Source organism: Emys orbicularis, chromosome 20, assembly GCF_028017835.1.
Source record: "Emys orbicularis isolate rEmyOrb1 chromosome 20, rEmyOrb1.hap1, whole genome shotgun sequence".
NCBI lineage: Eukaryota > Metazoa > Chordata > Testudines > Emydidae > Emys > Emys orbicularis.
The window spans coordinates 4745861-4817617 of NC_088702.1; the positions used below are offsets into that span (position 1 = coordinate 4745861).

A 71757-nucleotide genomic window follows, 5' to 3' on the forward strand; every position below is an offset into this window, starting at 1 on the left:
CACCGGCGCTGCCAGGGTGGAGACGAGGAGGGTGATGTTATTCTAACACACCGTGGCTGGTGACTCATTCTTCCCGCATGGAGCCGGAACAGGTGCGAGACGGGTCCCTCCCCGTGGAAAGGTGACTGGGTCACATGGTCAGTGGGGATCTGGATGCAGCGCTGAATTGGTTAGGGGCAGAGCAACGGGTCAGTTTCCCACGGTAAAAGGAGTTTAGGAAAGTGTGTAAAAAGTCTCACCCCTGCTTGTCCCAGTCCCTGGCCCACAGAGCTTGGACACAGCTCCTCAACGCTCTCTACACACCTGACTGCCATTGATTTCAGTGGAAATTAGAAGTCTCCTTACCTTTGAGGATCTGGACCATACACACTGCACAGCAAAAATACCCCAAAACCATGGCAGCGCATCTCGGCGCCCAGCTCCACCGCCTCAGGCTAAAAGGAGCAGGGTAGAGATTTGGGTTAGGGCTGGAGACTGGGTTTCACGACCCTCTCCCGTCGCCAGGTTTCAGAGCCCAGGATCCAGCCTGTCTAGATGCCTATGCTGGTATTTTTAGCCTACAGCATGAGCCCTGCAAGCTCAAGTGAGCTGACCCAGGCTCTGAGACCTGCTGCCGTAGGTGGTTTTTGGCTGTGTAGACATGCCCCTAAGGCCTTGTCTACGCACAGAATTTGCCCTGCTTTAACTAGCCTGGTATAGTGAAACCAGTACAGCCTCACTTGTGTGAACACAACTATAGTGATATCAAGGTATTTTATATTGGTATAGCTACAGGGGAAGAAGCTGTACTGTTATAAGGCACCTTTTTCCTTATATAACTGTGTCCACATTGGGGCATGTACTCGTATAAGTACATTGATTTAAAACAAAAATCATATCCCTAACCAGCTTAGTTATACAACTATGTGTAGAACAGGTGTAAATAGACAGGACTGACAAAGAGCAAGAGGGGAAACTGAGGCATAGAGCATGGGTGTGACTTGCCCAACGTGCAGGGTAAGAAGGTTCCGTTTCCTTGGTGCGAGTGATTTATAAGGTTTTCTTTTTCTTGGGACCCTTTTGGGGCACTTGCTCCCTTCTTTGTCCTTTTAGGGTTGAACAAAGCACTTAAATCAATGGGAGTCAGGTGCTTAAAAACCTTGGAGGGCCTGGGTCTTGAGTGTATCGAAGTGTTGTTGAAAATCAATGAGCTTTAGACTTCTCAATCCCAAATGTGACTTTTGAAAAAGGGAGAGAGACTCTTAAGTCACTCGGGTGCTTTTAGAAAGACCATCCCATCTCAATTGAAATCAACCCAAATGAGAGAGAATTCCAAGCTGCTCTGATGATTAACGACCCACACAGTTAAAAATTTCACCTTGTTTCTGCTCTGATTTCTTCTAACTTCATCCTCCAACTGTTGACTCTTGTCCTGGCTTTATCTGCTAGATTAAAGAGCCCGCTAGCCTCAGGTACCTCCTGGCCAATCACCACCATACTTCAAATTTGTAACTAAGTCTGATGGATTTTGGTTCTAAAAACATATTCTATGGAAGACACCTTCAGTCACTGAATGTTTTTTGGGATTGAGCTAAAGCTCAAAGAGGAAATCCCAAATCTTTAATTCAATGCAATGAAATCAAAAGGTGGGAAATTCAAAACCAATAAAAAATCATTTAGACTGCGGAACTCAGTGCTACAGGAAGTTGACAAGGCCAAAAACATACCAAGACTCTGAAAGAGATTGGACATTGATATGGATTTCAATATCCAGAGATGACATAATTATGACAATAAACAATTTTGAAAGGGCTGTAAGAGAAAGAATACTGGACTAGAAGGACCTTGGGTGTGATTGAGTCTGGCAATTCCTATGTTTAAATCCCAGACCTGGATGGAGGCCACCCTCAATAGGCAGCTCGAATGACTGGATCAGTCAACAAGTCTTTGAATTTCTCCCATCCCAAAGTGAAGGCAGGAAGATACAGGAAACAATCAAGACATGACACCAAGTTTCTTAAGTAATAATACTTTAATAAAATTAAGTTCTTAATGTAATTTAGCACATTTAATACATTAACCCTTTCCCTTCTTTGTTTTCTACAAGTTGTGCAACATCATTATTTTAATTTTTTATTTTATTTTAATTTTTTTTTCTTCTTCTCCCCTTTACTATATGCCTCAAAACTCAGACATCGAGCCTAACTCTACTTTTCTATGTTCGGTTATATCTCTCGCAGGCCTTTAATTTATTTATTTTTGCGAGATGCTGGAGAGATGAAAATAGCTGGATGGAACATGTGATCTGTTTCTGCTAGTAACAATCCCAACTACAGGTTTCCTATGATGAGAACAAAATAAAACAAGGAATGGACTTTCAACAGAGTGGCCACACAACTGGGAAATCAAGGCTAACGCTGGGGAATTTTGTGGCTGGCTGGTTTATCAAGAGAGAGATTTTGTTTTAGACCGAGTGATAGGAACGTACAACGGTGCCCAGGTAAGAAGGAAAACAAAGCGCACGCACAAGCTTGCACTGCAAGTGCAATCTCAGACAAGAGGATGGTAATTTTGTTGTTAAGCAAAATACACGAAGGGCTGAAGGGACATTTGTAATTTACTTTGAACGCACTGAGCCAGATTCGTTAGTTGTGCAAATCTGCATAGCTCCACCGAAGTTAGCGGACCCAATTTACACCAGTTGAGGATCTGGCCCATCGATAATTGTGATTCTTCTTATTTCGCTCATCTCACCAATTCTGCAACGCCGGGTCCCCGTGGAGCACGCTGAAGTCCATGATCGGGATTCCAGTCTCTGTTGCTCCAGTGAAATGTGGAGTAACTCCACTGAATTCAGTGGAGCGAATGTGGTTTGCAGCCGGACAAATGAGAGAAGAATCTCCCATGTTGACTTCAGTTTGACTCCAGTGTAATTTCAGTGCAGCTATGTCAGAGGTGAGATCAGGATCTGGCTCAGCCGGAGGCGAGTGGAACAGTGTGAACAGGAGAATGGAATTTGCTGAGATTGAGGTGAAAACAGCACTGTCATCTTAGGAGCCAACAGTGTCCAAAACTCAGCCTCATAATCCTGAAGCCCTTCACGTTTGCTTAACATCCTTTCTAATCTAGGAGCAAATCCTGTAGGCAAAACAGGATCTGGCCCTGACTATTTGTATTTTGAAAAGCAGGTCAGTTGTAATTATGAAAAAAAAAAGTGCTGATTATTTTACAGAATAGCAAAGCAGTTTGCAAGAACCAGACCTTCTACCGCCAGCTCCAGAGAGCTTGCGGAAGGAACAAATTTAAGCAGAGATCCAAGGAGTTAGAGAGAGTTGATGGGTGTTGCTGCTACATTTCTTTGCAAGTTGTTTCAAAACAATCTTGGAAAATCATAAGACTGAAAACCAAATTCTGCCGTTAGCTGCCAGGCTAAATCTGGTGTCACTCCAATAGTGGCTCGAAATTTTATCCCAGTATAACTCCATTGACACATATGGAGTGATTCTGGATTTACTCCATGGATGTCAGATTCCACTGGTGTAACTCAACTGAAGTTAATAGATTAAAAACCTGGAGTCTCTATCTCCATTGACTTTAATGGAGTCACCCCAGCATAGAATCTGGAGTCACTCCAGTGAGGTGATTCTAGATTGACTCCAATGGAGTGACACTGGAATTCCACCAGAGAAAGCAGAATCTGGCCTTCAGCTTCTACAGTATGTGAAAAATAGTAATAAAAATACAAATCCCTCCTAAAATCCTAGAAACGACTTTTTGACTAGTTAACCTTTCCTGGTCCACTCCTATCACTGCAGCCAATGGGAATTTTGCCATGGACTTAACAGAGGTAGGATGGGGCCAGTGTAAAAGTTAATATAAAGTGCATCTGATCTCCAGTCCAGGGCATCACTGCATAACTTCAATCACTGACAGTTCAAGTATTAAAAACAAAAATGAGGTAAAATAAAAATGAACGAGCAAACAGTCTGCTTCTTGACCCCTGCTGGGAAGGACTAGACCTCTTCACTCCACCCATCACAAACTCCAAGGGCCGGCACACAAACCAGAAACCATCGCCCTCTGCTTTCAAAAAGCTGTCACCGTTTTAATTTTGTTGCAAGTTGGGCTATGGTGGTTCGGGCTCCGTTTCTGCTCTCCTGATTGCAGCAATGTCAGAGAGGGAAACCAGGCCCAGTGGAGTTACTCCTGATTTGCAATGCAGTAACAAGAACCAATGGTCTTCACTTCCATCCTAAACTGCCAAACGGCATTACTGTGCGCTGTTAAACAGCTGCTACGTCCCACCCCAGAAGCAGCTGCATTTCCAGCAGTTGGGGTGAGGGATGCAGCAACTGCACTGCCTGTGGAAATGCTTTGGGATCTTGCCGGGTGCTAGTGAACTGTAGGACGTTATTGGATTCTTTGTGGATGAATCACAGCACAAAATATTAAAAACTAAAAACAAAGGCAACACCTACTTCTCTGAGGCATCTCTTTTGCGGTAGTTAATTTCTTCTCATAACACCTATATATTTTAAAACTATGTTATTTATTTTATAATAATATCATATAAATGGGAGATTTTGGTGCGATCGCCACTGCTGTGGGACACAGGGCTCACCCTACTCTGAATGATGACTAGGGTGTAGCATGACAATATTCAAGGTTGCTGGGCAACCTTTGTCCCATCTACAGCTGTCCATTGCACCCTCTGGGCTGTTTCCTACAGTAAAACCTGCCTTGAGTGAATGCCCAGGACACCGGATAAGATTCCATCGGCAGATCTCAAAGCTCGAGGCCTTGATCCATAGCTCCATGAACTGAGTGTAAAAGCTCACATTGATTTCAATGGCTTTTTTGGATCAGACCCTTAAACCTGAACACTGTTCTGCCAGGTAGGGAGGTGTTGGCCACACCCCCTACCAAAGCCGGGAAAAGAACCCAGGAGTCCTGCCTCCCCTTTTACATAGGGGGAAGTCAGGCATGTGGAGCGCGAGGCTGATCTGTCCCTGAGATCATAGTATCTCAGCCGCAGAACTGGGAATAGTTCCCTCTTTCACTCTGGATTCATAGATTAGCCATAAAAATAAAATAGGTATGTGGTTCATTCACTTCCATCCCTGCACCATAGTGGTACTCTGCGCTCCATTGGCCCCCTCCATTCGAGCATCTCAACTTGCTTTATCCCCAGTTTAGAGGCAGAGGAAGCTTGCGGCACAGAGCCAGGGGATGTAACTTGCCCAAGGTCTTGCACTGAATTCAGAGGTAGAGTCGGGAATAGAATCCCAGAGTCCTTGCGTGGGACTTGTGCTCTAACCACCAGACCTCACTCACTCCAAGACCTGGGAACAGAACCCAGGAGTCCTGATGTCCAGTACCCTGTTCTAACCCCGAGATAACACTGTTTCCCCCAAAGGTTGGAACAGAACCCAGAAATCCTGATTCCCTGTACCAGCCCCTAGATCATACTGCCCTTCCAAAGCCCAGCATAAGAACACATAAGTCTCCTTCTTTAGCCTCTAAATCACATTGTCTCCTCTAGAGTTGGATATCGAACCCATGAATCCTGACAGCCAGTGCCCCCTTCTCTACCCAATAGACCTCACTCCCAGGCCGAAGCCAGGAATAGAACCCAGCACTCCTGATTCCCAGTCCCTCTCTCTAACCAACAGATAACACTGCTGTCTTTCCGTTTCTATCTAGGAACCGGAGCATAAATATTAACCTTCCCACAGAGGACCAGAACTGGCAGCTCCGATGTAAACTGGCGTAGATGGGTGCACAAGAGAATGGAGCAACCAGCTCCTCCTCCACCCCAGCAGGTCCAAAAGACTCTTCTCCCCAAACATGACACCTCTGTGCCCTCCAGCGCTTGAGCCCTGGCAGAATGGTACAAACGTTTAGGTCTACCCGCTAATGCTAGTTGTCCATGGAAACTGGTCACGGTTTTCCAGGGTATTACGATCATCTCGTAGCGCAGGCCAGAACATTTCACCTGGTGATTCCTGTAGGGAGCCCAAACACTTGCAGTGGAGCTAAAGCACGTGGGGTTGAGCAGTCATTCTATGGCTTCTCCACGCACACTAAGCTGTTCGGGATGGAAAAGCGGATGGTATGACATTCCCCTCACAATGCCGCTGGCTCTGCCAGAACCTGCAGATTGTCTAGCAAGCAGGGGACTTTCACGTGACAAAGGCCAAGGTTCATTTTTGCGCCATTCATCCATCCCTCTGCAGTTTAGTGTCGCCCGCTAATGGACAGGGTCAGTAACGCTATGAGACAGACACTCGAGACTTTGGATGCGAACCTCATTCATCTCTGGGCTTACTGGTCTGATGCTCTCCCTGTGTGGCTCAGATAGTCAGGGTGCAGAATGTTAGCAGGCTGGACTTAGAATTTCCAAGAGAAACTTGCCATCAGTTTTTGCTCTGAGAGTTGCACAGCGTGTGCGTCCGGCCGGTGCATCACACAGGACCCTACACGAATCCCACATGCCCACCTAGAAGCCATACAACAGTGTCAGAGGGCCTGATTCTCGTTTACTCCAGTCACTTGAAGGCACCGGCCTTAGGTGCAAATGAAACTCAGGCCCCAAGCCCAACATTGCATGATCCACGAGGTGGTGAACGCACTCCTCTGACCTCAAGACACTTGGTAGAAGAAAGAGGTTAAAAAGCACCATCCTTTTACAGCACGTTTCTTTGCCTTTACAGAAGGGATTTTATTTTCCTTTGCCTCTCTGCCTATGTACAATGTAACTTGTCTCCACCAGCCTGCTTCAGGGACCTTCCAAAACCATTAGTGCTTCTGAGAAGTTTAAAAAACCCAAAGTAATAGTACAAGAAACATAACAACCGCGAGATATTTACTTTTAACCCTTCTTTCTCTGAAATCTCCACTTCCACCCATGCTAGCCCAAGGTTGGAGGTCAGAATAAGGCAACAACAAGGGCCTCACTTGCCAGTTTTGTGTGTTCAGTGGATAGCCAATTTTTATATATTAAAAAAAGGAACATAAAACCCCAAACTGATCTTTTTTAAAAAAATACATATTATCAGATCCCATTTTCCCCCCCTTCTATAAAAATAACTTCAGGACTTTGATTAACAGAAGGTACCAGACGGAGGTTTGAATTTTTGTTAGGCGCTTTTTTTTCTTAAAGTTTCAGAAAATAGTACTGAGCAAAAATGGATGGAATCGGTGGGGAAATTAAAACAGTAACAACTGACCTTGTTTACAAGTCTAGTTTACATTCTGTTCTGTCTGGGATCATCACCTCTACTATAGATAAAACAATATGGATAGCATCTACTATATGAACTAGTTAAGTTTATTTATTTTTTAATCTTTTCTATAGGATTATATGAAATAAATTTCAATGTTTATTATTATTTTAATATTTTTATACCCATCAACTCAAACTTCCCCCCCCCCTCTCTTTTTGGTTAAAAACAAACAAGTCTTATTTTAAAATGCTTCTTTAGAAGGCAACAGATTAGAAACACCCCACTACCACCTTTCTGGTGCCTTGAAAAGGGTGAATACCATTAAGGTTGGATTTTCAGAGCTGACGCGAGTAACCCCAGCTCCCGCTGACTTGTACTGGGGTCAAGAGTGCTCAGCACTTCTGCAAGTCAGGTCCTTGAGCCAAGATCATGCAAAGCACTTGAGCACACGATTAAAACTTAAGTGCTTTCCTGAACAGGGATGGATTTAAACATACGCCTTGCTGGATCGGGACCTTAATGGCTAAAAGGGTGCAGGGGAATTAACATGCCCACCCTCCCCTCCAAAAGCCCACGGTTTTCTTAAAGAGGATGCATTATCTCTATAGTTTTTTGCACCAAGTGCTGCTAATGCTCTAGCTTGTAGGGGGTCAAAAGAGGGCAAGGTCAGGGTAGCCAGAAATCCAAATAAAAAAAGATAGAGGCTGGGCTCTATTCTGCGTACCCTCTTCCCCATCCTTCTGGCTTGGTCATATCACTTACTATAATCTAAGAAGGCTGCATTAAGGCCCCCATCCTGTAAAAGCAACTGGGTGCTGCGGAACCACTTATGACAACAGGCACCTGATAATGTTTGCAAGATTGGGCTCTTGTGGTGAATCAGTAATCCCGCTCCCTACAGTCCTCAGGGTCAAGCGTCTGATCCTCACAAAGGGCTTGATCCAAAGGGGTGAAAAACTGGCCTTGCTGAAGTCAAAGGCAGAACTTCAATGAGGCCAGGAATTCACGCAATGGGCTTTGGATCAGGCCCTTAAGTGCATGCTTAACTTTAAGTCCTGCTCAAGTCAACGGGACTTAAGAACGTGTTTAAGTGCTTCACTGAATCAGGGCTTGACATGACAGCATGATTGCACCAGACAGGAAAAGGCTCAAGCACATGATTAACCCTTGACTCTACTGGCAATTAAGCGTATGCTTAAGTGCTTTCCCTTACAGCGATGGGTTCCTGGACTGGAGCCATAGTGAAATATGCCACTGATTTAGCAAAGGCTTGTGGCCCAATCCGACAATGACTCAGGGCCCAATCTTGCAGATTCATGCCTGCTGATAACTTTACTCCCCCAGGCAGTAGGACTACCCCCATATGTGAAGTGACACATATGAGGAGCTGTTCGGAGGATTGGGTTTTTAAATGGCAGCAAGATTTTGAATTCATAGTGGTTTTTCTCTTCTCTGATTTTTAAGTTTTTTAAAATACATACAACTTTGTGTAACTTTTTTATTTCAGGGAAGGGCCATTTGCACTGTAACTATCACCTTTTACATACACACACGCACACACAAAAAAGAAACATATATTAAAAACACTTTTTAAGCAATACTCTGGATACAAATGTATTTTTTTTAACCTACATATATTCTAACCCTTCTAAACTTTTTAAGGATCACTTTATCATAAAATAAAATATCCTTTTTTTTTTCTTATAATAAATTACCTAATAAAAAGTATTTTGATTAGCCCAGTTCCTTGCTACATTTACATGTAATAAATGCATTTATTAAAATAGAATATTAAATTATAAAGAAATGTTCTAATTTTTAAATCTTATTTTTCCTCCTCTCTCTCTCTTTTTATTTTTAAAAAACGCCTGTAAAAGAACCGAAATAAAAAGTCAAACACCAAATAAGCAAGTTGAATATTTTCGATTTAAGAAGTTCTGAATGTTAACAGTCTTAGCCTTTGCATGTATGGAGATTGAAAAAAAAAAGAAAGAAAGAAAAGAGAAAAAAGAATAGATATCCCTCCAGCTGAAAAATACGTTTGCGAATGGAAGCTAGGACAAGATATTCTTATAGTATCTCCTCATTAAATATAAATCCAATTTTGGTTCTTTTTTTAATTTTATGTATTATAATACATACTATTCTCTATATAATTTATGATGATGAGGATATCACAGTATATTTTATATCCCTCCCTGCCCCTTTGTTACATTTATCATCCCTCCTCCCCAAGTCATCCCCCCCACCCCCACAACCCCTCCCCGATACCTCTAAAATAATGGCCAAAGACATAGCATATTTGTGTCTCCTTTCACAGGCAAAGCAGATGTTATTAATTAATTAACCCCTCCTCTGAACATCCTGTCACAGCCCCCATCTTCTAGTGTCACAGTCCACCATCAAGGGGTGATTTGTCCCAAAAGCTTGCAGTACCATATACAACACCAAGGGATCTCCCCCCCCGGTCCTGAAAATCTTTACTCGCCCATCAGGACTAGTTGTTGAAGGTGGCTTGGTGAGTAAAGATTGCAGGATTAGGCCCCAGTTCAGCAAAGCACTTAAGCGCGTGCTTATCTTTAAGCACAGGCTTAAATCCATTCCTGTTCAACAAAGCATGTGCTTAAGTCCCAAGGCTCTGCTGAATTGGGTACCAGATATGTCCGTTTTCTCTATCCACTCAGACTCCTAAGGGCCAATCCTGCCAGGTCCTGAGAGCTTCAGGAGAAAGGGCTCAGCACTCTCCAGTCCCAATTGACGTTAACGTCACTACTCGTATGAGTTAAGGACTATTTGCATAAGTCAGGTCCCATGTACCAGAGATGTCCCTTTCTCCCCATCCACCTATGCATCTAATCGATCTGGTTCTTTGGGAGCGCGCCCATCAGCATGGTATCGGAGCCATCTCATCTCCTATTGACTCCATCACCCCGCAGGCTTGGCCCCTAGCACACAACGAGGGCTCCGTCCTGCCCTCTGCGGTGCAATCTGCCCTGTCCCGCAAAGCACTTAAACACGTGCCTCCACCGCTGAGCACCTTGACAGGATCAAGCCCCTCATGCGACTCCCTAGGTGTTCTATATGGTCACTGCTGTTATATATGGTCAAGCCCCATTTCTCCCAGGAGCCCATTGGAATCTAGTATCGCCCGATGCTGAAGTTACAACCCACCTCTAGCCTGTCCAGCAGTGCCAAGAGGTAGAGCAGCAGCAGCATTAGTAGAGACCTACCCTCTAAGGCCCCGATCCTGCAAATACTTAGGCACATGCGTAACTTTACTATTACTAGTAGCCTAATTGATTACAACAGGATGACTCATGATAGCGAAGTGTAAGTGTTTGCAGGACTGGGGACTGATCCAGCTCCCATTGAGCATTCAGTTTGTTCTTAAACCCTGAGGTGGGGAGAGGGTGGAACAACTCAAATGAGACCCGATACTGGTCCCATTTGCTGGGTTCCATTTCAGTCCAACATTGCCCTCTTTCCACCAGGGATGTTTTAGGGGCGGGAAGGGGGAAGGGAGATCCCCATAAATTTAGCACCCCAAATAGTGCCTCACGGAGTCCTAAAATACGTCCCTTCTCCCATGACTGCGAGGTGGAGACACTAAGGATTTGTCTAAACTAAAGACATTTGCACGGGCGTAACAATGGCAAGATGGGTCACCCAGTACCTTACCCCTCACCGCAAATACACCCACACAGGTTTACACTGAGTGTAGGTTAGCAAATAAAACCCAGTACAGACAGATTAGACTGGAGAGGGGGCATTTCTTTCTTTTATCCTTATTGCTGGTGAATTGGACCAACAAGCCATTTCTAATCACCTATCCAGGAAGGTATAAGTCAGAGCAAATAGTTAAGGTCATGGGCATTTTTTGTGTTGTTGATTTTTTGTATTTTTTTGTGGGTTTTTTTTTAAAAGATTTTTTTTAATATATATACATATATTTAAAAAGAAAAGAAATATTCCAATTTATGCTCAGCCGCACGCTGGGGTCCTGGTGAGCTACTAAGAGACGGGGCCTGGGGCATTCCATCAGTTGGATGCCCCCTACAGGCGTTCAAGAGGATTTAGGCCCCCTGTACCTCCCTCCCCTCCGGTGCACCTGCACCCTGCTGTTCTTTCTTCTGAAGTTGCTACATCAAAATATGGGGAGGGAGAAGAGGGGTAAGGAAGGGAGAACAAAATAAAACAGGTCGCAATACTGCTACTCTGTATAAACTAGAACTGCTACATCAAGCTTTCTTTTAATATATATGTATATGTGTGTGTATATATATATATATATATAAAGGTTATTGGAACTAAAGATTTCATTAGAGGCCAACTTGGAAGCTGGAGTGAGAACGCCCAGTCCATGGAGATATGGACAGGCTGCCTACTGGCCATACAGATGGCTTCCCCTCCTGGTTCCGATCGGCAACCTTGGATAGTTGTTTGGGTTAGGGTTTTTTTTTTGTTTTCTTTAGAAAGGTTTTTCTAACATTTTCAGCATGCAGGAGGCTTTTATATCACTTTATTTCATGAAGGGGAGGGAGAGAATCTAAGCTCCCATACCTTCCTCCCCACCATTCCCTAGGGTCAGTGCTAGTATATGGCCCCCGTCCCACCCAGGTCCCCAGTCCAGGTATCTTCCCACCCTACCCCATCCCACCCCACCCAAACCTCTTCACAACCTGGCATCAAAGAAAAACACTGATCAAAAACTCGCTCACATTACCACGAACAGACTTCACTTAGCCAATAATGACTAGTCACTCAACTAAGATATTGGCCCCATGGGACTCAGCCAGGGAAGCACCGGCTGTTGTGTTGTAATCCCATCCGTTACCAACACAGATATTTCTGAACGCCCCTTTGGAAGGGTGGTCTGATTTCCAACTCGCTTTCCCCCCCCAACCACTCTCCTGACATCAGTAGGAAAGGTATGCACAAAGAGGAACAGAATTGTGGAGGTTACTCCCCAAAAAGAAAACTTATTTTTTACCTTTCCTTCTCTTCTATTGGGATCAAAACAAATCTAGATTTCAAATAATAACTGGACCCTTTCTGAAAAGGACGTGGTCAGAACAGGACAGATCCTCAAGTTTTCACTGAGGCCGTGTTTCCGTTGAAGTGGCTGGGAGGGGATCTCACTGCTGCACATTGGAGACAGCCCGAATCCCATGCACCATATAAGCCCTCAAGATTTGAGTGGTACCTTGCTCCTATGGAAGGCAACTAGCCCAATTCGCCATTGCCCTGCAGCACTGGCGTAGACGACGACACGAGCAAGTGGGTCTAAAATGCTATGGCTGTGATTTGGTAGCAGTTTGCCCCCTTCTTTGCAGTGGTGTAAATGGCTGCAGAAGGTGCAGGGCAATGGAGAATTAGGCTGCTTAAGGTTTGTTAAAGCTGTGTGGGGAAGAAGAGGGGTCATAACTTTGACATGACAGTGTCCCCTTTTGTACAACATTTTCTATCAGCATCCGCTGCAGAAGCTAGGAGCACAACCTCCTACCGCCGTCTATCCCCTGCCCTGTATAACAATCCACCATCAATGCAAAGTGTTATAAGTACAAAATTTCACACCCCTCCACCTAACATCTGAAGATCATACATGGACCTTTTCCAAGGCTAGAGTCCAAACAGAGGCCTGCCTCAGTATCAGCAATCCACCCCCTGTATGTGACCGAAGGATGTCTTGAACGAATTGTAAAGGGGCTCAGTTGGGGTCGAGTGGCAACGAATCAAGAGGAAGAGGGGATAGTCCCAGGAAGCACATTACGATGAAATTAAAGTCTCCTGTAAATCAAAGAACATCTCTGGCTATTTTTATTTATTTACTTTTTGGCTGCAGAACTGTCTCTCCCAAGTTGCTAAGCTTGTTGGTCCACAGTTCTAAATCAGGGTCCAGGATTCGTGAGTAGAAGTAATTTGGGGGTAGGAAGAGAGTGGGGTGGGGGTAAATATATATATATATATTGGTACTTGGTAGGTTAATCCAACACATGTAACTTTGCCACCATGGCAATTTGGCATCCAGGTACTGGTTGAACAAACCTGATCACGTTAAGATGCTGGATTGTGATTGGCGTCGAGGCCAGATTCGAAGCCCGTCTCTCCCACTTCCCAACAGTTTAAAAAGTATCTGATTTAACAAAACCAGGAGTCTTCAAACGATTAAAAGGATGTTCAACAAGGCAATTCATTTATTTATTTTTTTGTTTTGTTCTGAAAAAAATATAATATATAAAAGTGGCAACCTCCGGAAGATCCAGGTTAAGGACAGTTGAAGAGGTTTTGGTCCATAAAGAAATATTTTCTTCTTCCTTTTTTTTTTTTTTTTTAAATTTTCCACTTGGTTTTGGGTAACAAAAGTTTTGGTCCAGTTTAAAAACAACGACGACGACAAAATTATATATATAAACTCGTTTTTTTGCTTTCTGTCGGGATGCATGTTGGTTTCAAATGGGCTCATCGCCTGTATTGCATGATCGTCTTTCTTAGGTTTTGGTGCGGTATACTTTTTTTAAGAAAAGAAAAGAATGTTAGCGTGTGTGTGTGTACTTTAAGAAAAAAACAATGCGCTCTGTGTGTGTAGAGCTGCAGCTGGCATCACTTGGAAAAAGCAAAGAAGAGTGAACTATGGAAACATGGAAGTCAATCCTTGCCCTTGGATGGGAACTCAAGACTGGTTTTGAAATACCCTGTTAGTGACTCCTGATTCAACTGATGAACAAATCCCAGTTTGGATTTTAAAAAAACAAAAAAACAAACAGAGTTCCAAACTCCGCAGTGGCTCAGAATAATAAAATAAATGCTAAGCACCCAGTGTGACTCCTATAGGTTCTTCCAAACCTTCTTCAGTTTCACCGGCGTCATTTTTATTTGTTTTTTCAATGTTCTTTTTTTAGAAAAAAAAGGAAAACAATAAAAGTTCTTTAGCTGCTGTTTTGTGGTTTTTTTTTTTGTTTGTATTTTTTAAAATCTTTGAGGTAATAGAGTTGTGCCCTCGTTCTAACAGGTTCCCAGAGGTTGATGTTTTTTTTCTTTCTTTTTCCCCCCTTTGCCATCTGTTTTCTTTTCTTTCTGTTTGTTTCTTTCCGAGCTCTCCTCTGCCAGTTGGTTTGATGTCCCCAGGAGGGGGCGGGTGGCAGCTGCAGACCAAGTTAAAAGAGGGAGTGTTGGTGGGGAAGGAAGAGCTGTTGGGGAAGCCCCTCATTTTCCATGTGCCCCCGGTGTCTCGGTCAAATAAAGATGACCAAGCTTGATCAATGCAGAAGAGCTGTGAGTCCTGTCTCGCCACAAAAAAAAAAATTAACTAAACCGCTTTGCTTCCGAGATCCAAGTGTGCATTCAGAGTACTTGTTTTAAAAAGACATCGTAGGCTGGAGCATCGTTTGCCCTTCAAAATTTCTGGCTTTTCTATTCATTTTAATTTATTATTATTCACTTCTTTTTTTAAAAAATAATGTACATTGCTCGTAAAATAATTTCTTTTTTCTTCTTCTTTAAATTAATTATTTTATTCTTTCATTCATTTGTTTATTCTTCAGATGTCATTAATTATTATCATCATCATTATCTTTTTATTGGACTCCCACCCCCTCCCCATTTCGGTCCCCACTTCCCCCCACCACCCCGTCCTGTCTCTTTAAGAAAATATTCTAATAGCCTGAGTGGCTGCAGCATGGCAAACCGGGCACTCCGGGTCGGTCCTCTCGCAGATCCGCACGGCGCACTCCATGCAGAAGAGGTTATGGCCGCATGGCACCAGGGCGGCCGTCACTTCACTTTCAAAACACACCATGCACTCCCGGCTGCTGGAGATGGATGTCCGGGCGGTGGTGTTGGCTCCCAGCTTGGAAAATCCTTGCAGTGGTTCCCCTGGAGACCTTCTGGGGAGCCCAGAGAGGTTAGGCTCTTGGATAGAAGAGGATGGGGAGCGATGCGAGTTAGGATGGACGGCGCCAGTGCTGCCGGATCGTTGCTGCTTAGAGAAGAGCACTGAGACGGGGTTGGTGTTTTCCTGCCCGGCCCACATGGGGGCACCAGATTCTGGCACCCCATAATAGAGATCTTGTTTGTTCACACCATAGTTAGGAAAGAGGTAACCATAATTGAAGTCATTTTGGTCGTTCAGTCGGGGTGTCTCGTAGACCGGGTCCACAGAGCAGTCACCGATGCACCCAAGGCTGTTCTGTCGGAAGGTGGAGAGGGGCTTGCAGCCTGGGGCAGGCGTGTGGACCCGCCACGCCTCTGAGTAGCGATTCTCCATGCCCGAGTCAGGGCTGCTGGACAGGAAGTCATTCTCATTGTTGTATTCCAGGATCTTGCCCGTCCTCACTGCGATGTGGGTCTCAATCTCCTCGCGGGCCCGCTCCACGTTGCCGGGTGCTCCTGTGATCTCAAAGACGGGGTCCCGGTCCCGGCTGGGTGTGATGATGTAGGTATTGGTTTGCTGCTGGATCCGCTTGATGGTGGCCCCTTTGGGACCCACTACCAAGCCCACCACACGATAGGGTACACGGACCCGGATGGTGACTTGGCCGGGCAGGGTAGGGGCGCTGCCAAAGGTGGTGCCGGCCTTGTTGCGGGAGGCCCGGATCATGGAGAAGTGCTCCGCTGCCGAGATGATCTCCCGCCTAGCCATGGCAACGTCTTCCCGCCGCCCCGTCACCATGAAGACTGGCTCCTCGCCGCGCACCGGGGTCTTGATGTAGGTGTTGGTCTTTGCCCTCAGAGCTTTGATCTTACAGCCTTGGGGAAAAGCAAAGACAGAAAACAAGGGAGAGGGATTAGAGTCAAGGCCTTCTCCCCAACATCCTCTGCACAAAACCCCACCTGGCGCTCAATTTTCCCTCAAGGCCTACCCTGGGGCCCAGCCCCGTCAGAGGCCAAGCAACCTCCCACTCAAGGCCCAGCCCTGCCAGGGGCCAAATGACCAGAGACATATATTCTACACTCCCAGGCCTGTGCGTAGTGACCAGTTTGTCCAATGGTCTCCCCCAGAAATTTAGGGCCTTAACGTGATATAGCTCAGCGTTTTATGATCAGCAGCCTCCCCCAACTCCTCCCTCCCCAGCAGGGGGTGCTGGGTAGCGATTCCACCCAGCAGGTCTGTTGAGAGAAATATGAGGCTCTGGTACATCCTTCGCTGGGGCCTCATCCTCTCCCCATTTCATTTTATTTGCACAGACATCACAAGTATTTTGGGGGCCCCCTGAGCTCAGGGTCCCAGTACAATTGCCCTCCTCTCTCCCCCTCACATCAGCCCTGCCCCTCAGCCCCCGGCGACCAGGCAAGGCTGATGACTGTTGGTGGTGGCACCATCTTGAGACCAGCAACCCCAGCCCAGGAGAGGAAGGGGCTAATGCAACCACTGGGGAGGAAAGCTTCATTTCACCACCGCAGGGATAGGTCACTTAATGAATGAGGCCCCCACCTCACCCCCTCAGCCACACACTGGAGAGTGGGGAGGGAGAGGCCTCCACCCCCCCAGACATACACTGGGGAGAGGGGAGGGAGAGGCCCCCACCCCTCCCAGACACACACTGGGGAGGGAGAGGCCCCCACCCCCGCCCCCCACATAAACACTGCATGTAGAGGCCTCAGGAAATCACCTGCCCTCTGCCCCACAGTGGCTTGTGCGCCCGGTCCCCTTTTCCCCCTCTCCCCCAGGCCAGGTGTCCCATCGTGTCACCCTGAGAACCCTGTCCTCTTCCCTACACACTGCCTGGGCCCTGAGGGGGATTAAACGGCTCCCATGGCAACGCAGGATTCAGCCTGCCTAATGCGCCGAGGGGCGACCCGTCATTCCCATTGACATTAACAGGCCTCATCCCATTGACTCCCATGGGGGAATAACGGGACCCTGACCGCAGACGAGGGAGGCTCAGCCCCACTCAGCACGTTGAAGGTCCAGCTCCTGAATGTAACGTTGGGAGAGGAGATTAGTGGTGAAAAAGAGGTGGGTTGCTTGAAGAGATGGGTTTAAAGGACGGATCAGGTGCCTGGCAGAAAAGTGTCCCGGCCTAGGGGGCAGCATGATGGAAAGCATGAAGCAGAGAGCAGGGGGAAGAGGCGAGAAAGGGATAATGCAAATGGCGGGGCCTGGGTTCCCCAACCAGCCAGTGGGAAGATGGCATGAAGCCTCCCCCGCCCCCCCGACAAAAGGGGATAAGGATGATTTAAACCCTTGAGCGAAGGGTGGTAAGGCCACGGGGCTGAGAGCTTGGACTGAGGACCACATGTGAGGACAACCGACTTTGTTACATGGCCTGTCCGAAGAGCTGAGCTGCGGCAAAAGACAACCCACTGGAGTGATCACTGGCAGAGAGCACTACCGAGGAAAGAGCTGCTATGCCATATTCAGCGACGAGGGGGCGAGCCAGTGGTGAGTCTTGTTATATTAATTTAGATGGACTATATGGGCCCAAAGAGTTAAAGCTGTTAACTTGACCCTGTCTGTCACTGTCCCACATAAAACAGTGTTAAATAACCTCTGGGGTTTGGTATACAGAGCCTGCTTAGTACCATGGCAAACATGCTAGGAAATTCACGCCAAAGGTTAGAAATGTATTGATTGAAACACACAAAAGGAAAAGAATCAAAAGGCGGCAAAAGGCGTTGGAACTGAGATTGAGTGATTATGCAAAACAAATTTAATCAAAACCGCTTTTTAAAGAGGGCGAATACTGGTTAAAGTCTTTTATTCTGTCAAACAGTCCTTGGTGGGGGGAAAAGGATTAGTTCTAGTGTTCAGTTCTGAGTTGGGAATGATAGCCTCAACACAGAAGGGAGAGGAGGGCAACATGGGGAAAATACAGCTTTTGTCCATGTTTTTAGGGTACAGGGTGGCAGGTCAGTCAGGAATGGATGCTTTAGGATGCTCTCAACCCCGCCTCACCTCTGATCATCTCACTGATCTGGTCAGGTCCCTCTCCCAGTCCATCTCAGACCTTGCAGGACTGAATAGACTGCCTTATGTCAGTCTGCAGTGTGGTACAGTTGACTTCAAGATCAGGTAAAATGCAGAGAGAGAGAGAGGACAGAAGGAATATAGTGGGGGACAAAAAGACACACGAAGGAGGGGAAGACAGAGCAGGATCTCACTCGTGTAAGCCTGGGTTCCCCACTGGAGCAGCGATGGTGGCCAAGCGTCCCCAATGGAGTACCAAGGTAAAAATCCCTATACCGCAGCCACAATGGTTGTAGCAGTTCCCTTTCCTCCCAAGCCTCTTTTTAGTGCCCCAAAAAGCGTGATGGGTGGAACGGCTCATTCTCTTCTTATTTCGCCCACCAATTAGGCCTAAATTCTAAAGCACCAGTTTTGGCTCATTAATTTCTGGTCCGCTGCTCCTCTTGTTTACCAGTCATAATCTTAATGCAGTCCTTGGGTAATATCAGTAAGCCCTCTCTGCTGAAATTAATTCAGTCTTTCTGTCTCCTTAAATCTTTTCTTAAAACAGTTTTATGTAACAGGTCATTGTAACAATTCATGAACCTTTATCCACTTTCCATTGGCTTGGCTCACAGATACAGTAGGCCTGCTAGGCCTTGGAGATTACCTGTTATGGTAGCATCTCTGGCCCCTCCCAAGAGTGGGATTTATTGTGCTGGGACATGGTGAGAGACAATCCCTGCCCTGAAGTGCTTACAATGTAAATAGACAAAGGAACAATTATTATCCCCCTTTTACTGATGGGAAACCAAGGCACAGAGAGTAAATGATTTGCATGAGGGCACACCAGGAGTGTGTGGTGGAGGCAGGAAACCAGATGTCCCGGGTCCTCGCCCAGCACCTCAGCCACAAGACCATCCTTCTTATAGGTGGAAATAAGGGATAATTACTAGTTGAAAAACAAATGTCCTTTGTAAGTTGAAAGAAAAATTCTTCCTGGGGGCATTCCTGTAGGACAGAGATTCTATTAAAAACTCCTTTTTAAAGCATCTCAACTTTGGGGACAAATCATGTCAGGCACTGGTCTGTTTGAAATAACGAAGCCGGGGGACTGGCAAGCTCAAGGGGGATGGTAAATGGAGCCTTTCACCTCTAACCCATCCGTTCAAATCGTTTTAGTAGTGACCCAGTGTTGTTAACATCTGGAGGCTATTGGGTTCCTTGTGAGAAACGAGTTCAGCAGGTCTCAGCAACACAAAACCAGCTGTTGTCACTGGATCCCTTATTGTCAGCCTCAGTGGAGAGAGAATTGAATGTGCCCCTCTCGGTCATAGAGATGATCCCCTTCAGACAGAGTTGAGGCACATTGGCAAGCGTGGTACGTTTGGGGTGGCGGGTAGAATCTTGCATTGCCACTGCTGTGCTGGTATTGAAAACTTGCAGATGATCAGCTCTGCCCGCACCCTGAAGTTCCTGGAAAGACCAGTCACTGGTCACGTTTAGTGCTCCAAGGGCACATGATCTCACCAGCTGGCTCGCAGCCTTTCTGCCAAGCTGCGGCTCACCTAGAAATTCCTCTTCTTTTCACTTGGTCTAGGGCTAACCATTCCCTCTCCCATTGCAGCACCAAGCCTGCCGGTAGCCAGCAGCTGCGCCCCCAGCCCAGCCCACAGAGTGGCAGCGGCGCCTCTGCCTCCCTGGCTTTGCTGCTGGATCAGCGCATCTACCAGCTCCACCCCCCTCTCCAAAGCCCCACAGTGAAGAAGTGCACAGAGCAGGACTGCATGATGCTTGGGCCCTGCCCATGAGCCCCAAATCTTCCTGTGGAACAGCATCAAATCTGCAGCATCTGCTGTCACAGAGGGGGCAGCATTTTGCCCTGGATGAATTTCAGAGGGGTGAGATATGCAAAATAAACAGCCCTGGCAGCTGATAGTACAGCATGAGCGGTAGCAAGGTAAGCTTCCTTCCTATACTACTTCCCTGTCAATATCGTAGACACTAGAGGAACCCCATCAAAGTGCAAAGAGGAGAACTGAATCTCCAAGGTCCAGTCACTCAGCTTCTCTACTAAGGCTGCCTGGTGGTTTTTCTGGTATGGAATTGGACTAGCCCCACCATACTCACTCCACACAGGCCACTGAACAGTTTTGAGGCTTCTGGTCATAATCGACCTGGGTGAGATTTACACACAATCCTAAAAGGTAAAGGGTACGTACCCCATTACCAGTCCCCTCTCCCTTGGTCAAAAATTGCTTCCTGTCTTTCCAAAGGGAGGGAAAGGAGATTCATGGGGGTTTGATATAGGAAGGAGCCATGGTACAAATAGCCTTTTACCAGGGAAAGAATGAGATCTGAAAATGATCGGTTCCCTGCCTCCCCACAATCTGCAATAGGCAAATGGGGTTCTTCCCAGCTGCAGCATGTTGACCTAAGATGTCTGTTACAGCTAGTCAGAAAAGGGGATGTCTTCAACCTGCTCCAGTCTTGATAAATACAGTTCCCCCTTGGTGTCTGCTGACCGGGGAGCACAAAGGTTTCAGCTCCCAGCTGGAGCTGTGCAACCCCTAAGCCCAACCGCAACTCACCTGCTTTCCCATGCTGTTACAGCCCCAAAAGCTGGACCCGGATCTGAGTATGTCTGAAATGTAACTGAGATCTAGAGGCAGGAAGGATTTCCTAGTGGGTAGAACAGTGCGCTTGTGCAATCTGGGACCAATTCTTAGCTCTGCCACACACTGAAAAGCACGCCACTGACTTTGGAGACCTGAATCCCACTTTTAACGTGAACTGGGGGGTCCACATCCATTGACTTTCACTGCACTGAGGTTCCTTTTGAAAAAGTGACGCAGGGCCAGATTTTTAAATGTATTTAGGTGCTGAAAGATGCAGACAGTGGAATTTTCAAAAGTGCCCAGGCAGCCACTAGGCACTTATCCACACCTTCAGCCAAATACATACCTTTAAAAGTCTGACCTGAAGGCTCCTAAGTCACTTAGTACTTTTGAAAATTATTACCCTTTATTTCCCGTGCCTCAGTTCCCCATCTGTAAAATGGGGATAAACCCATTAATGATTGTGAGATGCTCAGATACTATAGTGAGGGCCAAAAATGTACCTACTAGATAGACCAGGGGTCGGCAATCTTTCAGAAGTGCTGTGCCGAGTCTTCATTTATTCACTCTAATTTACGGTTTCGCGTGCCAGTCATACATTTTTACGTTTTTAGAAGGTCTCTTTCTATAAGTCTATAATATAGAACTAAACTATTGTTGTATGTAAAGTAAATAAGGTTTTAAAAATGTTTAAGAAGCTTCATTTAAAATTAAATTAAAATGCAGAGCTCTCAGGACCGGTGGCCAGGACCCGGGCAGTGTGAGTGCCACTGAAAATCAGCTTGCGTGCCGCCTTTAGCACGCGTGTCATAGGTTGCCTACCCCTGAGATAGACCAAGGGTTAGATGTTAAAGGTATTTAGGAGCCTCACGATCGAGGTAGGTGCCTAGTGGGATCTTCAAAAGCACCCAGGCACCCAATTCCCCCAAGTGCCTTTGTAAATCACACTATGTGCCTATCTGCACTGTTAGGGGCCTAAATACACCCTGCTGCGTTAGACTGAGTGGCGCCAAATGGGATGACATCACATCGGAACATAACCAATGAACAGAGGAACAGTGGTGGTGTGGCTAAGGTGCTCGCCTGGGAATCGCCTCGTGCAGTCATTTCCACCTCTGCCAGCCAAATCAGAACGGTCTGTAGTGCTTCGCACCGATGCAAATGACTGCATAAGGTGCAGGACAATGGAGCACCTGGCCCAATAGGGCTACTGGTGGAGCAAGGAGACAAGGCTCTGATCCTCTGACTGGCATGATCTGTATTGGGAGACTGCCCTCCACCACCTCTGTAACCCCCTTCCCTGGAAAATAAGCCACTTCCTTGCCTTCTACTGCCCTCCGGTCCCAACCTCCTTTCCTCCCTTTACATTATACCTTTAACACACCATGGCCTACAAAGAGGTGCTCTGTACCCCAAAAACTGGGACTCCTCAGCTCGTAGGCTGGAACATTATTATTTATATAGATCCTAATAAGTAACAGCAAGTCTCTGAGCTGGGAGCTCTGGACTGGAGTTCGTCTAGCAAGACACTGGCTTATGGTGACATCACAGCATTTACACCGCTGTAACACTCTCCTTGCCGGGGTCAGCAGCAAGGATGGAACCCTGCCCCTTCAGCGCAAGGCCACCCACTTGAGCTACCAGGATAACTCTAGGTACAGCCACTTTTTTTCCTCCTTTTTTAAGACCTGCAGCAGCAAGTGCACTGTCAACTGACTCGGGCTTGTGCGACGCGGATAAAAATAGAAGTGTAGCTGTTCCCGCTCAGGCTGGAGCCCGGGCTCTTAGATACGGCCCCGTCGCTGGGTTTCACTGAAGCCTGGAACACCTACACTGCTCATTTTAGCTCAGTAGTGCAAGCCTGAATCAGCTGACCCAGGCTCTGAGAGTCACTGCTGCGGGATTTCTCCCCCCCCCCCCCCCCCCCGTAGACTGTGCCCTCTGTCAGCTGGCAATAGTGGTAGACTGTTTATGCAACCCTAGCTAGTGACTGAACCATATAAAGCGCACTGGACCACCACATCATGCTAGTCAACTACTGTGCAACACGACCATTTGGGCTGCATTAGATTGTGTGGCAATGAAATACGATGACACCACATCGAAACATCACTAGCTCATAAATAAAGAATGGTCTGGTGGTTAAGGCACTGGCCTGGCACTCAGGAAACATGGGTTCACATCCCAATTCTGCCACAGACTCTCAGTATGAGTTAGAGCAGGTCACTTAGCCTCTCTGGGGAAAATACTCCACTGTCCTTTATTTAGGGCAGGGCCTGTCTCTTACCATGAATCTGTACAGAGCCTAGCACAATAAGTAATGTGACAACATTGCATTACACCTAACTCTCTGCCAAGGCATTGATTTCATGGAGCCCCATGGAGGGGGTTGCTAGATGCAACCCTGAGAAAGATCAAGACAATTCCCAGAAAATCCAGGCCAGCTAGAAACCCTACTGAGTGCTATCTAGCCTGATGCTACTCCCCATTGAGATTGTGCCCTGCAGTAGATTTGCAGTGCTTTGTCCAGTCAAGGTTTAAAATGGCTCACGTGGACTGATTATTATTTACTATTTGTACTGCAGTAGCACCAGTCAGGGATCCGGGTCCGTACAAACACAGAACAGAAACACAGTCCCTATCCCACGGAGCTCGCCATCTTCATAAGATTAACTGAGAGGCCATGATGTCCTGTGGGAGATCACCCCACCATTATATCGTTAATGACATGCTTCTGCCTTGGGGAGAACGTCCACCTATTGTGTGGGACTGAAGTTATGTTTGCCTAAACGCCCTGGTATTTAGGTAAACAGGTCTGCATCCCAGGAGCAAGAGTCCCGTTTGCATCCAAAATAGGATGTCAGGTTATGCACTTGCTGGGGTGGACCTGGGATCTGCTAACAGGAGAACCTGGGACAATGGTTGCACACAGATGGAGGGAGATCCAGGCCCAGCCTGATAGGAAACAATCAAGCAGGTGACGCAAAGGGTCATGCAGGCAGAGACAAAGGAAGGAGGCTCCACGCTGGGGACAGATGGAAGGAAACCAAGGCAAGATATACATGAATGGGGACAAATGTAGAACAAGATCATATAAGCTGGAGCGGGTGGGAAGAGGTTACAGCGATAGCAAGAAACAAACAGTGATGGGGGCGGGGGAGAAGGAGAGACACACCGAATGGCAAAGGGGACACAGGCAAGGAGACAGCACAGGAGAAAGGGGGAGGGAAGATCTGGAAACGGACAAAAGGACGCATGGTGCAGCTGATGGTGTGAGAAGCAGGGGGGAGGAGGGAGGGTCTCCAAGCGGCCTGCAGACAGGAGAACTAGCTTTGCAGAGACAGACAGATGGGGGAACCTTTGCTTTAAACTGAAAAACACAGGAAACAAGATTGACCAACACCCAACCATTAAGCCAGGAGGCCCCTCACAGGCCAATGGGCCAGATCCTCAGCTGATGTGAATTGGTGTAGTTCCACGGAAGACAATGAAACAGATCCTCAGCTCATGTAAACTGGTTTAGTTCCATTGCCTTCCAAAGGGAGCCACGCTGAATTACACCAGCTAAAAATCTAGCCATTCTTATATTTGATTTATCCATTTATACCTATGACGGGGCCCTAATCCTGAGCCCACACCCAATCCTGATCTCACTCTATGCCAGTGTAAATGAGGGGTGTAACTCCATTGACTTCAGTGGGTGCACTTTTTGGCAGCAGAAAGCAGGGTCAGGATCCAGCTCTATTCATCCCAGCTGGAATGAGCAATAAGGATGGTATCCTTTCCCCACAACACACATACACTCCTTTCCCCTATTTTTGTTATTCGAGGCTTTTTCTCATCTCTAACTAACACCACAGAACAAACCTCTTTACTTAGTGGATTAGTAAAGGGGCAGAATTACCCACTACGCTATTAAGAATGTAAAACTAAGTCGAGAAGAGAACCTCCAGCACATTTCTATAGGGCAGTACTCTTTAAGGCATTGCACAAACATCACCTAATTTATCCCTGTCAGCTAGGTTTTTATATTGGGAAGGGAAATAAGCCCTTGCTTGTCTATACAGGTTGTGGGTTGTTTTTTTTTAAAACTCAAGTTCGTTGATCGCCAATTAACTCAAGTTCACTAACAAATTTGTAAATTATTTCACTGAACTACAAACCTTTGTTGGAGAACAAACCTTTGTGGCATGTCCAGACTTGCACATACAAACGAGTTAGCTAACTGGAGGCAATTGGTAATCAGTAAACTCCAGCTAAAAAGTCTAGTCTGGCTATGTCCCAAAGATGGTGATTAGAAATGCTGGAAGATTGGGATAGACTGAGTCAAATTCTCCTCTCTGTTACCCCAATGTAAGAGCCTGCTCCAAAAATACATGGAAGTTGAGGGATCAGAGATTAAGGGCTTGATTTGTCATTGCCCTGCACCTAGAGGAGTTAGTTAATCAGCGCAGTGTGGGTGTAACATGCTATCGTTTGCACACACTGGTCCCAATACTCTTCTCATACTGGTTTTACACCAGTGTGAGTCCATTGAGAGCCAATTCTTGTTTACACCAAGATCCCTTTGCACTGCTCTGGCAGCGTCAAGGGGGCCTTAAAGTGGATCTAAATTACAGATGCACTCACTTTGGGTGTAAATGCTGACGCAAGGCGCGGGGCAAAAGAGAATCAGGCCCCTGGAAGTGTACACCCGTGTAAATCCAAAGTTAATGTCACTGATAGCCAAATGCAGCTTTTCATTTCCAAAGACTGAAGGCCAGATCCTCAGCCGCTTTAGCTCCATTGAAGCCAACAGCTGGTGTAAACTGGTGTAACTCCACTGAAGCCAGTGGGTTAGACCCTCAGATCAAGGAGCGAATGATGCTATGCCAGTTTACGTCAGCTGCTAATCTGGTCCTGAGGTTTTTAAACAGATCACATCAAATCACTATTGGTCTTTACACACACACATATTTTTAAGATATAAATAATTCCCACAGACAAAAGTTTTCAGCCCGATTCTCTTTCACGGCACCCCTTTACACCGCTCTGGTGTAAATTACATACGTATGGACCTGCTTTAAGGCACTTTTAGGCTGCCAGAGGAGCGTAAAGGGGGCCTCAGAGAAAATGAGGACCTGGCCCCTTATCTGTAATATTCATAACATTAAAAGAGGCCTGTAAAATAAACAACCATCAAATATATCTGTGTGGCAAAACTTTGTTTCGTTGCTGGTGAAAGTTGAGTTCAAAACACATACACAAAGCACCAGAAACATGCAACCACTAATTAACTGTTGGGTGAGATTTTGTTGCGTTGCTGATGAAAACTGTATTAAAAAACACGTACACACAAAGCACCACAAATAAACAACAACTAAATCTCTTTGCAGCGAGGCCTTAGTGCACTGCTGATGCAAGTTGTGTTAAAAAAAAACCCACACACCCCAAAATAAGCAATCACTGAATTTCCGTGTGGTTGGGGCCTTTTTGCATAGCTGATTAAAGTTATTCAACACACACACACACACACACACACGCATATACACCCGAAGACACCACAAACAATCACCATCTTGTTGTGTTGCAGATGGAAGTTATGCTACAGAAAAACCCAACCTCGGCAGCAGATCTCAAACAGCAAGGCATCATCATGCAGGGTAGGGTGGGTGTGTCACTGTTGTGCCCACATGGCGCAATCCTGACGTCTGACTTTGTCACATGTTTTAGACCTCGCTGGGAGAACGGGGCCAGGAGAACTGCACAGGGATGGGGGGCTGCCAGACAAAGGTGGGAAATTGGTGGCGGTGGGGGAAATCTGGAGGGAGGGGACCAAGGACCAAACAGCAACATGTTTTCCTGCCGCCCTAGATTCCAGCCACCCCACTCTGCAGTGAGGTTCATTTGGTCAGCAATAGCACAGCCAGCAGCCAGACCCAACACATGGAAAATTCCCTTTGTCTCTCCAGGCTTCACTTTCTCCTCCTGCCACACACTTTTGGTTAGGTTCTTAAGACCCACCCAGGGCAGATTCCCCTCTTGCACCGACTGGTGTAAATCCAGACTACGCTGGGCCTGATTCTCCTTTACACTTGACACCACTCGGGCACACAGCCCAATTTACACCCACTTTAAAGCCCTTTTGCACTGCCAGAGTGAGAATCAGGCCCCACTGCACCGAAAGGAGCTAAATCTGGGATTTCCATGGCAGAGCAGACAGCAGGATCTGACCCAGAGCTGCTTCCCTGATTCTTTTAGACACACCTCCACATGGGGGGGCGGAGGGGAGGAGATAGAATCATCAGGGCGCCTGAATGAAAAGGCTCCCTCGGACTATTTTTAAATGCAGAGAGCGTTAGAGCATGTTCACAGCGACACAAAGAGCCCAATCACCTGGGGTTACTGGGGCCTCTTGTTATTTGACTTCACCTCACCAAGAAAGCACAATTTATGTTAAGCTCCCTCTCAGCATAATCTCGTCTCTGTTGACAACAGGGTGAGTAAGAGCAGGCGGGGAGAGGCTTCACTAGAGAGTCTCTCCGGATTTAGGGAGTAATGATGTTGCCATTGCTAATAAAATAATAAATAATCATCATAAATTTATATTTTATTCATTGTTATTATAATTATACCTAGATCTTACAGAGGACTTCTTTTCTCAGACAGGGTGGGGGCGCAGAGTATGCAAACCTACCGCTGGGAGCATTAGAAAGCAAACCTAATCCTCCCCCATCCCCCCACCATACATACAAAGAAATGCGACTGCATATCAGCTCAGGATGCTGTTTAAAAACTGGAAGCCCCCAGCCAGCCCCAGGGCCTACCTTCTCTGTGGGTGGGAATGGCACCAATTTACCCCAGCAAAAAATTCAGCTCCTTGCATCTCTCAGGCCTTTCCACAACTGGGCCCTGGGCTCCCCAGTGAAGAACCCAGGTGTCTTAGTGCCTCAGAATTTTGTCCCTTTTAAAGACCCAGGCACGTGTAGCGAGGGGTCACACCTCTCGCTCCCCTCCACTCTCATCTGGCATCAGTCCCCTCTATGACAATCTTGACAGTCTGGGCACAAGAGCCTTCTCCTTTGCAACTCTGGTCTCTCTGCTCTTCAAAGTCACCTGCAAAGGCTGCAAACCTATTGAACGTCTCCCCTGCCCTCTGCTATGAATTTTGCGTTTAACTTTGTGAGCATATTCAGCTCTTGGGAGCAGCTTGCATGGGTGTTGTCTACGGGAGTAATTCAAAGTAGTAATTCAAAGCACTCCGGGGCAGACCTAGAACAGGCAAACATCTGCACATAGGGGTTCAGAAAAAACATACAGGGTCTCTATACTCTCCAAACCCAGCAAAGTCGTATTCTGCCCTAGCTTCACGTACAGAGGGGGTGAGCAAGGGGCTGGGGGCCAGGCAGAGGTGCCCGCAGTGGGTTTGCACCTCCAGTGGCCATAAGCAGCCAAGTAGGGGTTTGCCTAGGGGTCATTGCTCCCACTCCAGCTGTGGAAGGGAATGCCTGGCAGGTCCAGGTACTGACCATGGCTTGGGGGGTGGATTCTGCCTCCCCTCCAATCCCTGTGCACTTGGAGTTCATAAATGCCACTCTCAGGAATCATTATTACTTTGTTCCCTGTCGATCCTTCTCTGGTTTCCTTCCATCCACTCTGATTTAAAAAGGCAGCAACTGGCTCATCCCACCAGACATCCAGGTTCATTGCTGACCTTTGTGGCAAGATGGGGGAGGAAGCGGCACTATGTACATGGCTAGCCGCTTCCTCCAAAAATCAGGCTCTCCAGGGAAAAAGCCAGTGTCCCAGTGACTCAGAATCTTGTCCCTTTTAAAGTCCACAGCCCACATAGCCTGGGGTTGCATCATTAATGAGGCTCTCAGCACAGCAACCGGCACCACCACAACTCAAGTGCAGTTTACAGAATGCAACTGGCTCTTTAAGGGCATATTAACAGTTCCCATGGAACATGCATATCCATCAAGCACAAGTTTATTTCCTGGAGCGTCTATCATTCAAACTGGATCCACCCCTCCCGCCCCCAAATTAAACCACTTTGCAAAGAGAGTTACCACCATTCAAATAAAAATACATGGGGCTTGATTCTCAGTTACACTAAGATCCCTTTACACTGTTCTGGCAGTGCAAACGGGTCTTAAAGTGGACATAAATTGCACTGCCAGAAGTGTGCAAAGAGGCCTTGTGTGTGTACGTTTTTAATAAGTTGCACTTTGACAGCTGGGAAAAGTTTTTTTAAAGATCAAGAAATTTAGCAATTTATTTAATTGGAACAATGTCAAGTTTAAAAGAAAAACAACTGGTTTTGATTAAAAATCCTCAAACAAGTTTTTTTTTTTTTTTAAAGGATATTTATATCTCTTTTCCATACATTTTTATCTCCTTATCCTCAGATATCCACCGAAAGCAACCATTCCCCTTTAATGTACCACAGGCTTGCATTGGCTTCATCCACTCTATTAAACAAGGGACCTCATTTATAATCTTCATGCAGTGGGTTCTCTAGAGACTCCAGGCAGGCCTTTCAAAAGAACTCAGCACCCATTCACCTAACCAAAGTGACCAGGTTCTCAAAAGTGCCTAGCACCCAAGCAGCACCCATTGTCCTCAACGGATGCTCAGCACTTTTGGAAACCTGTACCCCATCATCTAACCTCCAAACAAAAAACAGACCCCCCAAAGGCATAAAATTAGACAAGGAAGAAAGAAAGAAAGATCCTCAGCTGGGGTAAATCAGTGTAGTTGCATAGACTTTAATGGAGTGAAACTGATTTAAACCAGCTGAAAATTTGTCATGTTGACTTTAGATGGAGCAATGCTGATTTACCCCAGCTGGGAATCTGGCCCATGGATACTTACCAGTTTCCCAGACATTGGAACCAACCCTCCCTCCCCACAGGCAAACCGCTAGTGGGAGAATTGCAGCAGGTTTCTGCCATCACTCCATTCACAACACACACACACTGCTGCATGCAAAACAAATCAAAACACACCCCTCTGCTTTAGAGTTTGGGTCAGCGATGTTACCCAGACAGAAAACAACACAGGCATCTTTCTGGCATCATATAACATTTCCAGTTTTGATTCGGCCTAACAAATCTCTCTCTCTTTTAACTTTATTAAACAAAGGGGGCCTGATTCTCCATTGCCCAGCACCTTGTGCAATCATTAACACTGGTGCAAACACTACCCTGCTGACCACGCTCACTCTGCTCTGGTGTAAATGGCTGCACATGGTGTAGGGCCATTGAGAATTGGGCCCAGGGAGATCTTCTTTGGTAGCAACATACCCCCACAACCCCCATCCCCTCTATTCACAGAGACACTGGGCCAGATCCTGAGCTTGGTGGTATGAAACCAGAATGAAATCCATTGACTTTAATAGAATTGCCCTAGGTTTACACCGAAATCAGACCCCTGAGGCACTTTTGCCCGCGCTGGGGTCCTCTCAAGGCAGCAGGCACCTCACTGATGGCAAAAGGCCTAAAACTCGCCTTCACGGAAGAAAGTCAAGCCACCGAAGGCCCTATTGTTCCAATACATGTTCCACTTAACCATGCACAACCATTAGTCATCCATATTTCTCCCTCTCTAATTCCCCCCACACCTCCCCCTCTGGGAGCATCAACCTCAAGAAAGGACCCCCTTTGCCTTTCCACTCTCCCCCACATCTGTCCAACAGCAAAACTCCCTGCTCATGGCAATTTTGACTCACGACCCAAAAGGAGGCATTTGGGTTTTGAACTGCAGTTTTTACCAGTCACACTTCCAGTGCATCAAGTTACTTGTTTAGAAACAAAAAACACATCCCACACTGCTTCCCCCCCCACCCCAAACACCATAAAACTTCTCTCCGCCAGCCGTATTAATTTTAACCCTGCGTTAGCACCGGACTGATGGCTTCCAGCAATAATTCCTTCTACTTGGAAGACTGGAAGGGGGTGGAGGGGGAGAGATGGGCGACTTAAGAGTGGGTGTGGTATATATATAATTTTTTAAGCCCTCCTCCATTCTACCTCGCTTCGAATGGAGCCCGTAAAGAGAACAAAAGCATCACTGTCAAAGAGATTCTGGTCAGCTCTGGGGGGGGGGGGGGGGGAGGAGGGGGGGAGATAGAAAAGGAGGATGGAAAATGAAGAATAGGGCACAAGCAGGATTGTTAAATTCCAAACCCTCCAGTCACATGATTCCAGAAAGAGTTCAACTTTCATTAATCTGTTATTTGAATCCTTTATAGGCCTTAAGAACGCCCCCCCCCCCCCCAACCCACAGCACAACCCCTCGACTTCCCGCACGGAGCCCAACAAAGGGGATTTTCCCCTCGCCCCGCCTTGCCCCCGTGGAAAGAATGAGCGGACGAGTCTCCCTAGCCGGAAGGCAGGGAGTGTGGCTGGAGAGAGACATATTTCACACCAGCAAAGTAGCAAAAAGGAGGGGGGTTTTTCCCCGAACGAGCGGAATGATCTCACACACATTCCTCCAGATTTCATCCGGCCGGGTTTTAGAGCAAGCAAGCAACAAACAAACAAACCAACAAACAAACTCCGGACCATCCCTCCATTCACTTCGGCCCAGAGAAGTCCTTCTCGTTTCAGTCTGGGGGCACTGGGGAGGGGGGGGGATCAGAAGTGAGCTTTATTTCTCCCGGGGGCGGAACATCCAGATTTCCCCTCTTTGTTTCTTGGCATTATGAAACACTTTGGAGGGTGATGAGGGAGAAAGGAGAAGGGATATGGGGGGGGGGGGAGGAGAAGGGATATGGGGAAAGGAGAAGGGATGCGAGGGGGAAAGGAGAAGGGATATGGGGAAAGGAGAAGGGATGCGAGGGGGAAAGGAGAAGGGATATGGGGGGAGCATTTCCCTCCCCCTGCAGTGGCCATTATTCATCACCGGAGAGGGTGGGTGGAAATACTACTAATAGATGGACCTAGTTGATAACAATGGGAGAGGAGGCCTCAGAATGGGGCGGGGGGGGGGGGGAAGAGAAGATAATCTCAAGCGGACACTATTTAACTTTAAAACCCACTTCGAGTTCCACCACGCCCCCCCCCAAGAAGGGGAAAGACCGGGGTGTGTGTGTGGGGGGGGGGGTGTTTCCCAAGTGATGCCAACTGAGCGGGTGGTTTAACTTTTACCACTTCCACGCATCCCACCCCCCCCCATCTTAACAAAAGAAATAGGTGGGATGCTAGATGGGGGGCGTGGAGGGGTGTCTGGGAGGGGAGAGGGGGAAGAATCAGGAGTGGAGGCAGGTTAAGAAGGGGGGGTCGCTCGGCGGGGGGGGGGCGCAGGAGCAGGGCACGCTTAGGGCACACACACAAAAGCCCCCCCCCCCATCACCCACGCGTACCTTGCCTGCCCACTATCTCCGCCACGTGCTCCGAGCTGGGCACGGGGACGCACTCCGTGGTGTTGGAGCTACTCTTGAGCCGCAGCTCAGCCTCCTTGTACAAGGCGCACAACTTGGTCTCGGCCGCCCCGGCGGTGGACGCGGAGGACGAAATGGTCGCGGAGCCTTTCGAGGCCGGCGGGGGCGGCGGCTGCTGCGGCGGCGGCGGCGGCGGCTGGGGCGGCTGCTGGGGCGGCGGCGGCGGGTTACTGTTGTTGTTGTTGCTGTCCTCCGCTCCCACCACGGCGGAGGAGGAGGAGGAGGAGGACGGCTCCCCCAGCCCGAGCAGGCACAGCTGATCCAGGGCGAGCTGCAAAGCTCGGTCATCCTCCAGCAGCGCCCTGTCCTTGCTGCTCCCCGCGAAGCAGCCTAGCTCGCCGAAACCCCCGTTCCTTTCCATTATCCCTGATACTACCAGGCTAGGCATGGCTAACAAAGACTTGAGAGGGGGGTTGGGTGGTGGTGGTGGGTTGGGGAGGGTGTGTGTGTGTGTGGTGGTGGCGGGGGGGGGGGGAGTGTGAGAGAGAGGAGGGGAGTTGGGGGGGAACAAAGAGCTTGGGAGAGAGAGAGAGAGGAGGGGGGGAAAGGCAGAGGGAGAGAAACAGACAGAGGGAGAGAGAGAAAGGGACCCTCCGCCCACCTCCCCTCGCACTGGCCAAGCCCCTTTCTCTCTGTCTCTCTCGGTTCCTTTCTGTAACCTGATCTCTCTCTCTCTCTCTCCCAGGCACTTCCACTCCAATGTGGATCCCCTCCCACCTTTGCACAGAAAAGATTCCCCCACACAGCCCCCCCTTGGGCAGACCCCGCCTGGCTTTTGAGGGGTGTGCGGAGGGAGAGGCGCAAGAAACAGCACCAGCCAGCGTGTGCAAAAGGAGGGAGACGAGACGGGGGGGAAACTCTTTTGTTTTAAATTCCCTGGCTGCAGCATGAAACTGACACTCAGGAGGGCCCCGGAGGCTGCTGGGGGATGTAGTTTCGCACACGGGCGCACACACCCCCTTTGCCTGCTGCTTCTGCAGTCTAGGAAAGAGAGGGAAAGAAAGAAGGGGAGGGAGGGAGGAACGGATGAAAGAAGGTAAGAAGCCTGGTCTTGTGGGTAAGGCATTGGCTTGGGACGCAGGAGATCTGGCTTTGGCCACTGGTTCCCCTTGTGACCTTGGGCCAGTCACTTAATCTTGCAGCATCTGATCCCCCACCTGTAAAATGGGGACAATAATCCTTCCTGATCTCCACAGGATGCTGTAAGGATAAAATCCATGAATGACAGCGAGGGGCTCAGATCCTGTCGTGATAAGTACTAGGGAGAGGAAACTAGACAGGAGTAAAGAGAGAGAGAGAGAGGGCCTGCTCTTGTTTAGACCTGGGCAAATGGGGAGTGAGTCCACTAAACCCCAGAAGCTAGAAGGAGGGGTGGGGGGAAAAAGAAGCTATCTGGGAACAGAAAGGAATACACGCACACAGGCCCCTGATTCAGCAACGGGGCTGCATGTGGGTGCTCTGTGCCTGTGCAGAGTCTAATTGACTTCCGTGGGGAGCTCCAGTTGACAGAGGAATCAACACATTCATTGCAGGATCGGGGCCCTGTAGAGAAAGCAACACAGAAAGAGACCCAGAGCCAGAGAAGCAGACACACAGGGTCATTTCACTGTAGCCTTGTGCAGCTGTTTGCACCAGGGTAATTAACCTCTGGAACAATTTCCCCAGTATCTTGGTGGATTCTCCATCACTGACAGTTTTCAAATCAAGATTGGATGCTTTTCTAAATGATCTGCTCCTCTAGGAATTGTTTTGGGGAAGTTCTATGGCCCGTGTTATCCAGGAGGTCAGACTAGATGATCACAATGGTCCCTTCTGGCCTTGGAATCTGTGAATCTAGTGCAAAACGCTACCAGATCAGAATGCTCCCACTTCCTGAGGGTGTAAATTACTACTCAAGTCGTAGGGTGACAGTGAATTGGCCCATGGAGAGAAAAAGGCAGGGGGGAGGGGGGCTGATTCACCACTGCCTTGTGCACTAGTCCTTTGTACCACTCTGTTTGGTAACACTTGCTTTGCACCAGTATAAATGACAGCACAAGGGGCAGGAGAATCGAGCCCAGTAAGCGGTATTGGGCCATCTCAGACAAGATTTTTTTAAACCTCGTAACGGACAGAGACACAGCTTAAAAAAAAAAAAAATCTTTCACCATCTACCAAAAGAAGTGAGATCCTTGGAAAGAAAAGACGAACAACCCTGCTTTCAGATGACTCCCCGATGAAGGATTCTCTACATGAGCCAGACTTGGCAGAGCTGCTGGGGTGGGGGATGGGGGCAAAGGAACTCATGTGCTATTTGTTCAATGCAAAAGCAGAAAACTCTTGAATTGATTGCAATAACCCAACCTCCCTTTCCCCCAAATCTAGAGATACAGTGCTCCCTTTTCTTATTGAAATGAGGGGTGACTTGGTGGAAGGGGAGCATTGAAAATCGCTTTTCAGCTCCAAGCCTGCAAAGCTGTTTTCCTCCCTCCTTCCCCTTTCTTCCCTTTGAATCAAACCAGATGTCTCTCCCATGAAATGAGATTGCATGAGCTCACGCTGAAGAGAGACAATGCAGAAAGATGCAAGACCCTATTGAGCCACACTACACTGCAGCTTTGGCAGAGGCGACGTCTGCCTCTCTGGCTGGAGGGAATTGTGTGTGTGTGTGTGTGTGTGTGTGTGTGTGTGTGTGTGTGTGTGTGTGTGTGTGTGTGTGTGTGTGTGTGTGTGTGTGTGTGTGTGTTACTGAAGCAGGAATTTGCTACCCCGCACTGTATTTTGCATTATTTCCTCTCTTTCTCAGATCCTTGCAACTCTCTCTCTCTCTCTCTCTCTTTTTCTGGTTCTGCTGCGGCAGAAGATCTCAGCTTGCAAATGAACTGAGCAGATGAGGGATACTGCACAAGGAAATGTCTCATCCAGTGACTCACAAGGTAAGGTGTTGCTACAGCTTTCTTTGCAACTTTGCCTGGACAGTTTGGGAGTGGGTATTTTGCGTCTTTTCCAACCAGCCTCCCTGATCCATGGCAAAATGTCAGCCGGATGCTGCAACACCGTCAGATCAGACAGCCCAGCATGTTTTGTTTTGCTTAAACATATGAAATGATTCTGATTTTTGTTTCAATATTTCATGTTTATGATGCGATCGGAAAAAAACCAAGTATAACAAGAACAAAAAAGCCACCTGGTTATATTTAATGCATCTTGTTTTGACCATGATTTTAGAATTGTGTAATGTGTATGTATATACATACATGCATACATATAAACCTACATGCATCACACACACACATTGTATACATAACACATGCGTACTCATGTATGAGACATGAACACTACATATAATACAGGATAAGTCTATATGTGCATTTATTTAATATAGATATTCATATACTCACACGCAATCACGCGTACACATGCACACATGATCTATATCAATTACACAAATGCACACATAGACAATGATATATAAAGAGAGAATAAATTATGTGAGTATATATAGATATGTACTGTGTATATGTATGCATAATATGTGCATATATTTGTGTGCATAAAGTGTGTGTAAGGTGTGTGAGTGCGTATATATAGTGTGTGGGCATACTTAGTGTGTATATTTTTGGGTAAAGTGTGTGTGTGTACATAAAATACATATATATAGTTGTGTGAGCATACACACACACTATAGCTTTTGGGGTGAGTGACAGAATATATATATTTGAAAAACAATGTACTTGTCTTCTAAATTACAGCATTCAAGAATTGTTTTTCACCTGGTCAGAGTTTGATCTCTTTAGAGAGACAGACAGTGGTGCCTTGTCTGTAGGTATCACTTCATTTTAGGGAGACAGTTTCTCTTGCAACCCCCATTTTATGATCCACCCTATAATTCAGGAACAGAACTGTGACCCCTAAAGCAATGAAAGTGAGGGGGGAGAGTAATTCTGATGTTTATAGGCTGATCTTGCAAATACTGGCTCACTCAGGCAAATAGCCCCATTAATGTCAGAGGGGCAACTTGCAAAGGGCTCTCTTGTTACTTACTCACATGAGTAAGTGTTTGTATAATGAAGTGTTTATTTACTCCTTCACATGACACAAGAACTAGGGGTCACCCAATGAAATTAATAGGCAGCAGGTTTAAAACAAACAAAAGGAAGTACTTCTTCACTCAACGCAAGGTCAACCTGTGGAACTCCTTGCCAGGGGATGTTGTGACGGTCAACACTATATCGGGGTTCAAAAAAGAGCTAGATAAGTTCATGGAGGATAAGTCCATCAATGGCTATTAGCCAAGATGGTCAGGGATGCAGCCCCATGCTCTGAGTGTGCCTAACCTCTGATTGCCTGGAGCTTGGTGTGGATGACAGGGGATGGATCACTGGATGATTGCTTGTTCTGTTCATTCCCTCTGAAGCACCTGGCATTGGCCACTCTCGGAAGACAGGATACTGCGCTAGATGGACCATTGGTCTGACCCAGTATGGTCGTTCTTATGTTTGTAGGAAGGGCTACTATGCTTGAAAATCCAAACTGGGATTTGAATACAAATAGGTCACGCCAACACCCAGCATGCCTTTGAGTTTGATGGGTGTTCAGAATCCTGATCTGGATTATGGTGGAGCCATAGTTGTGGTTGCTAGTTTACTGTGTAACAGCCAGAGGGGTAGGGGTGCACCTTAACTCTGTATTTCCTGGTTTTCAGAGGTTTAAGCATAGCTGCATACTTGACGTTCTGGAAGGGCCTGGGGCACTGCCAGTGAAATTTAACATTACATTAACTAACTTTTGGGGCAGCGAATTTAGATCCACAATTTGGCCCTGATCCTGCAAGCTGCTCCCTGTGGTGGGAATATCTGTGCCCACGTAATGCCCCAGTGACTTCAGTCAGACTGCACATGGGTGCAGGGGGTCTACCCAGGCAGAAGAGTGGGATTGGGGTCTGAGGGTACAGCAGCTGGGAGGTGTAATGCCCAGCACGGGTAGACACCTACGCCACCTCTGCTCGAGCTAGCACCTAAAAATAGCAGTGTAGCCCCAGCGACACCTCGGGCTAGCTGCCCAAGTACAATCCCGCCCAAGTACAATCGCACCCAACCACCCAGCTCGAGCCACAGCCGCTCTGTTATTGTTAGCTCACGAGCGCGATCAGCGGTAGAGCAAGTACATCTCCCCATTGGCATTCTGGGAATCACAACTCCCAGCTGCTGTGTGTAGACATACCCTTAGTGGCTTGTCCCCCTAACCCATGCCCCTCTGCCCCCTCTAGTTGTGCCTGAGCCACATGTAGAGGTTGATCAGCCTACTAAGGTCTTGGCTAACAGAGCTGGGTCGGTCAGCTCCAGCAGTAGCGGCTCGTGCTTTAAGAGCCAGAGGTCTGAGGCTCAAACCCTGAGCCACCTACAGATGCAGCATTACATCCCCACCTGTGGTAGCTGGTGTTCATACAATTCATTTGGAACATACTGCTCTTAAACCTGTTTGCTTTGTAGCATGGGCTGACAGCAATAGAGATCTTACAGTGACCGTGCTTTCCAGACAAGGATCCCAAAGTGCTCGACAAACACTCGTTCATTAAGCCCCTGTGTGAGATAAGTAAATATTATCTGTAAAGGCCTTAATTCAAAGCTCAGTGAAGTTATTGAGGGTGCTGAGCGCTTGGAAACCTGACCCTGAGCTTTTGGGGAAATCGGCCCACTTTGAAATCTAGTCCGTTTTGAACATTGGTGCAACAGGGATTGCACTTGGCCCTGAGTCTCACTGCCAGTTTGTGTGGTTTTACAACTACATTTTCTTATTTAAAGAACACTATGTTTCTCTCCCCTGGACCCACACAAACGAAGGCCCCAATCCTACAATACAGCAGTGGAGGCGGCTGTCGATTTATTTACTGTAGCATCTGAGCAAGCTCGCCATCTTTAATATACTTCTCCTCCTGTGAGGGAGGACAGTGTTGTTATTCCCAGTTTACAGCTGGGGACCTGAAGCAGAGAGAGATCGAGGCTTGGATCCTTAAAGGCATTTAAGCACCTAATTCCCAATGGAAGTTAGACACCTAAATATTGATGAGGATCTGAACCTAATTGAGACTCACCCAAGCAGTCTGTGGCAGAGCTGGGAATTGTATTGTGGCCTCTTAGGTTATGTCTACACTGCAATAAAACACCCATGGCTGGCCCGCATCAGCTGACTCGCTGCACACTGCAGCATGAGCCCGAGTCAGCTACATGGGCCCACCGTGGGTGTTTTATTGCAGTGTGGACATACCCTTCCGCTGCAGGCTAACAGCCTGACCACTAAACTATTCTCCCCCTCTAAGGCTTGCTCGACGCACAGTTTTAATGCCAATTTACCTATTTCCATTAGGGGTGTGATTTTTATGCCAAAATAGCTAAGGGATTAAGGAAAACCCTGAAGCCCATTTCAGATCCCAACGACTTTCAAGAGAATGCAGGTGGGTGTACGGTTTTGACTGCACTAATCCTTGTTTGTGGAATTGGGGTAAAAAAGGGAAGCCAAGAGCCAGATTCTGATACCCCTACACACACTGCCCTAGTGCAGTGGTTCTCCACCAAGGGTCCGGGGCCCCCGGGTGGGTCCGTGAGCAGGTTTCAGAGGGTTCGTCAACATAAATCAGAGAACAGGGCCGGCGTTCGAAGCCCAAGCCCTGCCACCCAAGCCTGAGCAACTTAGCTTCGCGGGGCTGCCTGTGGTGTCGGACCCCGGGCCATTGCCCTGCTTGCTACCCCCTAATGCTGGCCCTGGCTTTTAATCTACTGGATATGCAGAAAAACAGTCGTGGCAAAGGTGGGCCGAGGAGTTTTTATAGCATGTTGCGGGGGGGGCCTCAGAAAGAAACAGGTTGAGAACCCCAGCCCTAGTGGACTGTACAGGAGAAACTGTGAAATTGACTATACACACAATGCTGTCCAATGGACAAAGTTAAACAGCAAGGAAAGAGAAAGTTATTTTGTTTATCCTCTAATCTTGAGGTTTTCTCATAACCAAAGCAGGTGACGAAACTTCAGCCAGTAGCATGAGCCTTAAATTCATGGCGTCCCTTTAAGTAATTTGGCCCAGGTCACATAGTGAGTCAATGGCACAGCCAAAAATAGAACCCAGGTGTTGTAGCTGCTCCCAGTTCCTGCAACCTGTAGACCAGTGTTTCTCAAGGACTGGTCCGTGGACTGGCGCTGGTCCCTGAGATCTGACACAGTTTAGGAAGGCAGCAAGCCAGGCTCTGGTATCAAAAAGGTTGAGAAACACTAGTCTTGATAACAGTTACTTCCTGTTAGTAGTATTCTCATCTTATGCATTGACGTTTTATTTATTCATTTAGGTATCTGCTTTTTCTTAATTTTTTGCCCCTTGTGGCAGAATAATCTGTATTTAAAAAATCCTTCCTCTGCTCAGATTTAAACTGTGGGAGATGGGTTACCTCCCTTTCCCCATTCCACAATGTCGCCCTTAGTGCTCTGGATGAAGAAGGATGTTATTACATTTCATTATGTATTATCTCCTTTCGGAAGACGCTTTAATTGTTCCTTTCAGTCAGGGAGGCTGTGGCATGCTTTCTGTTGAGGCTAGTTTTAGTCACACGGGAGAGATTGCAACAAACTACCGCTGCTTTCTTGTTGTGCGGGGTGCTGTGCAGAAACAGAACAATGGGATTCGGATCTCTGACTCGGGGGCTCCTAGGATCTACAGCAATAGTAAATAAATAATATTAATATTAATACTAATTACTATTAATTTGTGTTATTAATAGTTAATGTTGATATTAAAATTAAATAATGATTAGTGATTGTTGATTAGTAATTAACAATTACTCCGAAGGGAGCAGTGGAAGTTACATCTCATGAGACATTTAAAAGCAAATAGAACAACGCCTATAAACATGGTCATCGATGGGGACTGAAGTGGTGGCTGTCAGCACCCACCGAGCCCTATAACTTGAGCTAAAGAGCTTTGCTAGCAGTCACAAAGCAGCAGGTTCTTCTCCTTGCTGGCCCAGCCAGCGTGGGCAACATGATCACATGCATTTAGGCTGAGATGTTCAAAATCTCCCTCAACCTTGATCCAAAGTGACCGGTTACCTAGAGAGGTGGTGGAATCTCCTTCTTTAGAGGTTTGTAAGGCGCGGCTTGACAAAGCCCTGGCTGGGATGATTTAGTTGGGGATTGGTCCTGCTTTGAGCAGGGGGTTGGACTAGATGACCTCCTGAGGTCCCTTCCAACCCTGATCTTCTATGATTCTATTCTATGATTCTATGACATTCAGTCTCTCCGGTTCATTCATTCCTCAGCCTCTGTGCTGAGACAGCTAACAAGGAGGACAGCCCTCACCTGGTGTGTTGGTGAATCTGGCGATGTGAGCAGTTGTCTGCTAGGAATTAGGCTGAGACCCAGCAAACTCATTTCAGAGAGGCTCCTGATGTCGAGCTGTTAAGCGGTGCCGTAAGCCTATAGGTGAGGTGAAACAATGGTCCCCCCAATGAGAAAATGCCATTGTGTGCACAGTTCCAGAAACACTGCAACATGACTAAACTCACTGTTTAAGTTAATTTCAACACCTTAATGTTGAGTTCATTGGTCAGAGCTACCAAAAAACAATGTATTAAAAGATTTTTATTGGTTTTACATGGGCAAGTTTTGTTTGTTTTTTCAGAAATGATGAAGCTGTTTAGCATATGGAAAAAATGGCAAAGATCAACATTGTGCAATATACTAACATGAAATGTTTTCACATCGCATATTCCTAATTGTCAAAATATCTCAGAAGTAATTATAATAGTTTTCTGTGTTTTCAATTGAGATTTGCTAACTAGATCAGTCTCACACTGAAGGTTGTGCACCCGTAGCAGTAGATTGCGTGCCCATGGTTTGCACTGAATAGTGGGTAAATATAAATGTTTGTGAATTCCTAATGTAATGCTTCTCTATTTGTAAGCTTTTGTACATGCAATGTATCATCTAGTCTCCCTGGTAGAAGGTTTTCATTTGTAATTGCCTATGCCTGTAGTACTAGCCTTTGAAATATTCTAGAAACTAGCTTTTTAATTCGATGACACTCATGCACAGGTCAGTATTAGTGTTAGAAATGACAATACACAGCTTCATATTACGAATATCCAAAAGCTAGGAGAGAACAAAGTGGCCTAACAAGAAGTAGTGAAGACGAAGTCCACAAGCAAGTCCTCGCTTCGGCACTGAAGGAGGATGAAGAGTATGTTACAGCCCTTACTAACCATGCAATCAACCACACAACAAACCCATCTGGGCCTGAAGCACATCCAGAGGTGCTTATCAACATATCTAGTGGACTGCATGGAACATCAGATGTACAAGAGGCTCTAGTGAAAATAGCAGATGTTGGTGAAGAACAAATGGAGAGACTTGTGAGAGGTGCACCTGATTCTGTTGGGACATGTAGCTCCTTCAGCCCCATCAATAAATCTGGCATCAGAACACCTGCTGACATGGCCAAGAAGACCAAAATTGAGTCTGGCTAGGGAGGGACAATCACAGCAGCCATCAATCCAGCAATTGTTTTCTGCAGAGCCCTGTCCTTAGCAAGATGCAGAGGTAAAGGTTCAATGGCAATGGTTCTTAGTTGCCCAGCAGGACCTGTACCTATGTCCCTTTTCCGTGCTGATGGAACAATGAGAAGAACAGATAATGCTGAATTAGAGCATCAGCTGGAAGCCTAAAGCTGAAAGGATCCATGAGGTAAGAGCACACGAGAGAAACCACACTGTACATCCGAGTGGCCATGGCTGTCAAGCAAATGATGGCTGGAGACATATTCCATGCATTCGATGAATTGGCTGTTGAGTATTTGAGGCAGAGACTCCGATTTTGCAGCTTGTCACTGATTAGTGGGGAAATGGAAAGCAAATGGGCAGGACGTTTCTAGGACATCAGCGGTGATCGGGGCAATTAGCAACACAGGTTGAACTGCTGGGATAGCACAGGAACATAAGCGTTACCATCCCAAATTAGGCCTGGGGTCCACCTACCTAGCCCAATATCCCGGACCCAACAATGGCCAGCACCAGCGGCTGCAACACAAGGTGCAAGAGCGCCTTCATCTCGGGATAACCTGCCTTCTGCGGATGCTTCCTCCTGACCCCACCAGCTAGAGGGTGGTTTATGCCCTGAAGCAGGAGGATTTTCCACCCTTCCCAAACGCTTGAGGCCTGATTCTGCATCTCCCTGTGCCTTGTGTAGTCATTTACACCAGTGCAAAGTGGGGGCAGGGTGACAGCGTTTCACGCTCGCTTTGCACTGATGTCAGTGACTGTGCGAGGCTCAGGGCAAGGCAGAATCAGGCCCCGAGTCGAGTCAAGCCTGTGATAAATCTGGATGTTCTCATTATCCAGATAAATGTCTGATCCCTCCTGACTCCTGCTACTCTCTGGGCTTCAAAGGCACTGAGCGCAGGAAGCAGACACCCTGGCCTTGTGCTCCCCTTTGGATGTGCCATTCTGCCCCAGCATACACATCTCTGCACTGGATGAGCGGCTCTTTGGCTGCTGCGTTGCGCTATGTTCTTATTAGCCGTTATTATTCATTATTTTTGCCAATTATTAATTATTCCTGTAGTTATTATTTAATTGATCACTTTAATTATCGTTTGCTATTTTTTCCTGTATTTGCTTCCCTAGCAACGCAAAGACGCTGGTTAATTTACAGACACATAAAGCCGACAAGCTCCCTGCTCCCCCAAAATGCTTATGATCTAAGCAGATCTGTCAGGGGGGTGAGCTGGTCTGTGTTGAAGGCCAGACCTTCCCCTGTCATTACACCATCAGGGCATTGCCCAGAGATCCCGGGGTCCACCCTTAAATGCTGTGGATCCCCGGGATCTGCAGGAGAGGGGAGAGCCATCAGCGGACAAAATCCTGTACCGTTGTATCTGCTTCCCCACCCCGCACACACCCACGCGTGTGGATAACTTTGTAATTTTGTTTCAGTTTCAGGTGTGCTGGCTACATGAGACAGCGTGGTCTAGCATTCGAGTGGGTGGGTTCTACTCTCTGCTGCGACCATTGCTGGAATACTGTGTCCAGTTCTGCTGCCCACAATTCAGGAAGGATGTTGATAAATTGGAGAGGGGTCAGAGAAGAACCACGAGACTGATTAAAGGGTTAGAAAACAGGCTTTATAGTGGTAGACTCAAAGAGCTCAATCTAACAGAGAGAAGGGTAAGGGCTGACTTGATTACAGTCTATAAGTGTCTATCTGGGGAACAAATATTTAATAATGGGCTCTTCAATCTAGCAGAAGAAGGTTTAACATGATCCAATGGCTGGGAGTTGAAGCCAGACAAATTCAGACCGGAAATAAGGTGTCATTTTTTAGCGGTGAGAATAATTAACCATTGGAACAATCTATCAAGGGTCGTGGTGGATTCTCCATCATTGAAACATTTTAAATCAAGATTGGATGGTTTCCCAAAAGATCTGCTCTAGGAATTATTTTGGGGAAGTTTTGTGGCCTGTGTTATCCAAGAGGTCAGACAAGATGATCACAATGGTCCCTTTTGGCCTTGGAATCTATGAATCTCATCCCACCTACTTCAGGAGAGTGGGATGTAGTGGTTAGAACATGAGCCGATAGGTCCTGGGTTCTATTCCTAGTTCTGGTGTGGAAAGCACGGTCTAGCGATTAGCGCAGGCAAGTGGGAGTCAGGACTCCTGGGTTCTATTCCTTGTTCTGCCACTGACTTCTTTTGTGACCATGAGTGAATCCTGTCCCCTCTCTGTGCCTCTGTTTCCACACCTGTATAATCATACCAGCATCCTGGGAGGATAGTGGGCTAAATGCATTAACATTTGTAGGGACAATCTTTTTGTTCTGTGTTTGTACAGCGTCTAGCACCATGGGGTCCTGGACCGTGACTGGGGCTCCTGGGTGCTACGGTAAGAGAAATAATAAATAATAATAAAAATAACAGTAATAAAGTGCCATGAGATCCTTGAACAAAAGCCGCTGCTGTTAATTATTTTATTGTTCATAGTTAGAGTGGGAGCCTTCAAATCTTTTTAACAGAGTGTTTCTGTCTCCCTTATATTTTCTGCTCTGTTGCAAAAGGGGAAGACAGCGATCTGGAGCATCCAGCAATTCCCGGGACCAGCGCTGTTGTTTGACGCTGGCTCTGGTACAGAGATCTGCAGCGAGATGGTGCGAGGATGCCTGTTGTGTCCTGGTTGCTCACATGCAGGGAGAACTCAGATCCTCCTGCTTCTGCTGAGATGGTACCTGTGCACCAGACAAGACACCCAGCAGCTGCCAAGACCACAGGTGGGGGTCTGCGCTGCGACAGAGAATCAGCTGTTGGCAGGAGAGTTCATGCCAGCTCCGTGGTCCCAGTTTTGTATTACAGGTAGGCTAATGGCGGGGATGCTTTTCATGAGGGTGTGTGTTGGAAATTGAGCTGTTTTCTGCAATGTGCATCTGCTGGCGCTGGGAATAGAACCCAGGCTTCTGCTCTATCTACTAGAGAACACTCCCCTCCCAGAGCTGGGAATAGAACCCAGGAGTCCTGACTTCCATTGGCCTTGCAAATGAGATTTAGGTTCAGTTTGCCTATTTACTTCTCTGATTCTGCAATTGATACGTATTTATAGTTAGAGCTTGATTCTGCCATCTGTGATCCAAATTGTTCTTAAAGGGCTCTGATTCTCATTGACACTAAGGCCCCTTTGCCCCATTCTGGTAGCATAAAGGGCCCTTAAAGTGGGGATAAAATTACAGTTAAACTTACTTTATGGCCCCTTCATGCTGTCAGAGCAGAATAAAGGGGCCTTAGCATAGATGAGAATCAGACCCTGTGTCTTTAGAGGGCTGGTGAGCTGGTGTGGCATATACCAGGTGCAATCAGTGAAGGGTTTCCTCAGAGGATAGGAAATCAAAGCAGGTCACCAAGCCAAAATCAATGGAGTAAGAGAAACTGCCCCAGCTGGGAGCCAGCCCAAGTCTCCCACCATGACTGGGAAGCCAGGTGCATCCATGCAAGGGGAAAATGAGTTGTGGTTAACCCCTTGTTTTCTAGGGATCCGGCAGTACCCAAGCTGCTCCCTCCCAGTAATTAGCTCTCTCTGGCATGGTTGGGAGAAATTAACCAATGCAGTTTTTACTACTACACCGAGTAATAGGCCAGGTGCTGTACAAACACCGAACAGAAAGACAGTCCCTGCCCCAAACAGCTTCCAGTCTATGTGTAAGACAAGAGACAGTAGATGAATACAGACAGGGGAACACAAGGAGACAGTAGCCAGGAGCTATATATTTGGTAGCGCTGGTCTCTGGAACATTCGCTATACGAAGGCTCATGAGAACCAGATGGCATTTTGGTGCTCTGGGCAAAATGAGCTGGGGCTTGGAGATCCTTGGACAGGCCAGATAGCGATGCATTTGGGTGGGCATCAGGAAAGCTTAGATCCACGATTACTACTATTAATTATTTGTATTACAGTAGAAGCTAGAGACCCCAGCCAAGAGCAGGGCCTCCATGTGTTGAGTGCTGCACAGATGCAGACTCTGCCCCAAAAAGCTACAGATGAAGGATGTGGATTAGGCCTCTGCGATTTGTTTATGGTCACATAAGGAAATCTATGGCGTACCTAGGACTTAAACCTGTCACTTCTGAGTCCCATCCCTATGCCTTAGCCACAAGGCTATAGAAACGTAGGGCTCGAAGGGTCCTTGGTAAATCTTCTAGTCCAATAACCTGAACTGAGGCAGGACCAAGTATTATCTAGATCATCCCTGACAGGTTTTTGTCTAACCTGCTCTTAAAAACCTCCAATAAGGAGATCCCACAGCCTCCCTAGGAATTTGTTTGAGTGCTTAACTACCCTGACAGTTAGGAAGTTTTTCTTAAGGTCTAACCTAAATCCCCCTTGCTGTAATTTAAGCCCATTGCTTCTTGTCCTGTCCTCAGTGGATAAAGAGAACAATTTATCACCCTGCTTTTTATAACAACCTTTTATGTACTTGAAGACTGTTATCATGTCTCCCCTCAGTCTTTTCTTCTCCAGACTAAACAAACCCAGGTTTTTTCAATCTTTCCTCGTAGGTCATTGTCCTACCCGGCCTTCTTCCTGGGGCCCACTGGCTGCCCCAATAAAGCACAGAGAGGCTTCTCCTTCTACAGCATCCAGGCTTTATTTACAGACTTCTCCCACCACCAATGATATACTATATACAGTTTGCAGGCCTTACAATCTCCACTTCCACCCAGAGACTGACCTTCCCCTGGCCAGCCCCCCTTCCTTCTGCCTGCCAGCCAGCCAGCCTTTATAGCCCTTGAACCCACAGGTGCAGCCAATTCTAAAGGCCAGGCACCAGACTTCTCCCCAGCCCCAATCTATTTCCCCTGATTGGGGCTGGCTGAGCAGGGGCTAATTAGGTGCCTCTGCACCAGCACCCTGCTACAGTCATGTTTTCTAGACCTGTCTTGTTTGTTGCTCTCCTCTGGACTTTCTCAGTTTGTCCACATCTTTCCTGAAGAGTGGTGCCCAGAGCTGGACACAGTACTCCAGTTGAGGCCTTATGAATGCTGAGTAGAGTGGAAGAATTACTTCTCGTGTCTTGCTTGCAACACTCCTGCTAATGCAGCTCAGAATGATGTTTGCTTTTTTTTGCAACAGTGTTACATTGTTGATATTTAGTTTGTGATCCACTATAACCCCCAGATCCTGTTCTGCAGTACTCCTTCCTAGGCAGTCATTTCCCATGTGATATTTGTGCAACTGATTATTCCTTCCTAAGTGTAGTACTTTGCTTTTGTCCTTATTGAATTTCATCCTTTCCCTCAATGCAGATGTAGCATATTACTATATATTATTACAAAGTTATTATTACTTGTGTCCTATAGCAATCCAGCCCCTTTTCACCCAAGGTTTAGGGTTACAGGGGTTGTAACGCCTAATGGATTAATGTGCATAAAGCTCATTGGTTGAGATATTAAAGCAGACTAAGTGGTGTAAGACGCATCTATGGGTTTGCAGAGGGTTGGAGTCAAGCAACAAAGGGGAGCTGTAATTGCAGCAGCTGATCGTGCAACCCAATCCTGGGCGATGGGGGTGGGAAAGAAAACTGATGCCCCTGCCTGCCCCCAAATCCTAGGATAATTAAAACAAAACCCTGGCATAGAGGATCACTCACAAACAAGACCTGGCACTAATTGGCACCTTTGCTGGCAGCCACAACAGGCCTGGGGCTGAGCAGGCCGTAGAGACTAACTCCTCTCCTCTGCCCCTCCTCCCCAGAGGGGGTCCCCGTGGGGCAGGAGTGAGACATGCTGGCGGGGTGACGTGTTGGGGCAAGCAGCTGCCCGGGCTGTGTGCCTTCTATGTGGGGAAGCAGAAGCCATGGCTGCCTAGGGGGTATCCGTGTGGCACCAAGAGCTGGTGTTAAATTCACGAGGGCAAGTGTGCACACTGGGACAGGGACAAGAGGGGATGCACACTTGTACATAGATGCACACATATCAGGACACCAAAGGCAGCCGATGCCATCGCTCACTGATGGGGCGGATTCTCCTTTACACCATTCTAGAATCACCCAGGGGCCTCGGTTACATTTCCATCCCCTTCTTACCCTGCCGGCGTGGTGTAAAGGAACCAGATTCCTAGCATTTAAGGCCAGACGGGACCATCCCCCTGTATATCACAGGGCATGACATTTCACCTACTTCCCCCTTTGTCGAGCCCACCAACCCGGCAAAAGCATCTCTTCCAGAAAGGCAGCCAGTCTTGATTTGAAGACTCCAAAAGATGGAGACCCCACTGCTTCCGGTGGTAGTCTGGTCCAGTGGCTATCACCCTCACTGTACAAGATTTGTGTCCAATTTGAATTTGCCTTAGGCTGCGTCTTAACGGCCAAAGAAGTGTGGGTTTGTCCGGAGATAGGCATCTCGCTGTAAATTCCTGGAGTGGAGACAAGGCACAGGTAATTCCTGAGGTAGCCAGACAAAACCCCAGGTGATGGTGGGATGTAGGGGGTGACCTTGACTAGCTACAGTATAGTTAAAAACAACCTCTGCCTCATCTCCGCTAGGATTGTACATCAGCATCGCTACCTCCGTGTCAAACACACACCTTTTTTGTAGCGAAGACAAAGCCTGGTTTCTGTTAAACCTGCCCCGCTTTCTCATGTAGACGAGGGCTTCGATTGGAACCTGGCCTGAGCTGAGCTGTTTCTTTAGCCCTCTGGCTACGTCTCCACTGGAACCATGGGGAGGGGCGTAATTTGCAGCTTGTGGTGACAGACCTGCGCTAGCTTTCATCCAGCTGGCGGAGCTAGAAATAGCAGTGGGCTTCGGCGCAGATGGGCAATGCAAGGGATACCCAGGGTCCCGGGCAGGCTTGGGCAGCCCACGCTGAAGCCTGGGCAGCCATGTGCTCACTGTTCTTTTTAACGAGCTAGCGAGATCACAGCTCTCGGCTACACGAGCGGCACTCATGCCTCCAGTTGCAGGGTGGATGGGCTCAGCCTAGGCCCCCTCATCACTAATTCATGGTGCTTGCAGCCTGCTCCATTAGGGAGCGAGCTGGTGACCTCCAGCGGCCTTCCCCTCCCCTCTGCGGCTGGTCGCTTCCTTTCCTGTCCCCGAAGCATTTAGCTCCATCCAGCTCTCCTCCCCCTCCAGCCAAGAGTCCTCTTCCCCAGCCCTCCTGCCCCTTCCAAGAGGCGCAGGTGGCCAGATGTTCGGAACATCTGGATGGACGCCGCCAGGAGCACAGAGAGGAACACATGCCGGTTGCCCTGGTTGAAGGAGACTTGCCAAATCACCACGAGAGGGTCTCACCCGGGCATACAAATCTGCTCCGACCGTAAGCAAGATGAAGATTATTGTCAAAATCATACAAGACAGCCTGATCTGGCAAATAACCCTACTGAAGTCAGTGAGACTGCAGGATATGAACCCTTACCCACCCCAGAGCCAGCAGTGGAACCCAGGAGTCCTGACTCCCCGTGTGCTCCCACCACTAGATCGCATACTTCTGCTGGACTTAGGAAGAGAACCCAGGAGTCCTGACTCTTAGTCCCCAGTTCTAACCACTAGACCCCCCCAGGTCACATAGAATTTGGCAGATTTGGCCCAGAAATAGATTAAAAGGGCCTGATTCTCAGTCTCACAGGCCCCTCTAGCGAGTGGAAGTGGCCCTCTGAGAATCTTCCTGCACTGGGAGCGTCCCTGGCTGGTGGGGGGCTGGTGTAAGAGTTCTGTACCCACCCTGCTCCCCACCCCTGGCATAGGAGCAGGTTGGGGGATGGCCAGAGCACAATGCACTATGGGAATTCTCGGCTTCTCGAGGCTCATAGGGTGCCATGGGAAGCAGCGTGTAAGTTAGAGCAGCCCTGAGGCTGCTCTCATGGGTGCTGGGCATGGCCCCAGAATACAGAGAGCACAAAACTAGCTTAAAGCGCCCCTTAATCCCTCTATCCCTGCCCCAAGTGCACGAATAGAGTAATTAAGAATCAATTCCATCAATACAAGGCTGGATTTCAACTGGCATAAACTGGCATCACTTCATTAACTTCAATGGAGCGAGGGCGATTTACACCAGCTAGGAATATGGCCCAAGTCCTAAATTCTACCAGCCTAGGATATTTTTTTCTCAGGTTCCCAGTGTGGGGGATGATAAACCATGACTCCCCCCCCCCCCCCCGCCACTCCCCAATAAATCTGATCTCCACCAGCTGCTCCGAGGGGAGAAATGCTAACGACAGGTGTTTGAAGGGAGCCAGGGACAAAGGCCTTTATTTCCACATGCAGCCCCCTCGCCTCTCATGCTCCTGGGGGATGCAGGCTGGGGGAGGTTGGGTTCACTGTTTCCTTTGCTCGCTGAGAAGTCAGGTGCATGCAATTATTGTCTAGACGAGTCTCGCCGGGGAGCACGGTGGCGTAATGGTCCCACGGGGACACCCGCCCAGCTCCTCGCAGCACAAAAGCCACCTTGAGAGCCCGCGCCTCCCCCTGCCACTCAGAGAAGTGGAGAAACACAAAGGAAAGAGGCGGGGAGGGGGTTTGGATGGGAGGGGGAGACCCCCCCGCTTCATGCCCAGCAGCTAATTCCGGCTTCACTTTAAGAGGGATCTCGAATAATAAAGGTTGTTGGGGCTGGCTGGAATTTGATTCATTTAAGAACAAAGCAACGGGCCTTTGGATTCTTTGAGAGCTCTCCAAAGGCCCGATCCTCAGCTGGTGAAACTGGGCCACCTGCCCTGAATGACACCTCGGCTGGTGCAAGGCAGGTCTGTCGCCTTCAGCAGCGCTAGCCTCAGCTGGGGAGCTGGCCCTTTTCCGATCTCGCCTGGAAACGGCTCCTCTTGGCCCCCCCTCTCTCCCATATCCAAATTTCCCTCGCCCAGCACTGGTGCTGCACCCAGCGTGCAGGTCTAGGCTGATGCGGCATCGTGGCCACACGTTTTTTCACTCAGGAAGAAGTCTCGGAGCGAGAAAGTTTTTCAGGGAACTTGGAGCCACAGTTAAGTGGCTCCTGCTTCCTCATACACTGATAGCATGTTACTGCCATAGAAGCCTCGACTGCTTGCCAATCTGAGAAGGACTGATTTTGATTCTCAGTTACTCTATTCGTGCACTTGGGGCAGGGATAGAGGGATTAAGGGGCGCATTAAGCTAGTTTTGTGCTCTCTGTATTCTGGGGCCGTGCCCAGCACCCAGCATCAGTTAGAGCAGCCTCAGGGCTGCTCTAACTTACATGCTGCTTCCCATGGCACCCTATGAGCCTCGAGAAGCCGAGATTCCCACAGTGCATTGTGCTCTGGCCATCCCCCAACCTGCTCCTATGCCAGGGGTGGGGAGCAGGGTGGGTACAGAACTCTTACACCAGCCCCCCACCAGCCAGGGACGCTCCCAGTGCAGGAAGATTCTCAGAGGGCCACTTCCACCCACTAGAGGGACCTATGAGACTGAGAATCAGGCCCTTTTAATCTATTTCTGGGCCAAATCTGCCAAATTCTATGTGACCTGGGGGTCTAGTGGTTAGAACTGGGGACTAAGAGTCAGGACTCCTGGGTTCTCTTCCTAAGTCCAGCAGAAGTGTGCAATCTAGTGGTGGGAGCACATGGGGAGTCAGGTCTTGTGGGGAAGACTCTGGATTGGCAGCCAGGACACCTGGGTTCACTGCATGACCTTCGGCAAATCGCTTAGAACTCGATTCTCATTTAGACTGAGGCCTCTTTACACCGCTCCAGCATCAGAAAGGGGCCTTAGTGTCACTGGTAAATGAGGCCTCAGTTTCCCAACTCTAAAATGGGGATAATGTTTCCATTGTCTTCCCTGTTGGGATTGTAAGTGCTTCGAGGTCGGGACTGTCTGTCACTATGTGTACGGACAGCGCCTGGCAGGATGAGGCCCTGCTTTCAGTCTCTCTAGGGGCAAAGCAGGATTGAAAGGGCTATCTGAGGATATTAATCTCCCATGACAGGCAGGGGAGGGCAGTGGCAGCAGCGGGGAATATGGCAGGCGTAGAAGGTTAGGCGAAGCACAGGGCAGATTGTTGTGGATGTCTGGTTTTTTCCCAGCTCCTCAGAGGACACCACCCTACATCCCAGCTCTGGCTATAAATCATGTTCTGGTCGGCCTTATGATGGGTGAAGATTGCTGCGTCCTCCCACCTTTACGCTCCTCTTCTAGCATGACAGTGCTGGGAGATGCAGCTCTCTCTGGCCTGTGGACTTTTATGGGTTTCTTCCTCGCCCCTTGGAAAGCAGCCACCCGCCTGGCTGCTCCTCGCGCCCGTGGCTTCCAGGACACGTGGTTCTGCTTCTCAGTTCCCCTGTTCCTGCGTTTGGGGCTTCCCAGACGCTAGCAGCAACTGGCACCTCAAGCAGGCACCATTGCCGCTCCCCTCCAGCGAAGCCAGGGGAACGCGGAGGGTGTCCAGGGCAGAGGACGAGGAATGGTTGCGGGTGTTAGTCTGGCTGGGCTGGCTCCCTGATGTGCGTTAGCAAAAAGGGGTGGATGAGGCACCTGGGGCGGAATGGGCTGTAAGATAACCGGCCCCTTTGCCCTTTATGGCCACCTTCCATGACGGGATCAACAAGCCGCGTCCATGCTCCTGCTATTGCAGCCGCTGGCGGGACTGGGGGACAGAGGAGAGAAAGTGGGTGGTGCCAGGCGGGAGAGCGGACTGGCCAGAGCTGATTCAGCCCATCCCCGTCCCCGCTATGGTGCCTAGACTGCCACTCGACCCACTCCCATCCCGCAGACTCCGCCAGGAGGGCGGGTGCCATCAATGCCTGCCGGGGGAGGGCTCCCTCCCTAGGGCACTTGGGGCCCGGCTGGGCTGAGGAGGGGATGAAATGATGTACACGTGCCAGGCTGAGGGTGTAGCCGGCCTCCGATCTGTGTGTGAATGGTGCCGCTTTGACGACACTCAAAACCAGATCCCCCCCCCCCCCCCGCCCCCTTGGCTGCTCTCTCCTGGCTTTGTTACCAGAGAGCCTCCTGGGCTGGATCCAGCCGCTTGGCACTCCTGGAGCCTGCCAGGTGGTGGCTGGTCCTGCCTGCCTCCCCAGAGATCGTATGGCTCCCTGCCTTGGGAGCAATAGGATCCCGGCGCCAGGGCAAGCCGGGGCATGCCAAGGGGTGGGGCTAAGCAGCGGAAAGGGGCAGGGGGTGGGCAGCTGGCTTGGGGAAGCAGGGAGGATGGGGAGCCCCTTCAGACACAGGCTGGGGACACGTAACCCTGGGGAATCCCCGCTTTGATTTCAGCTCATGGGACCTGATTCTCACTTAACCTCAGGCCCGTTTAGGCTGTTCTGGCCGCACAAAGACACCTCAGAGTGGGTGGAAAGGGCCACGTGAGAATCCCCCTCCCCCCCAGCCCAGGTGTGGGGCTGGCCTAAGGACTTTGCACCTGCCTTGCTTCCGGCAGAGGGGGCGGATCAGGTGTGTGGCTGGAATGCACTGCAGCTGCTCTCCGATTCCGAGTCCTGGGGTCCCATAGGGAGCAGAGCGTAAGTTAGAGCCACCCCGAGGCTGCGCTACTTGACAGTGGGGGCAGAGCCCAGAATACAAGGATTGCAATGGTGGCTTAAAATTTGCTTCCTCCCTCCACCTCCCATCTCTGTCTGAAGCTCAGGAACAGCGTTAACTGAGAATTAAGTCTGTGGGCTCTGGCTACGACTGTAGTATCTCCACGGAGCACAGGGCCATGGGAGCCATGGGCCCTGGAAACAGGGGAGCCATGGGCCCTGGAAACAGCCCCCTTGAGTGTCCCCCATACGCAAGGGCCTCCTGCGGCATGAGGGCCCTGGACCCACACTGCTCCCAGACCCCAGTGTGGGGGGGCAGATTGGTGGGGTGGGCAGAGCGCATTGCACTGTGGCTATTCTCTGCTTTCCAGGGCCCATTGGGAGAATAGCATAAGTTAGAGCAGTCCTGAGGCTGCTCTTACTTACACAGGGAACCAGGCTGGGCTCTACTTAGCCCCAGAATATGGGGAGTATAAAGACCACCTCAAAGCCTCCTTAACCCCCTCTGTCCCTGTGCCAACTGCAGGGATACAATAACTGAGAATCAGGCCCTGTGGCTCCTCGCCAGCCACCAGCATGAACACGCTCGGGGCTAGCATAGCCCAGCTGCTGCCCCCATTATCCTTCCCAGCACTTGGGGGGTTCACAAAGCTGTGGGGATTATCCCCCACTGCTCTGCAAGGAAAGCGGGGTGAGAAACCCTGCGGGGTGGATGCAAATCTGCAGCCCCCTGGGGGAGATGCCAGCTGGACTGAGTCAGACGCTGCAGTCGGTCACTAGGGGGTGCCACCATCCACTGAAAGGAAGCATCGAAGGAAACAGTTGTGTAGCTATGTGTTTTATGGGGGATCTCTGGGGTTCAAACAAAGGACGCTTCCTTCCCCAACTTTGTCGTGTCCCCCGCACTGATACAGCCCTAGCCTGCAGCACATTCCATGACCCATGATTTATCACCACGCTTTGCTGAGCTAACAAGGAGCAATTTTCCAGCCTTGGCACTGCGCCTATTAAAATGAATATCTACGTAGTGGCGTTCGGTGGCCTGAGCTTTCCAAAAGGAATGTCGCGCTGCAGAGTAAAAAGACAGGCGGTTGTGATGGCCTGGGCCCTGGGCCCCCAGATCAGCCCTCAAGTCTGATCCTCCACGCGGTCAATTTGGAAATGTGGGCCCTGATACCACACTGAGCGTGGGATGAGCCCATGGAGCTGCAGGGAAGTCAGTGAGAAGGCTGACGTGTCTCTAGGGAAGGGTGAGCAAGTGAGCAGGCCACTGGACCGGGTGCTAGGAATAGTCAGTGACTTTTGCTCCCATATCTGGCTCCTGGGAGCAAGTCCCTTCCTTTTTTCATTGCCTCAGTTTCTTCCACCTGTGAAAGGAAGATAATACCGACCTGTCTCATGGGGGGACGATGGGGTTAATGGATTGGGTTGGGGGGAATTTCAGGCCTATATATGCAGAAGCCCAAATGTTCACTGATTTTTGAGCACCTCAATTTCTGATGTGTGAAAAGGGCCCTGATTCCCTGAGCCACTGCAGTTCCCCTTGACTTCAGCTGGTTGTTTTGGGTGTTCAGCACCTCTGGACATGGCAGATTCTCCGTCTCTTTTAGTCTTTAAAGTCAAAACTGGATGTCTTTCCAACCGATACACCATAGCTCAACCAGAAGTTAGGAGCTTGAAGCAAATATATCAGGTGAGGTTCTTTGGCCCGTACTAAGCAGGAGGCCGGACTAGATCAGTGGTTTCCAACCTGTTTTCATTTGTGGACCCATAAAATTTTTCAAATGGAGGTGCGCACCCCTTTGGACATCTTGAACATAGTCTGCAGATCCCCAAGTGTCCACGAACCAAATGTGGAAAACCGCTAGACTAGATGATCAGAATGTTCCTTTCTGGCCTCAAAACCTAGGATAATCAGGCTCAAGGTGGGCACCCAGAAATGTGGTACCCAAAGTTAGGAGCCACCACTGAAAATTTCACCCTGAGTGCCAAAATTCCTAATCACATCAGCCATACCATCAGGGGCTCGTTCACCTGCACATCTACCAATGTGATATATGCCATCATGTGCCAGCAATGTCCCTCTGCCATGTACATTGGCCAAACCGGACAGTCTCTACGCAAAAGAATTAATGGACACAAATCTGACATCAGGAATCATAATACTCAAACACCAGTGGGAGAACACTTTAACCTGTCTGGTCATTCAATGACAGACCTGCGGGTGGCTATCTTACAACAGAAAAACTTCAAAAACAGACTCCAAGGAGAGACTGCTGAGCTGGAATTGATATGCAAACTAGATACAATCAATTTAGGATTGAATAAGGACTGGGAATGGCTGAGCCATTACAAACATTGAATCTATCTCCCCTTGTAAGTATTCTCACACTTCTTATCAAACTGTCTGTACTGGGCTATCTTGATTATCACTTCAAAAGTTTTTTTTCTCTTACTTAATTGGCCTCTCAGAGTTGGTAAGACAACTCCCACCTGTTCATGCTCTCTGTATGTGTGTATATATATCTCCTCAATATATGTTCCATTCTAGATGCATCCGAAGAAGTGGGCTGTAGCCCACGAAAGCTTATGCTCTAATAAATTTGTTCGTCTCTAAGGTGCCACAAGTCCTCCTGTTCTTTTTGCGGATACAGACTAACACGGCTGCTACTCTGAAAATTCCTGTTGTGCATCTTTCACGTTATACACTAGGTGGCGCAGTTGCTCACTCTTGTTTGGGTGACCACAACAGTGCTCAGCTTGGCAAAGCAAAGCTTGGTATATGGCTAGAGACAACTGCTGGTTTGGGAGGGAGAGGTACAGGCCCTCTAAAGGGCGACTGTCCTGGATGACAGATCCCACGGTAAATGGGCTGCATGTACAGCTAGTAGCTTTCTAGGCAGCAGCTGATAGCTTGCAGTGACTGGAACCATCTCCTGGGGCAAGGAAGGGGGCACTGGAGTTAATCATACATTGGGGGGACTTAATCTGGTGCCCGAGGGATCTGGCTTTTCCCAGGAACAGGAGGCCTGATTCCTTCCTGACGCTGCTGGAAATCAGGAGTAACTCCACTGAGGATAGCAGCAGAGAGTCCTGTGGCACCTTATAGACTAACAGACGTATTGGAGCATGAGCTATCGTGGGTGAATACCCAGGGGCAGCGGCACTTGTGTGGGTGAAGGGAGAGTCACATCTTGTGATTCTAGGAGTGTGAGTCTGTGTGCAGTCACAGCATGGGGGGGATGTCTGTGTGTATGGGTGTGCATATGTGCGGGCGCAAGTGCGCAACTGCAGATGGGGGAGGTCTGGGTGTATGTGTGATTGTGTGCAGGTGTGCCTGTGTGTGGAGTCAGGAGGTGATTGTGTGTGTGCGTGTGTGTGTGTGTGTGTGTGCACGACTGTGCAGTAAGGGGTGATCAGAGTGTGTGTGTGTGTGGGCATGAGTACACGCCTGTAGACACAGGAGGTCTGGGTGTGTGTGTCCAGGTGTTATTGTGCAGAGATGTCTGCGTTTGTGTGCCATTGGCGGGGGGGTGACAATGGTGCAGTGAGGGAAGGTGGGAGTGGGTGTGTGCATGTGAGTCTGTGTAAGTTTGTGGAGGTGAATGCACAGCCACAGTTGGGGGAGATCTGGGTGTAAGCGTGTGCATGATTGGGTGTGTACCTTGGTGTCAGTGTGTGCATGATTGGGTGTGTCCCTGGGTGTGAGTGTGTACACGATTGGGTGTGTGAGTGTGTGCATGTTCAGGTGTGTGCCTGGGTGTGAGTGTGTGCATGATTGGGTGTGTCTCTGGGTGTGAGTGTGTGTGCATGTTCAGGTGTGTGCCTGGGTGTGAGTGTGTGCATGATTGGGTGTGTCTCTGGGTGTGAGTGTGTGTGCATGTTCAGGTGTGTGCCTGGGTGTGAGTGTGTGCATGATTGGGTGTGTCTCTGGGTGTGAGTGTGTGTGCATGTTCAGGTGTGTGCCTGGGTGTGAGTGTGTGCATGATTGGGTGTGTCTCTGGGTGTGAGTGTGTGTGCATGTTCAGGTGTGTGCCTGGGTGTGAGTGTGTGCATGATTGGGTGTGTCTCTGGGTGTGAGTGTGTGTGCATGTTCAGGTGTGTGCCTGGGTGTGAGTGTGTGCATGATTGGGTGTGTCTCTGGGTGTGTGAGTGTGTGCATGTTCAGGTGTGTGCCTGGGTGTGAGTGTGTGCATGATTGGGTGTGTCTCTGGGTGTGAGTGTGTGTGCATGTTCAGGTGTGTGCCTGGGTGTGAGTGTGTGCATGATTGGGTGTGTCTCTGGGTGTGAGTGTGTGCGTGCAGGCAGCCGGACCCTTGAGTGCCAAGTCTGAGGGTGTCTGGGTCTCAGTGTGTGTGCAGCTGGGGGAGAGGGTGATGCGTTGGGGGGGGTGCCTCTCTGCCTGCGCAAAGGTGGATGACTGTCACGTGTACAAGTGGGCTGTGGGCAGGTGTGCATGCTGCAGTTAAATCCGAGCAGGGTGGGAGGAGAGGACGGAGCAGGAGGGGAGTGCGATGCTCTCGCACATTCAGACATGCAGCGGGCATGTCCTTGCTGATCTGCGAACCCTTTCTGTGCAGCTGCAGATCCCCGCTGGATTTGAGGCGCGCGTCGGGGTGCGCGTTTTGTACCCTGCGTCCTCAGGTTGAGTACCCGGGATGGGCTCTAGGAGTCCAAATGACTTTCCTCCCTTCTGAGCTGCGTCTGCAGGATCAGCACCCTGCACACAAAGGACATGCCAGACCCAGCCCTGCAGGGGGTGCACTTGTGATCCATAAAATGGGACAGCCCCATTAGTGAAATCGCTCCAGGCACCTTCCGCAGCAGCTAAGAGCAGGTGTGCCCAACCCACGGCCTGCTTCAACACAATATACTAACGGCCGATTCGTTAGCGTTTTGTCGTCATGTTTACACAACCGATCTAAACGCACACGAAACAAGCAGAACTGAAAATATACATCTATGCAGGTGACTTTAAATCTTATTAAAATACGTAGAATCTGTTTGGCCCACACAAGCTTGTGGTGAGGTTTATGTGGCTCTCCTATGTAATAAGGTTGAGCAACAGTGGCTAAGAGCTGTATTGTACTCTCCAAACGTGGCTTTATAGCGACCGTGGGACCAGACAGGCATTTTTACCCAGATCCTGTTTTATCAGCACCCCAAAGTTAATGGGGTTGCTGAGCTGAGTAGTTCTGCTTTTGGCCCAGCACTCCTGTCGACTGTACAAGCCAGCCTGTGCCTTGTAGAGTACACCTCTACCCCGATATAACGCTGTCCTCGGGAGCCAAAAAATCTTACCGTGTTATAGGTGAAACCGTGTTATATTGAACTTGCTTTGATCTGCCGGAGTGCGCAGCCCCGCCCCCCCCCGGAGCGCTGCTTTACCACGTTATATCCAAATTCGTGTTATATCGGGTCGCGTTATATCGGGGTAGAGGTGTATATGGACTGTGCATTAGAGATCATCTGGGCGTAGGGAGCAAGCATTATAGAGTGCATGGGTGCTGCAGACTATACAGACCACGCTTTACAGAGGATGCGAGACTGTACAAACTATACCATAGAGCATATGGACTGTATTATTACTTATAATTATTAATAGTAAATGGTTATTATTTGTATTACTGTAGCATCTAGAGTCCTCAGCTGAGATCAGGGCAGTTCTGAGCTAGGCATTGTACATACACACAGTGAGAGCAAGTCTCTGTCCTGAAGAGCTGACAATCTAAATAGAAAAGGCAATCAAAGGCTTGGGGAAAGGAAGGACTGTTATCCCGGGTTTACAGATGTGGGATGCTGAGGGATCAAGGAAGTGTGCATTATAGAGAATATGGGTGTATGGGCTGTATAAGCTGTATGGATTGTGCATTACAGATCATACGAATCATGCATTATAGGGTGTATGGGCTGCCCATCCCCCAAAGCCCCTTTGCACTGCCAGAGCGGCAAAGCATCACCTGTACGAGAATGAGACCCCGCAAGCAGAAGGACAAAGTGGTTAGTAGCCGTACCTGAAAGCTGCAGGGAGGAGAACCCCGACTCTGCACCCAGCGCTGGATGCTGAAGCAGTGTCCGGTGAGGATGAGCGTTCCTTGGTCCAAGAGACGGTCCCGCAGGCAGTCCCACCATGATTCCTGGTGGTGTTGCCATGATCCAGATCACGGCTTCCCTCCCAACGGCAACTAACTCCCGGGCCGGTCTGCTCCTTGCTCTACACTCCACGCCCCGGGGTTGGTAGCAGCTCTTCAAGCCCATGTGGGGAGGAGGAACTGGGACCAAACTCAGGGTGTGACTCTGTTTGCTTCGATGCCCTTGTTTACCCCAGCTCAGAGCTCGCCTGTGCACTGCACGTTGTCTGCTTTGGCTGCATTAGCAGGCGTCTAACTAGACAGCGGGGACTGGGTTTGGAAAGGTCGCTTGGCTGAGGCATCTGGAATTCTCTCTTCCTGCTCAGCGCAAAGGCTCTAATACAATGATTTAATTAGGGGACGCTCCTGCCTTCCTCTCGTTGTATATGTTACTCTCATTATTTTAACATGGGGGGGGGGGGTCTGTTCCTCAGAGTCTTTCCTCCACTCTTCAGTTTGGCCTCGGTTAATCTCTGCAGCTCCTTGCAATAAAACTGAGATGCTAGAGATGCTGCTGGATTTTGAAGATCTCCCCAGGAGGTGATGGGAATGTAGGCGTTAGCCACTCCAGTCCATTGGCCCATTCAGCTCAGTGTCCTGCCCCCTCCTGGCTGGAATAGACCTTCCACTCTGTCTAGTCTGGTTGCCCTGATGATTCTATCTGGATTATTTCAGCCACCTCTCAAATGCAGCCACCTCTGGGGCAGAACACAACAGCTGTTGTAACAGCACACAGCAGTGCTGCACAGGGATTGCTCTCCCAACCCAACACGAACAGGGGGGTTAGACTCGAAGAACAGCCATAGCAAAGCGCACTCTGGCCAGGCCCCGGATCTGCCCCCTACACTGAGGGGCTGGTGCACACCACATACTGCAGTGCTACATTTGCTGCAGAGGCTCCTTGCACAGGGTGGAGTAGTCGTCAGGGGGTCATTTCTACCCAATCCATTGACATCTTTGCTGTCAGGGTGGCTTAAAGGGGCCGCAGCAGCACTCAGAACCAGGCTTAGAAAGTGCAAACAGCCCTGACAACAGCAGGCTTTAAAATCTGCACCCAGGGTCCCCCATGGCTCTCGCTGAGAGTGCCCTGTTCTGACTCCTCAAATCCACTGCTTTCTACTGCTCCTTGTAACGTCCTGGCCCCACTCCTGCAGTTGAGCCATCCCAGCATGTGCCGTTTGTTCTGGGGCTATTTTTATCCCTTTTTGTGTTGCTAAGATGCTATGTTAAAGTCAGTCAAACCCACTGCTGAAAAGCACAGCCTTTCCATGAAAGCTGAGCTAATCATGGAGATTGAGAAAACACCAGTTGTAGAAACCGCGGTAAAGGAAAATGAATGAAGCACAACTGCTTACGCACAAGTCTGGGACTGGCCGGAGTGTTTTGGCAACAGGGCTCTGGCGTTGCTATGATTCATCTCCAGGCCGTGCAGAAGAGGCACTGAAGGAGGGAGTGAGATGACTGCTAGCCACTGTAGTGTGTCCCTGCAGTCCAGAACCTGGAAGGGTCTGATGCATGAAGCAACTTGTGCCTGCCAGTGAACAAAGGAGGAGAGGGCCAGATTCTCCCTCGCCCTGCACCTCGTGGGCTCAGGTACAGCACTGCAAAGTGGCTGTGAAATGCTCTCCCTGCCCTCTAGCAGGGTTTGACATCCTGTTAGCACTCACCTCTAGCACTTACCTCAACTTGCTAACACATGGGAAAACTATAAACTGCTTTGTCTTCACTAGACTTTTATCAGGTGGTAGCTAGCGCATGGTAAGGATACCACCCCTTTTCTAGCACGAACACATCCAGGGTTAATCCAATGCAGTATTGACAAGGCCTATAAAGTAATAAGGCTGGCAGTCAGTTTCATTCTTCCCATTTTACAGATGGGGAAATTGAGGCACAGAGAGGTGAAGTGACTTCCCAAGGTCACCCCGCAGGCAATGGCAAAGCTGGGAATTGAACCCAGGCCTCTTGAGTCCCAGTCCCCAGGGTCAGGGAGTGTCCACACCGGTGTTTAATGCAGCTAATTTGGATTAACTTTCCTGAGTGTTGCCATGTAGACAAGCCTTAGTCCCGATCTACACATCAATGTAACTCTCTTTAGCTCAGTGGGAGATGACGTGTTTACACAAATCTGCAGAATTGCCAACCGCAAGAACTCAAAAATCACAAGTCAGGCCCCCCAAAATCATGAGATTATCTTAAAAATCATTATATATATATATATGTTTTGGGTTCTTTAAAAAGTGAAGTTGACCCAGCTATGTTGCTCAGGAGGGGTGAAAAATCCACACACACACACCCCCGACTGGCCTATGTAAGTCAGTCCACTAACCCCCTGAGTATACAGCCTTAGGTAGATGTCAACCTAGCTCCCGCCTCTGGGGGAGGTGGTTACCTACAGTCATAGGAGAACCCCTCCCATCGCTGTAGTGAGTGGCTACAGCGTCAGAGCTGAACTGGCACTCCACCATGCCCTTCCCCATGAGGAGACGGAACCAGCACCAGGTGAAGAGCTGTCGGGTCCCCCCTTCAGTCTTCTTTTCTCAAGACTAAACATGCCCAGTTTTTTTAACCTCTCCTCATAGATCAGGTTTTCTAAATCTTTGATCATTTTTGTTGCTCTCCTTTGGATTCTCTCCAAATTGTCCACGTCTTTCCTAAAGTGCGGTGCTCAGAGCTGGACACAGGACTCCAGCTGAGGCCTCACCAGCGCTGAGTAGAGTGGGACAGTGACCTCCTGTGTCTTAGGCTTTGTCTACACTGGAACTTTGTCGGCAAAACTTTTGTCGTTCAGGGATGTTAAAAAACCACCCCGCCGAACGACAAACATTTTACTGACGAAAAGCACCGGTGTGAACAGCGCTTTGTTGGCAGGAGCGCTTGTCACGGAGTGTGGGGGAGTCAGGGCCCTGCACCCCTCTTCCTGAGATTCACCGTGACTCTCAGCCAGCCAGTAAAACAGAAGGTTTATTAGATGACAGGAACACCGTCCCAAGCAGAGTACAACCAGAACCCCTCAATCAAGTCCTGGGGGGTTTAGGGAGCTTAGACCCCAGCTTGGGGTTCCCTGCGTTGCACCACCCAGCCCAAAACTGAAACTAAAAAACTCCTCCAGCAGCTTTCTCCCCCCTCCCCTCTCCTTTGTTCAGTCTTCGGGGCAGAAGGTGTCACTTCTCCCAACCCCCCTCCTGGCTCAGGTTACGGCTCAGGTAGCTTCCTTCAAGGGAAGTCCCCCATCCCCAATGCAACCCCCCTGCAACATTCCCAGGTCAAATCTGCCCTGCTCCCTACTGCGTCACAGCGCTGTCCCGCTGACAAAGCTGCTGCTGCTTGTTGGGGGTGGACGTTTTTTGTCGGTGGGAGAGCTCTCTCCCGCTGACAAACAGCAGCTACACTGTGCGCCTTTTAGTGGCACGGCTGTAGCGGCACATCTGTGTCGCTAGAAGGTGGGTAGTGCAGACAAAGCCTTACATACGACGCTCCTGTTAATACAACCCAGAATGATACTAGCCTTTTTCACAACGGCGTCGCACTGTTGACTCATAGTCAATTTGTGATCCACTAGAACCCCCAGAGCATTTTCAGCAGTATTACCGCCTCGCCAGTTATGCCCCATTCTGTAGTTGTGTCGATTTTTCCTTCCTTTGCACTTGTCTTTATTCAGTTTCATCTTGTTGGTTTCAGCCCAATTCGTCAAAGAGGATGGAGCTCGGCTGTTCTCAGTGGTGGCAGATGACAGAACAAGAGCAATGGTCTCAAGTTGCAGTGGCGGAGGTTTAGGTTGGATATTAGGAAACACTATTTCACTAGGAGGGTGGTGAAGCACTGGAATGGGTTCCCTAGGGAGGTGGTGGAATCTCCTTCCTTAGAGGTTTTTAAGGTCAGGCTTGACAAAGCCCTGGCTGGGATGATTTCGTTGGGGTTGGTCCTGCTTTGAGCAGGGGGTTGGACTAGATGACCTCCTGAGGTCCCTTCCAACCCTGATATTCTATGATTCTCCAATTTATCAAGGTTGTATGTGATTCTTTACACCTACCCTTGCCTGCTGTCTTCAGCTGGCATCATATACTGTCCACTAGCAATACTATACTAGCGTTAATCACAGCTAAGAGGCTTGAGGCTAGCTATGGAGGGTGACTGTCTGCCTGGATGGATAATTTTAATGGGCGCCCTTTGCCAGAGGTGGCTAGCAGAGCTCTGAGTGTGGGAGGAATTGATTTGACTCTGCGGTGTCATCTCGAGAGGGGTTTCGCCTGCAGGGTGACGTACGGTCCCCCTGCCACCCACACACACGGGGAGCACACAGAGGGAAGCACCGGAAACCATACGCTTCGGGGTTTCCCTCTTGTCACTAAGGAAACCAGCCCAAGGAACAACACAGCCTTCGAGCAGTGGCCACTGAGTCACTGCTGCCCGCGCTGAGTTTGGATACAGCCTGCCCTGCCAGACTGCAAAAGCAGCAGCCGTGGAGGCCAGCACCTGTCTGTGAGCCCTGCCGGGCTCCCGCTCATGGGGAACCTGCACAGACACCTCCCCCAGAACCACTTCTACGGTGGCTTTTGCTCCAGAGAACCAGAAAGAAAAGAGCAGGGCCTTGTTCCCATTGACCAGGGGTGGCCAACCTGTGGCTCCGGAGCCACATGCGGCTCTTCAGAGGTTAATATGCGGCTCCTTGTATAGGCACCGACTCCGGGGCTGGAGCTACAGGCGCCAACTTTCCAATGTGCCGGGGGGTGCTCACTGCTCAACCCCTGGCTGTGCCACAGGCCCTGCCCCCACTCCACCCCTTCACACCCCCTCCCCTGAGCCTGCAGTGCCCTCGCTCCTCCCCCTCCCCCCCAGAGCCTCCTGCACGCCACAAAACAGCTGATCGGGAGGTGCGGGGAGTGCGGGGGAGGCGCTGATCGGTGGGGCTGCCGGTGGGCGGGAGGCACTGGGAGGGGTGGAGGGAGCTGATGGGGGCTGCTGACGTATTACTGTGGCTCTTTGGCAATGTACATTGGTAAATTCTGGCTCCTTCTCAGGCTCAAGTTGGCCACCCCTGCCATTGACACTGGGGCCCCTTGACATCCACCTGGAAGCCTAAATGGGCCTCTCACTTCCTGGGTACATCTACTCTGCAGTCCCGGGGTGTGATTGCGGCTTGTGCAGACCTACCCGAGCTGGCTTTAATGTAGGCAGCTCGGGCACCCATGGCAGGCAAGCTGCAGCAACACGCCTTCAGCATGGGCTGTACAAGCCCGCCTGAGACGCGGGGCGGAGCGGCCGGTCCAGCTAGATGAAAGCTGACTTGGGTATGTTTACACGCGCTGCAATCACACCCTCAGACTGAAGTCCAGACATATCCTACGGCACCAGATCAGTGTCAAAGGGCTTTATTGTCTACGAGAAGGAGTGGGCCTGATCTTGCAGTTCCTGCTCAGATAAACTGGCTGTTTTGCCTATGGAAGGGATGAGTCACTATCTGCTGCTAGAGTCCCACCATGGACATGCTAGCACATTGCAATTCACTGAGGCTAGCTCCCCAGCTGGTGTAAATCAGCATCGCTTCATTGGAATCAATGGGCCTGACCCCCAGCTGGCATAAATCGGTGTCGCTCCACTGGAGCCATTACCCTTGACACCAGCTAAGACTCTGGCCCCAGAGATTCCTATAGTAAAACGATTTTAAGCAGCTAAAGGACTTTTCCCTGCTGATGCTCTTTGGCCCCTCACTTGTGCCCATCTGGGCTAGAGTCCTCCCTCCTGTATCATTCCATTGGGAGGGGACGGGGCTTACCTCCTTCCCATGGAGAAGCCTCCCACACATCTGGTGGATTGGCCTGTGGTGCCCCCCCACCCCTGACTCCCCTTCCCTGTAAGGACCCTGGACTCCCTCAGAGAGCCCTCTGGAGGGGAAACAGAGCCCCGGGGGCAGTCGAACAGCTTGTTTGCATGAAGGGGCTGAGGTCCATTCCACGCCCGGATGTGAGGGTGGGGATCTGCCTCTCGGTTTGGGCCTGGTTTCAGCTCCCCAGTGAATCCAGACTCACTCCGTTGGTCTAAATGGAGTCGCTCTGGATTGCTGTTGGTGGAAGTGAGATCAGAACTAAGGTGCCTCCCTGCCTCCCGTTGACACCAATGGGCAGTTCTCCCATTCAGCAGGGCCAGGATTTGGCCTGTAGAGCAGCACAGGCTTTACCCATCTGCAGGTTAACGTTGTGTTTCCTGCAGGCACTTTCATCTCCACCCACAATTGCCAGGGGAAGGCCGAGTACCATTAACATCCTGGATGGGTTCCAGCTCCATCCTGCACAAACATTTCCCCGCGAACCTCTCCACTTGGGCTGGTAGGAAATTGATAAGCCGTTGCCTGGTGACTCAGCCGGGAATGTCTCTGGCCTGGGACGGCAGGGCGGCAGCGCCAGATCCTGCCCACAATGTCTGGTGAAAGAGCCAGCTGGTGTGTGAATTAAAATGGTCGCACGAGGGTTTTGAGCACCAGGGTAAGAGCTTGCACGTTTCACATTTGCTTGTAACACGTGCATGCTCTGATCTGCATCTTTGGCTGCTGAGATATGGCTTGGTCCTGGGCGCTGCTGGTGATGCTGTCAACAAGGAGGCCAGCCAGTGCCAGTTGCTCCAGTGGGCTCTGTGATGCAGAGACATAATTTCCTACATAAACTCCCTGCAGGCCACCAAACAACCAGCATAGGAGGAGTGGGCCGACCCAGGGTGGATTCAGACTGGTGACCTGGAGGTGAAAGAGTCCAAAGCCCATTACCTCTGCTTAGGAATGATGAGAAATATACAAGGAGCCAACACTTTAATACACAAACCAAGCATCACCAGCCTGAGGCATCCACTGAGCCTGGTACCTTGGATACTGGGCCGGATTCTCAGCTCCCCCATCCCTGCCTTGGGAGCAGGGATGGAGGGGGCGAAGAGAAGGCAGCCTTGAGCCACCTTAGCACGTCCAAGATTCTGTGGCCCTGCAACCTGGCCCTCAGTCTAAGTTAGAGCAGCCTCCGGGCTTCTCTGACACACTCTGAGACCATGGGCTCCTGGTGAGCAGAGACTAGCCAGACTGCAGTGTGCACCAGCTGCACCCCCGGTCCAGGCTCTGCACCAGGCTCTAGGAACAGAGCTGGGGTAAGGCCCTTTTGCCAGCTCCACCCTGGCTGGGGAGGCCCCCTGCTTGGTGGGGGTCTAGGAGGCTGTTTTCACCTACTTTAAGGCCCCTTTGTGCTGCCAGGATCATGAGAGTGACTGAGTGTGGATGGCAAAGCCTCTCCCTGGTCATGTGACTTTGCCCCCTCCTGTCTCTTCTCCGCAATCTGTAATTTAGGGGGGAACCATGTGCCTCTACCAGAACTGCCCAGAAACCACAGCGCTGCCGCTCCGGCACAGAGATGAAAGGGCGGGGGCCTCTGCTAGAAAGGAGCGGTGCCAGGTCTCCCCCGCCCCAGGGCTCACAAGCCTTTCCAAGAATTGTCAGCTTGGGAGGAGGGGGGAAGCTCTCTGCTCGCAACCCTCGTGCAGAAAATGGTGCCAACAGAAGCTCCTCGGGGACTGCCAGACTGTATCAGAACATGTTGTCTTTCCCACCAGTTAAAGGGGCGTGTCGGTGTGTTTGGGGGGATCTTTATTAAAGGGATGGAATAAAACCTTGGATCTTGCACTCCCCCAAAGCTGGCCACTTCTGCACTGGGGAAAAAGCATCATGTAAAAGAACGGGTCAACAAACGAGGCATTCAACATTGCTTAGCATGGGACAAGCCGTGTTTAAAGCCCTGTTAGCTAGTAGCATAAAGGGCCCTGATAGTGGGTGGAAGCGGCCCCCTGGGAATTTCCCTCCATGCAGGGTAGAACTGGCTGAAGGGCCCAGCCCCCACTGTAGGGGGCGGACTAGGGGTGTGGCCAGAACACACTGTACTGTGCGTATTCGCTGCTTTCCATTGTACAGGAAGCAGAGTGCAACTTAGAGCAACCCTGAGGCTGCTCACGACATATATACGTATAGACATGCTCTCGCTAGCTTGGGTCCTGGAGAGGTGAAGCTGCAGCTTCTGAAGCCTTTGCTGATATCTGTGCTGGCACGGCTACACTGCTCCAGGACCTGAGCTACTTGCTAGATCAAAGCCAGCTCCTGTATTGTCTGCACATGCTGCGATCAAAGCCTGCAGCGTGCAGCATAAATGTAGCCTGAGAATCAGCCCTTTAGGGGCTCAGTTTATCTACAGGAAGCCAACGTTGTTCCCAGAAAAACCTCAGAGATTGGCATTTCGTGTGGCATGTCCTGGGCTGGGGGGGCAGGGAGGTGCCTGCTTCCCTTTGCACCCTCCCCCATGCACAGATCCAGAGCCAGCTCATTGTGTTTGAATTTCCCTGAGCTCTCCGAATTTGCTACCTTGGCAGCCACAGAGGGAAAAAATGTACATTGAAATTTGAACTTAACCCCAACCCACCGGCATTCCTGGCGTGGGGAGGGAGGAGGGAATTTGGCTTGGGTAGGCTTTTTCACCAGGAAGCTGGATTAAGTGAAACAAGGTGGTGTTGTGGGAGGGGGGGGGCGGGTGGTGCTGGGCGTGATTGGTTCCCTATGTGCACCCCCGGCACTGGCGCCACTGGTACGAATTAGTCATGACCCCTTAGGGCTGTAGCCTGGGCTATTGGCTTTCTGAGCTGGGGCCTGATCCAACAGCTGTTAAAGATAATAACAACGAGGAGTCCGGTGGCACCTTAAAGGCGAACAGATTTATTTGGGCATAAGCTTTCGTGGGTAAAAACCCACTTCTTCAGATGCATGAAGAAAGAAGTGGCTTTTTTACCCACAACAGCTTCTGCCCAAATAAATCTGTTAGTCTTTAAGGTGCCACCGGACTCCTCGTTGTTTTTGTGGATACAGATTAACAGGGCTACCCCCTGATACTTGTTAAAGATAATGGTGTCTCATGGACACCGAATGGGAGGAGAGAAGAGAAGCCGTGGGCCCAGGACGGGAGCAGGGAAGATTCATGGACCCCACGTGGCTGGCTGCCTTGGGGTCTGGGATTGGAGCTCCAAGGCAAGAGGTTCAGCAGATTTTCCTTTAAAAAGATCTCCCTGCTCCGCTGGACAGGAGGCGAGGGTGATCCAAGGATGAGGTGTGTTTTCCATTAGACGGCCCGGAACGGCCTGTATCCCTGGGGCTTGGCCATGCTTCCCCGGCACCAGCACGCGTGTGTTTTAGGAGAACACAGTCTGGACGGCATGTCCACTAGAGCAGAGGTCTCTGATCCCAGCCCTTTCCCTGTACGTGCTCTGACTCTGCACTCCAAGCCCTGCCCCTTAATCTATGGGATCCCTACACTGAGATCCCTGCTCCTTCATCTATAGTGTCCCTGCATTCCAATCCCTGCCCCTTCATCTATAGGGTGCATGCACCAGGATCCCTGCCCCTTTATGCATAGGGTCCCTGCAAGCTGCTCCCTGCCCCGTGATCTAGAAATGGAGATGAGAGAAGATCCTTTGGCTCCAGCTGCAGTTATGCAGACTCCGCATTCCCAAGCTCTGCTCCCGTTTGTTGCTCTAATTCCCTTTAATTGCGCTCAGCTGTTTCAACCTGTTTGCGTGGAAGCTTTCTCTCCTCTGCAGAGCTCTGATCTGTGACCCTCCTCCCACCACACGAACCTGCCTGTAACCCGGGCACTTATTCCGTGCCCACCCTGTCATATCCACGCAGGGAAAAACTCCACCTGCTCCTGTATCTGTGTGCCCCCGCCCATGGGCAGAGGCCCCCGCAGAACGGCGCCATTGCTGGCCCATTTTACTGCTCCTCCTGCTCAAAGGGCTCCATGAGGGAGAGTCACAATCTGGAGAAGATGCTTAGGAGAGGCTGATTCATGTATGAACAATCTCTAGGGCCCCTGGGTCAGGTTGACTCCCCCTCCACACAAGTTATTCCATATGGAAACAACCAGAGTGTGGCTTCACAGGGCTGTTAGTTTGCGGGAGGGACAGGGCGTTTGTTTTTTTGGTTTGGTGGTTGTTTTTCTGATTTGTTTTGCCTCTGTAGCTGCAAGAACAGCAGTTATTTTTGGTAGGTGCTACCAAAACAGGTGTTTTATTTTGTGGTGGCTATTTTTGGACAATGGACTGCATTGGTCCCTGGGAAATCATCTTTGCTAGCTCACTGCTGCTGCAGGGAGAGCCGTGCGAGGTTCTACCACAGTTGTGGTGGTGGTGGGTTTTTCCTTTTCCTTGTTGAATATTTAGGCCGAGATTTTCAAGGATGCTGAGGGGATTTGGACACTCGGTTCCCTAAATCTCAGCCTTGCAATGGAGAGGCTGTTCTCATGATGTTATCCAGGCAAACCCAAATGGGGATGGTTTATAATGCCTGCCACTGCTTTGGGAGCGAGCTGAAGCCTAGAGAGAGCTCTCTTCGGCCAGCTGGTAAGAATGCAAAAGGCACAGTGAAAAAGAACAGCTGCTAGGACAGAAACCAAACAGCTGCGTCTGCATTCCGTCCCCCGCCACTCACCTTTTTTCGGTAAGACCTCAAGGAGGCGGAGCTTCCTGCCTCTGCCTCGAAGCCCCGCCTTCCACCCGGCTCTCCATCAAAGCCCTAGGTTGCCTTGGTTATACTGTAATAAATCCATGGCCACTCAGAATTTGGAGGAGCTAGAACTCAGGTCCTCTTGCTCCCATTAGGGCTAGAGGAGAATCCCCACTAGCTGTTAGCATATAGGGTCTATGATATACAGCTGAGCCTGACTAATTCCCTGCTGTAGAAGGCAGTGGTCTCTCTTTCTCTCAAACATGTAACCCCCTCCCCCCCACACAGTTCATTGCAATATTTTCCCTTCCGCTGAAGGATCTCAAAGCACTTCACGAGAGTTGATGAAGTGGGGGGTTGGAAGAATTGGGGGAACCAGGTGACTGTGGATCAAGACACCTTCAAACTAGGGGGCAAACATGTCTGTTGTAGCCTGTGTTGGTGATGAAGGATCCTGGCCTGTGACCCAGCTACTTCCTTTCTCTGAGCCTCAGGGATTGTCTACACTTGAGAGTTAATCCAGATTAAGATAGGGTGTGAATTTAGGGCACGTCTTCACTAACCGCCGAATCGGCGGGTAGCAATCGAGCTATTGGGGATCGACTTATCGCATCTAGTGAAGACGCGATAAAATTGATCCCCGATGGCTCTTCCGTCGACTCCGGAAATCCACCGCGGCAAGAGGCGGAAGCGGAGTCGGCGGCAGCGCGGCAGCGGTCGACTTTCCCCCGTCCTCACAGCCAGGTAAGTCGACCTAAAATACGCCACTTCAGCTACGCTATTCACGTAGCTGAAGTTGCGTATCTTAGGTCGACCCCCCCCGTAGTGTAGACCTAGCCTCAAAGCGTAATAGCTATTCCTGATTAACTCTGTGTGTGGACAGTCTTATTCCGGAGTAAGAGTGCCTTGTTCTGGTTTAGCTTAACCCACGAAGCTGAATCCACCTGACATAGCCACTCCTGAATAAACTCGTGTGTAGACAAGTGCTGAGAGGGAAATGCCTAAGGAAATGCAGAACTAAACTTCATTTGCAAATTTAACACCATTAATCTGGGCTTGACTAGGGACTGGGAGTGGCTGGCTCATTACAGAAGCAGCTTTTCTTCTCCTGGAATTGACACCTCCTCATCTATTATTGGGAGTGGACTACATCCACCCTGATTGAATTGGCCCTGTCAACACTGGTTCTCCACTTGCGAAGTAACTCCCTGCTCTCCATGTGTCAGTATATAATGCCTGCATCTGTAACTTTCACTCTATGCATCCGAAGAAGGGAGGTTTTTACCCACGAAAGCTTATGCCCAAATAAATCTGTTAGTCTTTAAGGTGCCACCAGACTCCTTGTTGTTTTTTTAAGGAAATGCAAAGTGTTATCAAATCAATATCAACCGTGGAATTGAAGAAGGATCCACAGCGCCGGGGAGGTGAGACTGATAGAGGAATAGATGCCCCTAGTTCTGGGAGAGGAAGTTCCACCACAAAGTTATTTAATGAGCAGCGTGGGCCGTACGTACCCTGGTCAGCTGCATTACTCCATTCTCGCGGGGGGAGGGGGAGAATGAAGGGCAGGTCGGAGGGGGTGCTGGTGGACATGAAAGCCTGGGCTTACCATCCCTGCTCTTGGGGGAAAGGAGTGGGGGCACGGGACCGTAATGGGGCACAGATCCAGCTGCTGCTGGCTAGACCCTCTGGATTAGCTGCTTCTCGCAGACAGGAAAAAGGGGTGGGACACTTGGAATAGGGTTGTCATGTCTCTGGAAAAAAGAGAAATTGTTCCCTGCTAAATGTTACGGGAAAGCATGTTGTGTGGGGCAAAGATCAGCGGGCAGAGACCTTCTGGGAAAAGGGGCAGGGCTCAGAGTGCTGGGATCCTGTGGCTAAGGCAGCAGGGAACAGTACCCAGGGATCCTATAGCTAATGGGGTCGGGGGCAGAGTACAACGTTCCTAAAGCTAAAGGGGGCATAAAGATAGATAAAGTGATAA

General features: G+C 49.2%; 1 protein-coding gene across 1 annotated transcript; it reads right to left on the bottom strand.

The window, feature by feature from the left end:
* Positions 1-14844: 14844 nt before the first annotated feature.
* MEX3A (mex-3 RNA binding family member A) lies at positions 14845-32521 on the bottom strand. Its single transcript, XM_065420514.1, has 2 exons — positions 32056-32521; positions 14845-15950 (listed from the first exon to the last, which is right to left on the bottom strand). Exons 1-2 carry the CDS (start codon positions 32519-32521, stop codon positions 14845-14847), a joined length of 1572 nt encoding a protein of 523 aa, XP_065276586.1.
* Positions 32522-71757: the final 39236 nt, after the last annotated feature.

Coding starts and splice junctions, on each gene's coding strand:
- MEX3A (XM_065420514.1), bottom strand. CDS start 32,521: ATGCCTAGCCTGGTAGTATCAGGGATAATGGAAAGGAACGGGGGTTTC. Junction 15,951..32,055: donor GGAGATAGTGGGCAGGCAAG/GTACGCGTGGGT, acceptor CTTTTCCCCAAG/GCTGTAAGATCAAAGCTCTG.